This window comes from Ictidomys tridecemlineatus, chromosome 7, assembly GCF_052094955.1.
Source record: "Ictidomys tridecemlineatus isolate mIctTri1 chromosome 7, mIctTri1.hap1, whole genome shotgun sequence".
Lineage (NCBI taxonomy): Eukaryota > Metazoa > Chordata > Mammalia > Rodentia > Sciuridae > Ictidomys > Ictidomys tridecemlineatus.
The window spans coordinates 16468668-16540756 of NC_135483.1; the positions used below are offsets into that span (position 1 = coordinate 16468668).

Consider the following 72089-nt stretch of genomic DNA (forward strand, 5'->3'; position numbering starts at 1 on the left):
TCCTGCAGGTGAGGCTCATGTGCAAAGTACCAGGAGGGGGGTTTTTCACCAAGGGAAATGGGGGTGCTGTTGCCAAAACCCAGGGGGAGATGGATATCAGGGTAGCCAAAATAGCACAGGTGCCCTCCACCACTCCTGCTGCTTAATCCTGCAGAATTTTTTCCTGTTTTTATCCAGGGAATTGTGAATACTTGATAGTGTTGAAAAGCTGCTACTTCAAAATTCTTAGTAGCCAACTTATGGAACCAACACAGATGCCTGTCAATAGATGAATGGATTAAGAAACAGTGGTACAACTATACAATGGAGTTTTACTTGGCCATAAAGAAAATGAAATTATGGCATTTGCTGGTAAATGGATAGAAATGGAGAACATCATGCCAAGTGAAATAAGTCAGACTCAGAAAATCGAAGATAGAATGTCTTCTCTCCCAGGTGGAAGCTAGAGCAAAATAAAGAGGCGGGGGGAGGATCAGATATCTTAATGAAATAGGGAAGATCCATAGAGGAAGGAGGAGATGGAGAGGAAGAGAGGAGTAATGGGAAAGGAGAGAAAATACTGAATGAATATTTTAAAAATTATGGTATGTGCATATATAAACATACCACAGGAAATTTCACCTTTATGTATTAGTGGAAAGAACCAAGCAAAAATAAACAGATGAGGGGCTGAAGTTGTGGCTCAGTGGTAGAGCTCTTGCCTGGCATGTGTGAGGCCCTGGGTTCAATCCCCAGCACTACATATTAAGTAAGTAAATAAATAAATAAATAAATTCAAGAGATTCATTGACAACTAAAAAATATATATATTAAAAATAAATAAATAGATGAGTGAAAGGAAGACCAGTAGAGGAAGGAGACTGGGAGTGGGAAGTGGGAAGGGAAAGGTGAGGAACATGAGCTGAGACTTAATTCCATACATGCACGATTTTGTTGGGATGAACCCAACTACTGTGATGCTCTAATAAAAAATTAAGAGCTGCTACTTGAATTAAGAGTATTAAGAGTAGACAAGGCAAGGAACAAGAATCAGGAGAAGTCCAAGGGTTCCACTCTTTTTCCCTTTCTGGCTGGGCTGGCTACTTTGCATCTGCCTTTCCCGACCTCACACTTGGCCCTTCCCTGCCTCCATCTGTGCCCCAGGACCTGACCCATATGGGATGCCAATGGGCTCCCGCGACTTCTGGCTTCTGGTTGGTTTTACTGCTGGAAGCACCACAAGAGATTGAAGAGCACAAGGAGAGGAGAGCAGGATATCTGTTCCCCTCCGCTCCTTTCTCCTGAGTCACTGGGACTTGGCTTCCTCCTACAAAGGCCACAGTCCTACCTGAGGCCTGCCCTGCATCTTAGTCCCTCTCTCTGGGGCCCTGTAACTGCTTCCTCCTCTTGTCCCTTCAGCCCTAGGGGTGGAATACCCCTGCCCACTGCCATCCCTGGGTGCTCCACAGTCTGTGTTGGTTCCCTTACTCTGCCCAATACTTGTGAGCTGTCCTGTCATGAATTGTTCTCAAGTACCCCTTCTGAGTGTGCCATCTGTTTCCTGTAGAGACCCTGATAGAACTCCAGCTACGAAACCTTGACAAATAACCAACTTCTGGGAACCTTGGTCCTCACAACTAGGAATGAGCATAACTGTATTTGTACTTCTCAAAGCCATTAGCAGGCAACATCTGTGGAGCCCAGCACCTTGCCTGACACACAGCAGACACTCTGCCATGGACAAAGGGTGTCTGACACGCCTGTGAGCTTTTTTTATTCATCTGTGATTCCACAGCACCTGCAGCTGGTGATGAGCGCAGTGCACTCTGTGTACTCAGGAAATGTGATTCTGTGTTCATCAATCTCTCCTTGGCCTTTCTTCCTTCCCTTTGGTTCTGGAAGACAGATAAGACAAATAAAGCGGCTCTAGACATTGGTCCCCCCATGTCCACCAACCCCAGAAGCTTAAAGTCAGTGTTCCATGGTTTCCTACCTTATATTTTTGACACCATGCAAGGAAGAAGGACAGATTTTTGTTGTTTTTGTTGTTTGGTTTAGGCTTGTTTGTTTGGTTGGTTGGTTGGTTTTGAGACAGGGTCTCCCTAAGTTGCCCAGGTCGGCCTTCAACTTTGGCCTCTACCTCAGCCTCCTGAGCAGCTGGGATTACAGGCACCACCATGCCCACCTGAAGATACCAGTTCAACAAGGTAGTACTACAGTAGTATTTGGAGACTTTGTGCTTCAAAAAAAAAAAAAAATAGCACTCTAGATCCACTGATTTCCCCTGGCTTAGAAGCTTCTACTGCAGCATCAGCCTTCAACACTGTTTAAGCCCAAGAAATGAAGCACTGACTGCAGAGAGGGGCACACACAGATCTCAACATGCATCCGGGGTGTTCTGGGGCAGAATACTGTGGAAGAGGCAAGCCTTGGCCTCCAGGGCTTTCTGCCCCTGCCCTCAGCAAAGACTTCCCATGACCAAGGAGAGTCTTCACAATAGGCCTTAACATGCCTGCCAGCTCGTCCCACGTCTGCTTCTATACAGCCTCTGCCCAGCCAAACTCTGTTCAACACCTCCTCCCAGACATGAAGCTCTTTCTTCACCCTGCTCTACCATTTGCACACCATGTGCTACATTTTATTGCAACGGGTCTGTCTCCCCAATAGATGATCCTAATCTCTAGCCTTGGTGGAGCATTTACCATGTGCCTGCTGCTTCACAAACACCTCAGTTAGTTCTCACAGCAACTCTGGGAAGTAGATCTCTAGATCCACAATTGCGTGGCTGCAGAAGTCGACTGGTAATTGGGGGTTTTGTTTGTTTGGCACACGGCGAGCATTCAGAATGAGTCAATGATAGCTAATATCATTTTGACATTTGAGAACACTCAAAAGCAGAGACTTATTGAACTTGCACATGGTCACACAGCTAATCAGTGACAGCTGGGAGTCACATGTAGGCCTTTACACAGCACCCAGCTTGTGCCTGGTGGGCCAGGGCCACATCACATGCCACTCAACGACAGGGACTTTGTCTGGCCTCAGTAGAAGCCTGGAGAAGGAAAAAAATGGATGCTTCATTACTGTATAGCCCAAAGGATTATAATTTGATGACAATCATTTGCAAAAAATGGAGTAAGCTGAATTCTCCAGTATCTATAGAGATCAATCTTCTCATTTATGACAAAGATGTTTTTGCCACAAGTGTGCTAGGGGGAAAGCACATTTGCACAAGCCTCTTACGTAAAATAGGCTTTTAAAATAATCCCCTTATTTTATAGTACTCCTGGCATGACTTCCTCTTGGAAGTCTGTATGCAAATCAGATGTTTGTAGAGCAGATTGATTTACATATCACAGGGACTCTCCCTTTAAAATAATAATTTTAAAAAACCACTACTATATATTCCTTGGGGAAAGGAAAACTGCTTCAATAAAATAAAATCAGTTCCCAGTTTCTCTCATACAGAGGCCCAACAGGTTATTCTGCTCAGATGGCTTAATTCAGAGGTTTTAGTAAAAGGGCCAGTTGCAGAGGTGTAAATAGGGTGAAGGGACCTAGAGAGACTGAAGCTGCAAGAAGCCACTGCTGCCTCTGGGTCTTAAGGGACAAGAAGAGGAAGCAACCTCACAGAACCACGAGGGCTGCTGACAAGGCAGAGGAGCTGGAACTGGAGCAATGAGGAGTCGGTGCATCTGTGGTGCTTAAGCAAAGATTGAGAGAGAGAGGGAGACCTGACATCTCCCTCCTCTGATCTGCCAGTAACCTTTAATGACCAAACACGACTGGAAGCCAGAGGGCTAGGATCCCATTGTAGGGCTCGGCTCCCTGGAGAAGGACAGAGCCTGCATAAGGAAGAAGGGTATTGAGGGATGCAGAGAATAGCCTGTCTGGTCCACCCTCTTGCAGCTTTTCAGCGTCCACCTTGCCCTTCACCTTGAAGAAAAGACTCTCATCCCAACATCGTTGAGGCACCAAGTCCCATAAACTGTGGCATCATTGAAAAAAAAAAGAAATTGCCAACCCAGTCACACTCCATCTGGAATATGCCCATGAGGTGAAAGAAAGGCAAGAGGAAAAAGAAAGTGTCCAGCGGTCCCTGATTTACGATGGTTCGACTTAATGATTTTGGGACTTCACAACAGTGCAAAAGCAGTGCACTCTCAGCAGAAACAACTTCAAATTTTGAGTTTTGATTTTTTCTCCCACATTAACCATGGACCATCCTCTCTCACTCACCATGCTGGATGCTGGCAGCTAGAGCAGTTTCCAGCCAGTCACTTTATCACAAGTGGAAACAACTGATACTCCACCGTGCACTGACTCAGTAAATAACGTGACATACTTAGCACTTTATTACAGAATAGTGTTTGTATTAGATGATTTGTCCACCAATAGGCTAATAAGTGTGCTAAACATGCTTAAGATAGACTGGGCTAAGCTATGGTGTTCTGTGGGTTACATGTTATAAGTGCATTTTTGACTTTCTGATAATTTCAACGTGCAATGAACCCATAGCCCATGAGAGCATCTTTATCATAATTAGATGAGGCAAATATAACACACCTCCATAGCTGCTCCTGGAATCCAGATCCAGTATCATAGCTTCCTTCTTTCCCAGTCCACCCTACCTTCTCCTCACCCTTAGCACCTCAGATGGTTGGTTTTTACCTGATAGAATGAGAGAAAATTGCCAAGAGGGATGGTGCACACTTGTAATCCCGTCTACTCAGGAGGCTGAGGCAGGAGGATCATAAATTTCAGGCCAACCAGAGAAACTTAGTGAGACCTTGCCTCAAAATAAAATAAAGAGAGCTGGGGGTCTAGCTCAGTGGGAGAGTGCTTGCCTATCACATGCAAGGCCCTGAGTTCAATTCCTGGTGCTGCAAAAAAGAAAAAATGAAAGAGTGAGATCTTTATTTCCACAGGATCTGAGCCCTAGTGATCCCACTTTACTGGAATGTCATGGTTTTGCATTAACCATTATGATCGTATACGAGGCTGAGAAGTGACCCAGTGAGTCCCCAGACTCTGGATGGTTTTTGTTTATCGTTGGGTAGCACTAACCTAACTTTCCTATGTGATTATGATCAGTCACTCCTGTCAACACAGTACCCCCCCTGCTGATGCAGTGGTATGAGGAGCTTAAAATACTCAAGGACAGCATGAGCTTCCAATTTAAGAGAACCATCTCTGCATTCCCTGGTAGAAACCAGGACCCCAAGTGCACTGACCCAAGGTTGGGAGGACAAGAACCCAAGATGTAGGTAGCTTGTTGGGTGTAATGGTTTAGAAGTGAGATTGGGCTGCTCCTGTCTTGCCCTGGTTCTGAGATTAGGTATTCTGGATACACAGAAAATCACACTATGTTTTTAGCACATCCTGTAGGACAGTACCCCCAACTTTCAGAGTATTTCCCAGTTCTTTTAGGAGCTTTATAAGGTCATTCCAGGTTCTATAAAGCTTCTGAATGATGGTTACATGGTAAATGGTTAAGTTTGACAGCAAGAACCAAGGGTTATACTTCTCTCGGTGAGTTTCTTGGTGATTTAGAGGCAATATCACGAAGGAAAGCAGGACAAGGAGGCCCCTCCAGACTGCATAATGGCAGCTACTAAAACACGGTCAGTGGCATCTCCAGGCCCAATTCTCATTTACATGGAAGGAAAGCTTGCTTCCAAGGGCCCTAAATTCTCTCTCTTCCCTTTGTCCTTCTCATCTGTTGCCCTCCTGCGACCTTCCAAGGGCAGAATGGCATCACTGGAAGAGCATGAGCTTTGGAGTGAAAAGTCCTGGGCTCAAATCCCAGCTCTGCAAACTGTGATTCTGAGCAAGTCATCTAATTGGCAATTTTCTAGGGACTAAAATAAGGCTATCATGCCTATCTCATAAGGGTTTGGGAGCTTTAGAAGTTAAAGAAACCAAGGTAGAAAAAACTCAGTCACACAAAGGCACTTGATAAATGTCATTCCCTTCCTCCCGCCTGAATGATGTACTTCACACCTGAAGCATCGATTTTAGAAATTGTTTATGACAAAATACACGCCTTAGGTGAATTTATAAAATATTGCCAGAAGAACTTTCTCTGGGCTCCACCTTGCTGCCCACAGGTTTACCAGCAAATTCTACAGCTCTGGGCTTTTCGACTCCTTGTCTTTGACTTTGACACAGGGACAGTTCAACATTCTTCTCTGTCTCAATATGTCTAAATCTGCCATTTTTGGTGCAAGGCAAAATCCCTCCTCTGGGCTTGAGTCCAGTTTTCTCAGCAGATGACTTCTTTTGCTAAGTCCTAGCGCTTACAAATCATCTTCTGGTTTAATTCAACCCTTGGCCCCAGTACACACATGTGTGTGAGACCAGAGAGGCTTAGGGGAACGATGTTTGTATGTAGCCCGCTCTGAATCTCTCTCCTACTTGGAAATTCTGCACTGTCGGGATTATGGCTTGCAAGCGACACAAATCAACTCTGGCTTTCTTAAGCCCCAATATTTTATTATAAGACTATCAGGATCCATAGAATAAAGAAGAGGCTAAAAAAACAGGCTTGAAAAACAGGTGAAACTGACAGAGACTCAAAGAACAAGGCAATAGGGACAACAGCAAAGCTACCATGGCAGGAACCACTTTTTCCCTCCCTCTGGAAAGTGCTTGATTGGTCAAATCTAAGTCACCTGACTGGCCCTGGTTGGACCACAGTAGTAGGAACATGGGGTCCCTTTAGGTCCTATATCTGCAAATGAGCTTAGCCTCCCACCAAATCAGGGGGCTACATAAAAGGGGTCCTAACCAGGCAATAAAAAAATAATGGAAGACATTACATTACATTTCATGTTCATTTACTTGTTGATTTTAGGCATTTTCATGCTTTACTTTTTTTGCGGGGGGAGGTACTAGGGATTGAACCCAGGGGCATTTAACCACTGAGCCACATCCCTGACCCTTTTTATTTTTTTTATTGTGAGAAGTGTCTCGCTAAGTTGCTCAGGGGTTCACTAAGTGGCTGAGGCTGGCTTTGAACTTGTAATCTTCCTGCCTTAGCCTCCCCAGTGGCTGGAATTACAAGCATGTGCCACCATGGCCAGCTTTGCTTACTTTTTTTTAAAAAAAAAAAAAAGAAAGCTCGTTATAAATTATATAACATATATATATATAGATAGATAGATAGATAGATAGATAGATAGATAGATAGATGACACTTTCAAGTCATTTGAAAATGGAACATGTACTAGACAGGGTCTCAGAGGGCTGTGGATCGGATAGAGGGCAAGAAGAAAAGATCCCGCCAAGTGTTATTCCTAGCAGAGTTTCTGCCTCAGGGCAGGCCCAGACAGTTGGGAAAAAGTCCTTCCAGCAACACAGGCAATCTTCAGGAAGCACAGGAAGCACCAAATTTGTTCTGTTGCTGGCCTCAAACAGGATGAGAATGAGGTCTCACTCAGAACGAGACTTTAGTCCTCAACCCTAGATTCAATCATTCATTTCTTCTTTCACCCACCTCAGAATCTTGGCACCTCCATCTCCTCACCCCTTGCATTCAATCATCCCTGATTCCCGTAGTGTTTGTCTTCTACACAGGTCTCATGGCCAATCCAGCTATCCATGGCTGCCCTGCCTCTGGTGCTCATCAGCTGCTGCCTGAAAATAGTAAAAACCTAATTCGTCTCCTGCCTCCTATCCAGAACATTCTATGCACCCCTCCAGCCTCCGAGAGCTATCTACCTACTGTGCTATCCATCTACCACCCTTCACAGTTCTCTTCAGATAAAGCCCAAGCTTTTTCCTGAAAGCCCACAGAGCCCTCTGCAAACTTGGCCTTGCCTGCCTCCCAGTTCCCAGCTGTCCTTGTCCCCTTCACATTCTCCCCTTCACCATGGTCCATGCTGTTCCTGTTCTGCACGCCATGTCCCTGCTGGCTCCTCCACCTGGAATGCCCACCCACCCTCTCCCCTGTACCTCTGGGCACCTGATGGTTCCTACTGAGCTTAAGGACCTAGATGGAGAGCAACTACAGGAAGCCTCCCATGACTATTCCCAGCTGGGTTGGGTGCTTTGTCCCCATGGGTGTCTCATAACACCCATCCCTATGTCTCACACTGTCACATGGTTTTAGCTCTCATGGCCTAACCACTCCCTGCAGGTCTGTGCTCATTTCTGTGTTAAAGGCTACTGTAGAAGATCCCCAGGAATACAGCAAGGGCGTGCCACATCCCTATTGAGACAATGTGTGAATAGTATTCTAGAATAAATTTTACTACCTGTAAAACTGCCAAAAACGGAATAAAAGATTAGCACTTCTCTTGCTTAGTTGACAGAGGAGGGGGAAATTTTAGGCTATGTACCATCTCTTCAATAAATACATAATTTTGAGACATTTAGCAAAGGCTTTTATAGCAGACCATTTTAAGAAAAGCAGATGTTTAAAAGACTAAATTATTTTTTCAATTACTATCAATAGTAAAGCCTGGTTGAAAATATTATGTCCCTTAAGGGACTGAATTTCTCAGGCTGTAATCAGGATGGAAAGGAAGATGAACATTCTGTGCTTCTTTTCAAATGATTTTCTTCCTCCTGAAATGAACGTACTGTTGTTTAAAAGAAATTATGGGCTCATTTTATTTTTATTTTTATTGAATCATCTGAGAGAAGCAATAAAATGGTTTGCAGTTCAGAGCCCCCAATTGTTAGAGATTTTAATCCCACACACAGAGAGACCTCATTTGTGCCAGGTGCTGGGTACAGAGCAGGGAGCAGAACATATCTACAGCTCTGGCTTTTGTCAGATGAAATGACAAGAACAACAGGCAGAAAACTAGAAAACACTCAGGAAAAAGGACAGGAGAGAACTGAGTTCTATTTCCCAATGAAAATTTATGATTATTATTAATGATCTTCTCACATCATTGATGTGAAAGATCATTATTGTTAATGATCTTTCACATCAATGATGTGAAAGATACAATCAGCTCTATAACGTGTGTGAGTACAAATAGGAAGATAAACACCCAACAGGCTAAGTGACCTCTCCAGGATCAGGGGAGCTGACTCACACAGGAAACACACCTCACCTGACTCACAAATGGCACCTAGTGATCCCCAGGGGCAACCAGTCAAAACATGCAGTGGTGACAAAAATTTGTCAAAAAATAACACACATGGCTGGGGTTGTAGCTCAGTGATAGAGCACTTGTCTGGCACATGTGAGGCACTAGATTTGATCCTCAGCACCACATAAAAATAAACAAATAAAAACAAAGGTATTGTGTCCATCTACAACTAATATATATATATATATATATATATATATATATATATATATATATATATATATATCTCACAGCAGATCTGCATTTAATCTGATGGTCAGAAAGGGACTTGAGGGCACCTAAGTCTTTAAATCTGTAGTTTCCCTAAGACTCTGGCGGCCTTTGTAAAGTAACTTCTTTTTTGTTTTAAATATTAATTTTTTTAATTGGACACAATACCTTTATTCCATTCATTTATTTTTATGTGGTACTGAGGATTGAACCCAGGGCCCTGCATGTGCTAGGCGAGCACTCTACCGCTGAGCCACAATCCTAGTCCCTAAAGTAACTTCTTAAGGAGCTCTAATATTTGATATCATTTCTCCTGTACTCTTGGATCAAACTTTATTTGATGTAAAGTCCAAATAAAATCCCATCACTACAAATGTGTAAATCAGAGAATTTGAATTTTACTACAAACTTCGCATTTCTTGGGGACATTGGTCTATACAACTAGGTTAATGGCACATTCTAACCCTGCTGGTTTGTCTCATGGTACCCACTTCCCAGGACTGTCTTAATATCTGTGTTCCTCAGTGGGCATCCTTTCTTGGGCCTTTTCCCTCCTTGCAGGTAAAGTCACCTTCAGGTGCGTTCTGATTTTTAAGCTGAATTGCACGGATATATAACTATTAGTTGTAGTTGGACACAATACCTTTATTTCACTTACTTATTTTTATGTGGTGCTGAGGATCTCACACATGCCAGGTGAGCGCTCTACCGCTGAGCCACAACCCCAGCCCTGAACTGCACGTTTTGGCCACACCTGAGCCTCCTTCTTTTCATCTGTAAAATGGCAATAACAATCCCTACCTTGCAAAGTTATGTGAACATTACTGATATTAAGTAAGTAAGCCAACAAGCACAATACCTAGATGAATTTCAGCCCAATTTATATTTGCATATGTAAAGTCCCAGAACTAAAATTTGCTACTCAGCCTTTCAAGATACCATTTGAAGGATTATACATACTCTGGTTTGAACTAATTTCAGGCACTAGTTTTATATTGAAAGCTATGCATCCATAACACATTTAACATCTTATTTTAAAACATATGTTCTCTTTTTAAAGCCACTAGAGGTTTGGCCTTCCCTTGGTGTGAGTGTCACAATAACATTCATTTCCTTATGCTACACAAAAGTCAGCAGTTGTGTCTCCAAACTTTTTTTTGCTATTTACTAAAGAAGAAAAGAATTTCCACTCAAACTGAGCCAGTGGTCTACAAAAGAAGGAGGATTATAGTAAAATGCCCTTGACCCTCTCTCCAAAGCAGAACCAGGCCCACACTTGAGGAATGCCAAATGATTCTCATTAACGTAATGAGCATATTTTCAGTGACATGTGTCTGACCGACTTCAGTTTAGTTGGCAGGACTTGTGGCAGCCAGAGACCCAAAAATAACTCACAGCTGGCAGTTCCTGCTCGAACACACCTCACAGACGCAGTTCACACTGTTTCAAGGAAGCCCAGCCCTGAGCAGATGGGGTGTAAGGTCATATGCAAATTGTTGTGTCATTATACATGCATTCCTGTGACAACGGTCAAATTTAATACTCTGAGTTTCTCTATCTCCTCTTCTATTAAAATTCATTCTAACTTGAACAGATTTTAGTTTATTCTTGCCTCTGCCCCACCCAATAAGCAAAAGTTATTTTTAACTTACAACTACTGCTAAGTATTTTTCACACACACACACACACACACACACACACAAAATCCCTTTCAGAAAAAAAGAAACTATGAAAAAAAAGACCATTGCATTTCAGTGAGGAGAAGTCTGTCCCTCAGTCAAAACCATAAGCAAATGTCATTTTGGTTTAAAAGCAACAAAGCACTTCATATTTATCAAGTTTTTCACAGTATTTTCTAGAGACAATGCCTCTGAACACTCCCAGGAGGAAATGAACAGGCTACATCTATGCCTTTGAAAATTAGTCATCTATGTTTTGTAAAGAATAAGGACATTTACAAGCTCAATAAAATATAATTAATAATGGACTAGCTATCTTTTCACTATACTTTTCCTCTAAGATGCTTTCTGTATTTGGAAGCTAGTTGAGTGAGCCACGCTTCATGCCCTCCAAACCTGCCATTGATGTGAAGATGGGTGTGGACTTAACCAAATAAAAGATGGAGGTAAAGATCTTGCACAAAGATAATAGCAATAACTACTTTCCGTGCTGGCCATGTTATAAACACATCATACATATTGTCACAATAAATCCTGACAACAGCCCTTGAGGTAGATGTTATAGTTATTCTTATTTTACAAATGAAGAAAGTATAGTACAGGGAGGTTAAATAACTTGCCAAAGATTGCACAAGTTTATAAGTAGGGAACTCTGACTTGAACCCAGTCAGTCTGGCTCCGATCAAAGTTAAAGACAGACCTGGGTGCCTGTTTGAGTTCCACTACATACTTACCAGGTGATCTCAGGCAGACTGTGACTCAACTTTTCTGAAGCTGTTTCCTCATCTGCAAAATGGGAACGACAACTACTAGCTTCCAGATTGGTGACCGGTATTAGAAAGGATTGTGTTCACAAGGTACTCAGCACAGTGTCGTCAGCATGGTCAGCATCTGCCACCAGGGCAATAGTACATTCAAATTTCTAAGATGCTACCTCTTGACGACCTTCCCTATTTGTCTCACCAACAGGTAAGTCACCAGTGTTAGAGAATGCACAGGGTTGGGAGTTGGGGGTGCTGTCTTCCTCCTCCTCACCCTGCTATGCCTATAGAATTAATAAGATATCAATAGGTGAGGTCTTGGAATAATAGCTTCCAGGTCAGACAAAAACATTTGGTGAATAATTGATTGCCTGCCATGTACCATATGCCATATAAGGTATTGAGGTAACTAAACTGCTAAGACTCGTCCCTACCAGCAAGGGGCTTTCGGTTCCATAGAGGAGAAGCACAAGTGAAACATCAAATACCCAGCATGCAATCTGAGCAACTGTTCAGGGAACTGCGTAGGACTGGCTAGGTGTCCGTGCAATGGAATACGGGGCCACAGCATTATTCACATCATCAGGCCTTGTCATTCTGTGCCTTTTGAAGTCCTCTGAGAATCCACGGCAATCTCTTCAGCCTGAAGCTATAACACTGATAGTGTTGCCTTTTGTGATTCTCAAATGCTCAAAAATACAGCCTTTAATTACAGAATCTTGGCACAGTCAAACCAACATCTGATGTGAAAGTCACTGAGTTTGATCCTGACACCGCCCAACACATTCTTTATCTTGAGTGGTCCAGCATTATAAGTCTTTCTAGTTGAAACCATATGTTTAAAATATACCAAGTTATATTTCTGATAGTAGAGGAAATCTAAGGCAGTGAATCATACTTCAGAAGAAGCCTGAGTTAAGATATGAGAGCTACTATTTTTTTAAGTAGGAGAAAGTTGAAGAACTCTCAACAAACATGATCTTCCTGAGATTAGCTCTTAGACCAAAAAAAAAAAAAAATAGGGCAAATTTTGTGATTTCCTACTTGTGCTTGAATTTTATGTTTAAAAAAAAACTTTTATCAACTTTCAGCTACTCAACCTTTTGTAGCATTCAGCTAAAGACACAATAATGCTGTGTAACAAAAGTTCACAAAAATATCAATGGCATTCAACAAGAAACATTTATTTCTTGCTAACACAATGATGTCATTCAAGCAAATCAAAGAATGGTGGCTAGCCAGGGTATGCTTTTTTCACTGAACTAGAAACATAAAAGGTCAACCAGCAAGCACACACACCATATCCTCTTCTCAGATCACATCCACTAGCATCCCACTGGCCAAAGCAAGTCCCATGGCCAAGCCCAATGTCATGAAGTGAAAAAATACACATCACCCACTAAGAGGCCATGGCAAGGGAACGGGTGCATAACAGTACTACAAAGGTAGGAAGAATTGGTACTAATAATCCAATCAACTATACTTCCTAAAAATCCTGAAGCATAGACATTAATGGTGCCAATTGTTCTTGACAGTTGAGAAAATGAAGTCCTTGACAGTTGAGAAAATGAAGTCCTTGACAGTTGAGAAAATGAAGTTTATTAAGATAGAGCCAGCAGTATATTGCTACTCTAACAAAATTCAAATTGAATCTTTAATATTCTGGCCCTCTATGGCTTCTATAAGGATATTGCTTACTTACTAGTAACTAGCATGCATCTTTAATAATCACATCCTTTAATTATTCTTCCTTGCAAATAATCTGTTCTCCCCAATAAAAACCAAACCCAGCACTGTCTCATCTCTTAGCATGTTTACCATTTGTTTGGGACCTTTTGCAGTGTTTTTACAAGCTATTTTTTACTATTACTACACTAATAAATTATTTATGGTGGGAAACCTAAATTGAAAAACCCTGACTTCTTGGAAACAGACTTTATTAAAAACATCTCCTTCCCCCTCCAGCACTAGCCCCATAGGGTACAGTTAGTTTCTCTGCTTACTCTCAGTCTTCCAGACTGCACTGGACAGTGGAAGAGAAGCTCCGGATGGCTGCAGAGACAGGACTAAGAATCAAGTCTGAAGCCATTCTGAAGCATGCTACTGCCCTGTGCCATCCAATCACCAAATGAATCCAGCTGTCCTGCGAACTAGAGGTGATAAAGGGCCAGAAGTCACCTCATGCCACAGCCTCCCGTGTCTATTCACTTATTCATACAAGAAATGGTTACTGAAGATCAACTCTGCACCTGGCAGGGTTCTGGGCTGGATGAGTGCCAGAAGAGGAGGACCAGCTCTCACGGAGTTGACATTCTGCAGAGAGGGGCAGATTGTTACCAAAAACAAAAAGTAAAAGCAAACAGCCATAGTTTCAGATTGTATTAAGTGTTGTTGAAAAACTGGTCTTGTGGCTCTGGGAAGGTTACTGGTTTGACCACCTCTCAGGGCCCTCAGTCCCTTCAATCGGGATAAGTCCCATACTAGACCCTTCGCCGTTAGCAGGGTTAGGTTAGAGGGCTTCCGCACCCGCGCTGGGCACCTCCACGCACCGCAGTCCTAGGGTGGACGTTCCGGGCCTCTCTCTCCACTCTGTCCAAAATGAAAACAAAACGCGAGACCTGATACTCCCCCCAGAGGATTCAATGGCTGAGGCCGAGAGGAGGACGAACCGTGGAAAAGGAAGGAGAGGACAGTGGTTCCTTGGAACAGAAACACAGCCCCTGCTCCCTAGCCGGGGGGTTGGGACAGTGACCCAGGCTAAGAGGCCCTAACCCTGCCCCCCAGCTGCTCGGTGCCGAGCCAGGAGCCCAGCGCTGCTCGGTTAGGGTCCTCGGGGTGGGATGGGGCTCTGTTCTCCAATCCCATCCTTATGTCAGCAGATGCCTCCTGGGCCTCCTTCTTCCCCCTTCCTTGCCATCCGGGGAATCAGGCCTACAGCGGGCTTGTTAATGACAGCTTGGGGGTGGGGAGGGGTGGAGTTTGTCCCCTCCTCCCGATTCTCCGACCCGGGATCCTTACGAGGGGTGGGGGGGAATCCTAGCCAGGAGAGAGGACTGGAGGCTTCGGCCCCTGCTCTGCCCCCGGCTGCGCTGAGCCTGGCCCCCGAGAACTGATCTGCCTGAAGGGCTCGATCTTGATGCTCTGGGAGGGAGGTGAACGGTCCTCCTCCCCACACCTGCCCTGCAGTGTGACCTAGGCGCCGTGCCGGCCTCCTCCAGCTCTCCGCCAGCCCGGGAGCCGCAGGAGGACGGTCGCGGCTTCCCGAGCGCCAGGCCTCGCTCCTCGGGCTGCGGCAGCTGCGCCCTGGGGGCTGGGAGGGGGCGCGAAGGTGCCAGGGGACTGAGGGGTGGTGGAAGATCTGGCCTGGCAAGGCAGCCTCAAGTTTCCACGGGCGCGCGGTTGTGCAACGGCGAGTGGAGCGGGAGCCGCGGGCGCCTCAGAAAACTAGCCGAGCCCATAAACAAAGCCACGTGGCCTGGGGAGGGGGGCCGGGCTAAGAGCAGGCGCTCTTCCGGCAACAAAGAGCCCCGGCCAGCGGCCCAGGATAAATACTGTGGCCCCGACAGCCGCGCAGCACTCCCGGAGCTTGACGCGCCGCGCGACCCTCCCCAGAGACAGCGCCCTCTGAGAGCGCAGGGGACCGGCTCCGCACCCCCAAACCCTCAACCCTCCACGCCAGTGCCCTGCACTTCCAGACATCGCGGGCCTTGCACCCGGAGCATCCGCCCGGGGAGGCTGGTCTCCGACACCGCCAGGCCGGTCCAGTCTGTCAGTTCGTCCAGTCAGTGGGTGGCGTCCACTCTCGGTGCCATGCCATTCCTTGGGCAAGACTGGAGATCCCCCGGGCAGAGCTGGGTGAAGACAGCCGATGGCTGGAAGCGTTTCCTAGATGAGAAGAGCGGCAGTTTCGTAAGCGACCTCAGCAGGTGAGGGGACCCTCCACCTTCTAGCCAGGCAAACCTGACCTGGGCTGACCTGGGGCGCGCAGGGCAGATGAATGAGGATAGGTTGGGCTGGGACAGGATGTGGAGGTGGGCCCTGTCCGAGGGTGTGGGAGTGGGTTGCCCGGACTTCTGCAGAAATCGCCAGAGCACTGGAGACCCTGAATTTGGGTTCTCTTACTACTGAAGTCAGCTTCTCCAGGTGGACATGACTTCTTACAGAACCCTGGATCCCTCTGGAACCTGAAAATTGCAGATCTTGTCCACAAACAAGCACGCAACTCAGGCACCTTCTGCCTTTGGACACCATAGACCAAAGGCATTTGCACTTATGCAGGCGCGGGCGAGTGGGCTGTGCACCTTTCATCGCCGGGGTGGCGGGGCTCAAAGTGTCCAGTCGCGTTAGTCATAAGTCTAGTGACGATTGGACGTGGGTCCCATCGTGAGCGCTCCCACGCTCTTCCCACGCACAGGCGACAGCGGAGCGGGCAGAGAAAATGAGTAATCTGGAGGGGCGGCCAGATGGTCCCTGGGGCAGCAGCCTCCTGGGCGGACTTCCTCGGTGATGGTAATGTCTAGAGGCTGCTCAGAGGCAGACGATGAAACCCACAAACCCCATTTCGGGGGCAGACGAAGCACTAGCCACCTGTTTTCTAAGTGGCCCTTTCATCAGTCTTGGTACAGTGAGCACACTCCCATTTCTAGGGATGCCTGCCAGCTGCAGAAAGACCCCTGGGGACTTGAGGTCTCCCCTGAGTTCTGCCAGGCTGGTGGAAAATCTGAGATCCTCTGAGTTCCATGCTCAGCTTCGTTAACACAAATACAAAGAATAACTTATGTGGCCCTGAATCAAATGGTCGTGGGACCATTTGAATGTTTGAGAACAGGATCCAGGATTGTCAGTTTCTCAGAGGGATCCTGGGTTCTGAAAAGAGTCATGTTCACTTGGAGAGGCTGACCTTGACCAATAAGAGAAATCATTTGACTAGTGAAGAAGGTGATGAAAGCTGATGGGGGTGGGGAGGGGCTGCTGCAGCTGAGTCACCCTTGGGTGTCTTTTCCCATTGCCTTTGGTTAAACCACTGGCCCCTGCACCCTTAAATTGACTTCAGTGGAGAGTTCTGTAACTGGGCCAGGTTCCTGCTGACTGAGATTTACCAGTGGTTGTTTGGATAAAGGCTGAGCAATAAATTGTAAGAAAACTATCAAGAAAATGTGGTTGTTTTGGCAGCTTGACCTCCAGAGCCTCCCATTTGTTTGTGATTTGTAATGCATCAAATTCCCTTTGTCCATGAATGAAGAGAAACAAATTATTTAATGCTGAGATCTGTCAGTAGAGACAAGAGCATATTAACCTTTATATTAGAGATGCTTTGAGGCAGTCCCAGGGGAGTTGGAGAGCACAATACAGAAATCTTATTCACAGAAAACTTGTTTGCAGAAAAATAAAGGCAACTGCTGTCACCAGACTATGCCTAAATTATTCTCCCTCCACTAAGTGGGAAGGGGATAGAGTGGAAACTTTCTTCCTCCCTCCTTATCCCTAAGGAATAATGATCTAATATTCTGGGACTTTCTGCATAAAAGTTGAGATTCTTTCTAGGATGGTGCAGTAGGGATGCAACCAGCTTTGTATCACCTTGTCTCACCCAAATACATTTGTAGGGTGGTGGTTGATTCTGTTCAGAGGAAGTGTTCAAAAATGGGGAGCCTGCAATTCAATAACTGCTCCTTGAGATAAACTGGTGTGCTCTCCTCAAGAAATAGTGACACCCCCCCCCTTCTCCACAGTATGGAGAACCTGAAGCTGTTTTAAACTCCCAGATGTTTAGACTAAACTGGGATCAGGTAGCTTCCAGGCCCCTTTGTCCCTTTGAGGAACCTCCTCCCACTTTACACCTTCTGAGCTCCAGCTGTCACACTCAGCACTCATGGTTACTGATAGGAGCAATTGATATAGTGCCCACCTGTGTCCTCTGATGAGTCAGAGTTTGGGAATCTTTGTGTAGTCTCCCAGCAAAACAGCTGGCTGTTTGTTTGCAGGGTATATTTTTTTCCAACAATTGTAAACAAACCCTTCCTTACTTAGCAAAAGAAGTCTGCCAACTTCTTAAAAGCAGTTGGCCTTCTGAGGTCTCAGTTGGTAATCTCAAATATCTCCACTGTTTTCCGTCTTGGTTTCTCTGTGATGTCAGGTTTGGGCCCAGTGCCTGGCTATGCAGGTGAGGTTGAATGCCTTCTCCTGTTCTGAGAAAACAAAAGGAAGGCCCTCAAAGAAAAGGTGGGGGACCATAAACAGGACTACAGAGGTATGGGATCCTTTTACCATTCTCTCGAATTCCAAGTACCAGTCTGTGAGCTGCCCAATAAGAGCAAGGAATGAAGGGTGCATTTGATGGTTCTTGGCCTGGGGTTATTATTCAATGTTGACCATTCTTGTAAGCATAGCACTCCTGTTCTGGACTCCGTTGGCTGCTCTGTGGTCCAGGCCCCTGTCTTCCTCCAAAAAAAAAAAAAAAAAGAATGTTACAAATCCTAGGGCAGCCAGGTGCCTCCCAAGACCATGAAAGGCTCTGAAAAACTTAAAGCAGAGCCCCTTCTCAAAAAGTTGAAAGTATGTAAGATAGAAGAGGAATGGCAAGTGTTAAATTTGGTGGCAGTTTAAAATTTCAAGGCAAGAGTTGAGCATGAATTGGTCTGAGCCAAGAATGCTTCAAGGAAATGGGGTTGAGGGGACCATACTGCCCTCCTCACCACCATCACCACCACCCACATCCACCCCCAGGATGAGTAATGTTGGCTCTATTTTCCAAGCCTGCACTTCTGCAGCTGAAAACTCACTTGACTGTTGCTTTACTGTGTAGCTAAGTCTAGACCAGGAAGCAGGAAGTTTGCCTTGGTGCTTTGGATAAAAATAATAGTTAAGATTTTATGAGTGCTTACTATGTGCAAGACACTATTCTAAGAGCTTCATACACTAGGCTGTTTGTCTCACAGAGTAATCTGGGACTAGCTTTTGGCCATCTGGATATGTCTTACAGAAAATTAGCATCGAAATCTCACTGGCCTTAATCAAGGCTATGTAACTACTTTGGGGCAGGACATGACTTTATTATTTATTTTTTATTGCAAATGAAATAAGAAATGGGGTTCTATTTTTTTTCCAATCCCTCCTTTATCTGTTGCTAATGTGGTCTTATTTATAGTATTATTTTGACATCTTTCCACCTTTTCTAAAGTTGTCTTAGAGTATCTTGGTCTGTGTTTGATGATGATGTGGGGCTGCACAGGGGAGGTACTTCTTATTCTAGGCCTGGGTCTATAAAAATCAAGATAGTAAGAACTGACTACAAAATAGCAACATCCTGGCTATTATTATTGAATTTGGTAAAGAAAGCAATCTCCTTAAGATGGTTTTGTTTATTTTTTTTTTTAAAAAATAAATGCTGTGATTCCTAAGTGGTGGGTTTTTTTTTTGTGTGTGTGTGTGTGTGTGTGTGTGTGTGTTAAAACTTTCAGTTGTAATTTTCCATTGGCTTTGCATTTCCTTGAAATGGACGTAATTGAATTCTCAAAATAGCCTCTAACTGAATATATTATTGCTTAAAAGAAAACATATAAGTAGGCAATGTAAACAAATGCCATGGCCCTTCCTTCCAGGCCTACCTCCGGAATTCAAAACCTAATACCAAAGGAGAAGTATAGGGTTTCCCTTTGGTTAAAACTTTTCTACATCCTACAGTGAGAGAGCATCATCAATTATGCAAAATTCCTTTTAACTCCCTTTTGAAATGAGTCACTCGGGCTTAAAGCAGGCTCTTAGTGCTTCTGTGAAGGCAGCAAATGCTTGAATTCCCTGGAAGAATGTTTTCAATTAGAGAAGAATGAGATGAAATATAAGTATTTACAATTTCTAAGGAATGGTCACAACCTGTGGCCCCAGCTCTGCAAAGTTTCTGCTGAACCTTAATTGAATGATGGAGACTAAGATAGCTTCATTGTATGGTTCCCCATACACGGAATTTCTAATGTAGGTTTTTGTTGTTTGGAAGGGGTATGTATGTACACATATACGCAAGCAAACTGTCTTTAAAAATGAGCCTTCATGTGGTATTTTTGCACACAGAATGTTCTAGCCTTGCTTTGGTACATCACAGACCCCTTCAGCCACCTTCTTTTTCTCTTTTCCCTAGCTTTGAGTAAAATTTCCTAAGTTAGCCTCAGGGACTCAAGAGTTCTGTTGTCATTGTTCTACCCCTTTCTTCCTGCTGACCTTGGAGGAGATAATCCACTGGCCAGTGATTTGTACCCCTTCTAGTAATGCAAGTGGACAAACACACGCTCACATGTTACACAAAGCCTGGCCCAAAACATCCACCCTTGGCTTGCTTAAGAAAGTGCCTCTGACAGAGGACATTACCCTATTTGAAACCTAAAAATATCCTGTTTCCCTGAATGAAAAGGAGAAGGCTAAGACATTAGGAAACTCAATCAATGGTATTAAGTATGCTTTTGAGAAGGAAGATTAACAAATGATTGATGATCCACCACATCTTGGGTCTAGAAAAGTTATGTGTCATATATTACTAGGCATTTCGGTGTAAGCCTGTAAGATACTTATTATATTAATTGAAGTGGGACTTAAGAGACTGTCACAGCAAAGACACTGAAAACCATTTCAAACCCTCTCTCCTACCACCTTCACAAGGCATGGCGTGGAGTACAGGTGGGCCTCATTTGACCCAACAGATGCAAGTCTAACATGATATAAATCAAAGCACATTTTAAATCAGCAGAGAAAATTGAAAAACTCAAGGACTCTAACATATTGATGATGTCACCAAAAAAAAAAAACACCCCTAATTGATGTTTTACTGTGATTGAAAATCGTACCTTGTGTACTTCATATGCGTTGAGGGAGTTAGAGAACCTATCTTTTCACTGTAGCTCAATATTTCATCCTTTCTGAGAAAACTATTTAGAGATTCACTTTGAGGTCACCTAGCCAGGTGGAATAGAACCTGTCACCCCTACCACAACCTGCTGCAGGAAATGGACACCTGGCCCCAAGCTGAACCTGCCCATCCTTTGATGACCTGTGAATTGGATAGATACGCCTCTGTATCTTTTCAGACCTTCTAAATTTATGAATTAAGGCTTTACCTTGTTTTAGTTAGAACCCAAGGTCTTCACTTTGTAGCAGGATGCTTAGTTTTGGTCAAGGAAACTAAACAGCTAGCACTGTACCCTAAACATCTGCTAGAAGTGAAATTCATATGTCAGATTTTTGTAAATGCAGTCATTTCTTAAAGATATGATGGGACTAGGGGTATGGCTCAGTGGTAGAGCCTGGACAAGACCTTGGGCTTGATCCTCAGCCCTGCAAGAGTAAAGACATGACAGGCTCATAATAGAAAAATGGGCTTGGGTATGCCTTAAATGGTGGATTCCATGGTATATGAATTATATCTCAATAAAGTTGTTTTAAAAGAAGAAAAAGCGGGTCTGGAGTTGTGGCTCAGTGGTAAAACACTTGTCTTGCACATGTGAGGCACTGGGTTCGTTCCTCAGCACCACATAAAAACAAATAAAATAAAGGTATTGTATCCATCTACAACTAAAATATATATTTCAAATAAAAGAAGAAAAAGCAGCAACTTGGAGGAGCTGCCTTTGGAAAATGTAGGCACTGTACAGTACAGTGATACCAATAATGGCCCTTCCCCCATTTGTGGCTTTTGTTTAAAGTGACATTGTAGTACCCTGCACTGCCCTTAGAGAGGGAAGTACTGTGTATCAAATGACAATGGCAGGCCTTGTTAGAGGATTCAAAAGAATTAGAAGCCCCCATCCCTGCCTTCCACACAGAGGTGACAGTATTTCATCCTAAAAAAGAGAAGTGTATGCCTGTGTGGACTTCTTTTGAGTAATTATTTTATTGTTTTCTCTTGTTTGAGAAGCCTGTATGATTGTGCTTTATGATCCCATGTGTTATTTATAGAAACAACTCATGTTAAAGTGTAGCTGTCACAGCTCATCCTCTTGTCTTGTTACCCATAGTTACTGCAACAAGGAAGTATACAACAAGGAGAATCTTTTCAACAGCCTGAACTATGATGTTGCAGCCAAGAAGAGAAAGAAGGACATACTGAATAGCAAAACCAAAACTCAATGTAAGCCATTTGTTTTTAACTTAAGAGGAAAGTTGTTTGAACAGAGTTATCATTGGTTCTTGGGGGAGAAAATTTCCACGTCGAACATCAGACATCACAGAAGTTGCACCCAGAAATCTGACTGTGCATTTTGCAAGCAAGATCAACTTATTCTTTATAATCTTTTTTATAAGTTATTTGCTATTTAGGGTGTTTTTTTCCCTGTGTGTCACTTGTATTTGACATAGGCCATATAGTTATTATACGGTGATGCTGTCAGCTAAATCAATTCCAGCAACTACTTTTATTTGGACTGTGTTTTGAAGCATTGAAAATAGATTTTTTTCTCTTTCCTTGTAAATTAATATATCTAGATGCTTTAGTTATTAGCAGAGGGTATAAAACTCTATTAATAAACATGAATTATTTTAGTTTATTCCATTTCAACTGCATGTTATCTGTTGTACTTTTATGGATTTATGTAAGTTTTAGGTTTAACATTTAAAACAAACTTATATTTGGATATTAGATTTTCTTTTAATTTTGGGGTTTGATACTAAAACTGACTATTGACGATTTAAAATGCTTTAGACAAAGAAAATTATAGCTTCAGTATTTGTATGCTGCAAAAACTCAGCATTTGTATCCTCTTAGATTGTCACTAGAGTCGTCGTCCTCGTCTTTTTTTTTCTTTTTTGAAACTTTTTAAGCTTTGGAATAAGTGAGGAAAAAAGAGTCAGTTTAAAATCTTGAGCACATGACCAATTTTAAACAAGCTGTGTTTTGTTTTTTGTTTCTGCAGATTTCCATCAAGAAAAATGGATCTATGTTCACAAAGGAAGTACAAAAGAGGTGAGCACTGACCTGTTTATTAAACCTTCATGCCTAGCCTTACACCTCCCTGAAGGGACAGAGAGAATCAGGCAGCAGCTTTACCTCCAATCCTGCCATCTTTGGTGCATATGGTGAAGGCCAGCAGCCTGTGGCCCAGCCATCAGAGTTTGGGACCACAGGGAGAGAGAAGCAAAAGCCACTAAGTGGACTCCCCAGTAGTCCAGTGAAATAACGTATGTAAAAGTGTGTTATAAAGATGAATGTATCCGTCTCTCAACTGTAATATGAAGCAGCTCTGGATCTTTCCTGAGGCGGTACTTCCCGTTAATCTAAGATCTCTCCAGACATTGTTAAGGGTTAGTCCTGCAAGGGCTAATCACTATATCTAATAGAAGTTTCCAGAGCCTGCTCAGCATGATGTCAGAGGAGACAAGACAGTGCATTCACGACTTTTGTATGGCACTTGACAAACCATTTTGTACCGTTTCTCTCTACACAGGCACTTGCTCAGACAACTAGGACACAAGGCAATATGGCAGGACGATGGGATTTCTATCGCTACTGGGGATCTTGGAAAACTTCTAGTTCACTCAGTGTTTGAGGCCCAGAGAGGGTCAGAACAGACCACCCAGATATGCAGAGCAGAGCTGGGACTGTGAGCCAGAGCTCTCGACTCCCAATGCCTTGTGCATTCATAGGCAAAAGATCAAAACTTCTTTTTACTTCCTCTCAAAGGCTTTTTTAAAAGGTGCTATTAGTGTGAGCAGATTGGTGCCACAGTTGACACAGGTGCATCTAGTTCTCTGGGGAATGTATCACAGTCACTTGCCATTGTCATCTCCCCATCATATATTCAGCTTCCAGAAATATTTTCCCAGACTCGTATGCAGAGAAAAAGAGCCCAGATGGTTTAAGTCATGAAAGGGACATTTCTCATGGTAGTCCCCAACAAAAGCAACTGCCAGACACATCACCCTTCTTGGTGGCCCCCCCAGGGACTCATGGTGCAGGAAATACCAATGCCCAGGTTCCCTAAGACAGGCATCAAGCTTGTTTGGTAGAGTCCAGTTGGATTGTTCCAGAGAACAACCTCTGCATGGCAGGAATAACTTCTGTGTCTTTGTTTTACATTTAGCGCCATGGATACTGCACTTTGGGAGAAGCTTTCAACAGACTGGACTTCTCAACTGCCATTCTGGATTCCAGAAGATTCAACTACGTAGTACGGGTAAGTCTCAAGAGCCCAAAGCTTATCCAGATTCTCATGTTGAATTGTCTGTTTGGGTTTCCTGAAGTAGTTTCCTCAGAAGATAGCAGTTCAGGACCCTGAGTGTTTCCAGGCAAGCAGAAAAAAAGGTTCCCAACCTCCCTCTTCAAGGTCTTAGGTGAGGATGTCCTTGAGATCGACCCTCATATACAGGGACTGCCATACTCCTTCAGTAAGTCAGTCTGTTCATGAGCCGGTTCCCTCAACTGAAAATTCACTGCAGTCCCTTGAGCCCACCCAATAGACAAATGGGAATGTGTTGCAGGTAGCAGCATGAGCAAGAGACACTACGGCAGGAACCAAGCCCTAATATACTTTGGCTTGTTTTAAAACCTTCTGCATCTGATTGTCCCTTTCCTATTCTGCTTTGGCTGACTCTGAGTGACCCTAAGGAATTCTTACTTGGGGACACAAAACTGGATAGGTTTACAGCATCTCAATGTGGCCTTCTATGACTCACTTCCACCCCCATGCCCATGTGATAATGGCACTTAGTCCCCTGTCTACCTAAATCCTAAAACTGCCTGTTGACATCTATTGATTTCCATTTTAAACTTTATTTTAGAAAAAAAAATAAGTGAGTTTTCACAATTAATTAATGAATACTACTGGGATTAAAGCAAATAAGCTGACCATGACTTCCAAGCCATCGATTCTTGCCATTTGGGTGACTGTTGTTGTTATTCCCCCTGAAGGTCCCTTGCCCATTTTTGTTGGTGGCTCACCAGGGGAGGTAGCAGCTGTTTGGGTTTCAGGCTCTGAAGTAGGAGGGAAATTTCCCCCTGTGGGTGTTGCTTGGTTTGGTTTTAATTTTCTTTTTCTGAGTTGTTGGGCTTCTCAGTGCTGTGTCACAGAGTCAGATGATTGCAGAAGCTCAGCCAGAGTGATGACATTCAAGCCTCTTGAGGCCTGATCATTCACCTGTCATCTGGGCAGATGCAAGCTTGGCCGTGCAAACTGACCTGGTCAAAACCCAGCCTGCAGGTTAGAAGCGCTGAGTGGAGCCCCTGAGGCATGTGCAGATCAGTACACTCCCAGCTAAGCCCTGTTTCCAATCCGTGAAAACAAGAACCTTTCTTGGGTGAGATGTTTGTGTCATTCAGCATGACTCTGCCAGTTTAAGGAGGTCACCTAGTCCTCCTAGTGCCTGCAAACTAGTCAGGCTGGTTGGAAACAGGCCCAGGGAGATCTTGAAACTTCTGTTGCTAAGAATACGAATAGTTTCCATCTTCTGTGTTAGAGGAAGACACCTAGATCTGATGTCTTGCTACAGACTGATCATTAAAACAGTCCTTTTTTAGATGGTTTTTCTTCCTACCTATATTTTCTTTCATAAAAATAAAATAAAGCGAAGGAATAAGGACCATAATAGTGGAAATATAACTTCAGGTAACTGTGTGCAGTCTCAATTTTTATCCTTGCAGAAACCCAATGAAGCATAGGCACTTCTGCAAGCTTCATTTAAACAAATGGCAGGCAGGTTAGCAAAGTAAATGACTTGTCCAAGGTCAAAAAGCTACAAAAGAGACAATATCAGGATTTGAAACCTGGGCAGTGTTAGGGTCCATACTCTTAAGTTTTATGAAAAATTCCATGTAAGCCAAGGATTTAAAGTAAAATGTCCTGAAGTCAGGTCCCAGATCCTGATTTTCACCTGAAGACTCGTTCTCCTCCACTGTAAGAAGGACTGGACCCAATTTTATAGGGTAGCTGTGGAAATATTTGGATATATTATACATGCAGACCACAATCCACCAAAGTCAGCTTCTAATATTTAATATTACCTGCTTACCAAAATTATTATTGATTCCCTATAAAATGCCTTTTCAATGTGGTTGATAAAGATGTATATCTCCTTTAAAAAAATAGTAATTGGGTAATCTGGCATTTGATTAAAATTTGGCACACAGAACTTGTATCTGGTTGTAAGATACATCATGAGTGCATGCCTTTAAGTAATCTTAAAGACAGAAATTACTAAATGCTTTCAAAGTTAAATAGGTTCAGAAATAGTGGAAAAACATTTCTGTTTTGGAAAGAACAATATTTTTTCCCCTTCACTGTTAGAGGCCTCTGTAATTTGAGAAATAATATGTTATTTTTATAGAGAACTTAAAACATTTTAATGATAGGCACTATGTTTTGAGGTTTTTCTTCTTAGGAACTCATTATACTTCTCATATATTTTTCTTATCCTTAAACCAACTCTGCAGAGTTACTTGCCAACATATTATCCCTGTCTTACTACTTGGATCTAATGGTGGTTTGATGCCATGATGATTGTTTGGTTCCATTAAAGAGCTAAGCCAGTTTTCAGGGCCACTTGGGGGAAAAAAGGTTTAAAGTTTTTAAAGCCAAAGTACATCTTTAAATTTTCCTATATTCAGCTGGCATGATGACACATGCCTGTAATCCCGGCTTCTTGACAGACTGAAGCAGGAGGATCTCAAGTTCAAGGCCAACCTGACAACTTAGGGAGACCCTGTCTCAAAAATTAAAAAAAAAAAAAAAAAAAAGCTGGGACTATAACTGACTGGTAGAGTGCATGCTTGCCATGTGCAAGGCCCTAGGTTCACTCCCCAGGACACACACACAGTTTTTTATTTTATTTTTTAACTTTTTAAAATTATTTATTTATTTAGGTACTGGGAATTTAACCCAGAGGCACTAGACCACAAAGCCACATCCCCAGCCCTATTTTGTATTTTATTTAGAGACAGGGTCTTACCGAGTTATTTAGTGCCTCGCCATTGCTGAGGCTGGCTTTGAACTTATGATCCTCCTGCCTCAGCCTCCCAAGCCACCGGTATTACAGACATGCACCACTGCATCTGGCTTTGTTTTATTTTTTTAATGTTCATGCTGGCTGTCATCTTCCAAAAAAGAGACATGCAGAGATAATTAAAGAGATAGTCAACACTGCTGCCTCAAAATGCTAACATCTCTATCAGCATGAAAATTTCATGGAATTTTGGGGATCTGAAAAAAAATTGTTATAAATTTTTAAAAAATTTTAAATGACATCTGCTTGTCATTTTAATTGGCTTCAAACTATGCACAATGTCCCTGCTGCATCACTTATACTCCCCCAATGAATTAAACACAAGTTGAGCTATTATTGAAAATAATTAGAAGTAGCAACTTACCTATTTGTGGAAGTCCATTTACAAAAGTAGCTTATCTTCTTCCTCAAGACCAGAGGCTTCTGGTGGCTGAGACAGTCATGGGATTGACAGTTGGTGACCAAGAGAAAATGGGTGCTAACTAATCAGGTACAGAGAGGTCAGAGAATTAAGTGGATTTCAGCCCTGACTGCACATTAGAGTCAACTACGAGGCTTGATAGACTTCAGAGGCCTGCCTCTAGAACTTCAGACTTAATTAGTTGAAGATAGTACTCAGGTATTGCCCTCTTTAAAATGTTAGCCAGGTGATCCCAATGAGTTTTCAAGTTTGCACATCAGCTCAGAAATGACTTTGGAGCCCAAATGTTATATTTTGCATAATGAAGAATTAAATTTTGGATATGACTTCTGGGGTATATAATGTGGTCCATTAGGAATGAATGCAGTAATGGACAGGGAACAGCCCCTTCGACATCCCACTTTGAATTCAAAGCTTATTAGCTGGGACACCATCTGCAAATCTGCCATTGTACCTCTCTAAACTATAACACTGGAGTAATCATATCTGTATTAAAACATTTTTGTGAGAATGGAAAATACAGTAGTAAAATAAAGATAACGGATATGAAAATGTTATATAAATTTCAAAAAGAATTGTAATTTATTTTTCAGGAAGGAGGTAGGATCTAAACATAAGCAGTCATCTTTCCTCGGCAATTAATCCAATAAGTCCCAAGTTTTCAATTCTGTGAACATAATAATTATTTCAAAGTTAATATAAGTGGTATATTACTCAATGTAAGTTTTTATAGGTGTTCTACATCTGGGCTGATGGAACAAGGAAGTCTCAATTTGCAGAACAGATACAATGTGGGGTTGGAGGACATTTGCCTATTTGCTTAGAATGGGTGCTTAGAACTTGTGTACATTTTTTAAATCCCTATGCTCTCGCTAGTGAAGCTCAACAACAGAAAACGTCAACATTTACCCAAGTGCCTATCCCTGTTCCCCATGGAGTCAGTTGAGAAAACTGCATTATTGGGATAACATAAATGAAGATAAAAACTGAACCATACCAATAAAAAGCATAGCTTAAAAAGGGCAGGAACAAACAGCTAAGTAACTGTGATTGCTGAGTAGAACTGGAACTTGAACTCAGATTTGTACTATTCCAGAATCTGTGCTCCTGTCACTTGGCCCTGCCACTATCCAGTGAGGGAAATAGGAAGATAAAATAGATACAACCCTGCATTAAGGTCTACTGCAGGTATCAGCAAACTGCTGGCCCTTAGGCTGATACAGCCTACTACCTATGTTTGCATGGACTACAAGCTAAGAATGATTTGTATATTTTTTAATATCTTACAAATAAAAACTATACTATTTTATAACAAAAAATTATATACATCTCAAATTTCAGTATCCATAATATTTTATTGTAACATAACTATGTTCATTCATTAAATATTGTCAATACTCTTTCTGTGCTAAATGCATAGTTGGGTTCAGAGTTGAGCAACAGAGTTATTGTGGCCTGTAAGTCTAAAATATTCATGATCTGGCCTTTACATAAAAAGTTGTTGACCACTGCTTTACCATCTAACTGGTTATTTGAGGAATATGCATTAAAGGAAGTTACCTGAGCCATCAACATAAGAGAGTTTGAAACTACCAAGATGTAGCAGAGCCAGATGGCCTATGAACTTCCAGAGGTAGGATCATGTGGGCAGGGTAGCTGAAAAAGTCTTCAAGGAGAAGGTGGGGTTTGAACTGGTCTTGAGTAGGGATAGACTTAATGGAGGCAGGCAGGACTCAGGTCTGTTCAGAGACCAGTGAGCAGAATATTCCATTTGGACAAAAGTAGCAGTGTACTTTATGATTCAGGATCAGCTAAGAGAAGGGCCACAGGCTGGTTGAGCATGATCCTGGACAGGCCTCATTCATTCACCTGCTACATGGGAATGATGATCATAGTACTCCTCCCAGAGCTGTGACTGACACTGAATGAGATAAGCAGGTCACAGTGCCTGTGTGATAAGAAGCCCATGAGCTCTGCTGATGACTAGTCATTTAAATCTGACTAGGAGGAGATTGCTCAGGTTTGAGAAGAGGCTTTGAAGGAGAAGCTACTTCATGCACCATCATCTGGCAAGCAGGAGGGAGCTGCAGGGTGGGAAATAAACAAGGAACAGGGAACCCTGAAAAAGCAGTATTTCAGAAAGTCATGATTTTGAAATGGCTTCTGACATTTCCAGATGCTATCAATTATCATATGATAAGTCTGTTACTGTGCAGTTTGCTGATCACATCCCTGTACTTTTATTTTGTTGATGAGCATCATCAGGTGGTTCAGAAGGCAGTTGTTGTTACCCGTTTTAGAGATGAGGAAGCAGAAGCCATGGAACTGAGTGATTTGCACAAGGTCACCTAGCCAGAAAGGGATGCAGAGGCAAAACAGGACCTGAATCTGGTCCTGACTCATGCTCCAGTGTGTTCCCCCTCCACCACATATCTGGGATGGAGAAGTTCAGAATGGAGCCTGCCCTCTTCTATAATCACTAAATTATTTGCACACACTGTCTTACAGGAGAAATCATGTCAGGATGACCTTGATCATCACTTCCAGCTCTCTCTATGGGATGAGAATGAGGGCAACTATATGGTAACTGTAGCTGTCATTATCAGCCCCAGAAGGTCATGCATAACTTGAGTACTGACTAGAGTATACTAACCCATATGTGTTACTTGATCAGGAAGGACAAGTAAAATTTGCAACCCACCCTCCTGCAGCAGAAAAGAACATCACAACCTAAACCAATGCACATTCTTTTTTTTTCCCCACATTACCACCCTAAGTCTATTTGAATATTTCCAGAAAGTTTCTGCATTCCTACCACCCCTGAAGTGCATTTTCCAAAAACATGTTTTAGTTTAAGTTGACTGGTGGTTTGGCAAACAAAAGGTTGAATATGGCCCAATGACTCAAATTTAAACCCAGTGCCTTAAATTGAGAGCATGCTGTTGCCAAGCCCCTGCGGGTCATGATTAGCATGAGCAGCCTGGCCCTGCACATAGGTTCCTCTGCTTCAATGACCTTGGGGATTAACTTGGTGCTAAACACACTTGGTGGCCTTTCTGTGATGGAGGGTGGCCCTGCCACCTGGGCCATAAAACTGGTGGTATCTGGAATAGAGGGAAGGTGGCCAGCTGCCACACAGCAACAAAGTCAACAGAGAAGGGCTGTGACTCCATCTGAAAGGGACTCTCAGAAATGATCATGAGCGATGATGACTTTGTATTTTCCTATCTGATTTTATTTTGGAAACCACTGGATCAAAAGCATGCCAGTTTGTATAATGCTTTTCTTGAGGACTCAGAATCTAAACACATAGCACAAAAGGCTCAGAAACATATTTTATGTTGAAATTGACTTAGATCTCTAAGCTGAGTTGGTGCTTATTATACAGAGGAACATGCCAAATTGGATAGGTAATTAAGTTTTTAAGTGTCAGTTCAGCAGACTTTTGCTCATCCAAGGAGGAATGTTCCTGAGAGTATCTGACTCTGTGCTCTGAGCAACTAGTATCTGAAAGTCTCTTGATTCCATTAAAGAAAGAGATGGACAGTGTCTAGGAGCAAATTCCCATTATCCTCCTGCTAGGTCTCCACAGGGGGCAAAGTGCTTCAAGAGAGAAAGCCTTTGAGTCCATGAACTTCTGTTTTGAGGCCACAAACTCACAGTGCCTTAGTCACTTGAGAATCACGGGGGATCTGGCCCCTGCTTGTCAGGTACTTCCAGCCTACTTTGGGTGACAAGACACAACATTTAATGAACAAGTTGAGTTTGGTACTGGCTAGGAGCAAGTGGTTTCTTGGGAGAGGTAGAACCTGAGAATCTGCTTCTTTGAAGGATGACCAGGATTTGGCAGATGGAGAGGCAGGGGGAAAGCTTTGAAGGGACAAATGACATGAGCAGAAACCTGGATATGAGAAAGAATGGAAGTGAAGGGGAGTGATCATGGGTGAGGGCTGAGGACAGTGTGACATTCAGCCTCATAAAATCAGAATAGAGGTGGGGATATCAGTTTAAGAAAGATCACTGAGCTAACCATTGTTGCTCAGAACCAGGCACCGATGTAACATCAAAATTAATTGGGATCAGTGAAAGATGGAGAGGCAAGTTCCTCTCAGCTGAGGATACGATTAATTCATGTAAACTTGGCCCTCGCTATTTTAACTCCCTCAGTTAGAAAGATGTTTCGCTTGCAAATAATATTTACCCAATCTTGACATGCCTGAAGATTATTAATGCTGCTGAAATTTTTCCTCTTCCAACCTGTCAGTGTTCAAGCTCAAAGTCAGGACAAAACTTTCCAGGCTCATGCTCTGTGTTATCCATTGAGTAAATAAGGGTCTTGGAAGTGCACGGCACTGAGTGCAGGCAGAGGCCCTGCCTAATATAACCAAGAGTTTATTGCAAAAGACATCACCTTCTGGTGGGCACCCAACTTGAGTACTGAACGTGAGACATGGCTGGGGCTTCTTGAGGCTGGTGCTCTTTCCTGCCTTTGATAACAGTGGCAGACTTTCCAGTCAAGCTTCAGAGCTCTGCTGTCATGGGAGATGGAACAGTTGGAGCATAACTTCTGTTCTTAACAATCTCCCATGAGATAGAGTATGCTTGGGCAACAGCCTCATGGTTAACCTCCATGTGGTTTTGACCTTCTAAACTAACAGGCAAGGGAAGCTGCTATTTTTGTTACTTTTTTTTGTAAGTTGTAGATGGACACAATACCTTTATTTTATTTATTTATTTTATGTGGTGCTAAAGATCAAACCTAGTGCCTCACATGTGCTAGACAAGAGCTCTACCACTGAGCTACAACCCCAGCCCCATTTGAGGATTTTAAGCATGGAAGTGATATGCACTGATGTATTTTTACAAATAAGAGTGCAATGTTAGGATGCACTGAGGGAAGAGAAGGAGCTTGCTTTTATGTGAGTAATGTAGGAGGGAACTCTCTCCTGCCTGTGTGTCTTCCAAATGTCACTTCAGTTGTGGTTGATGTGCATTCTGAGATTTGCTCTTCCGCATTGCCTGCAACTAGATTTTTCTCCAACTCATCATCTCCAAACTAGCAAGAGCTAAAGCTGAAGAGCAGGATGTGGTTTGGGCAAGTGGTGACCACCACCCCTTCCTCTAGTAGCACAGCCTCATTCCTATTACTGCTCAACCAGTCACTACAGATCAGGCCTGATCACCACATTGGCCACACCACAATGACAGGGTGGAATTCAGGAGGAGCCCAGAGCCCTCCTCCTTTTCCCCCCTCCCCCTCTTGCCTCTCAAACACATCCACAAATTACTGGCACCTGGGCTAAATTTGCCCAGTAGAAAACAAACAACCACTTCCAAACAAGCCATTTTCCTCTGCTCTCTTTTTTCTCTTGTGGCTAAAGACAAAGAATCCAGTTGGCTCAGTCATTTTGGTAAACAAATTGCTAGATACAAACCTACTGCCCCAGGGGCATACAACTCATGAACACTGAAGTCAAATTAACAAATTCTGTCCTCTTTACTACTAGTCCCAAACAACACTGCTACTGTTTCTGGACCTGCGTAGAAATAAACTGAATGTTTAACCAAAAGCAATTGCCTTCTCCTAAATGTGCTATTACAAACATGCTGCATATTGTTTCTCCCTTAACATGAAAAGCTGATCACCAGTCATAGAATAATACTGACGTGAATTTCCAAGCTCTGTGTCTCCAGAACATAACAATACATAGTACTGCTACTATTAAGAGTAAAATTTGGCCCCACATTTGCTTTTGCTGGTACGTCTTTAGGTGAGTTATCTAACTTCTCCGAGCCTCAGTGTCTTCATTTTAGCAAACTACCTCATTGGGTTGTTGTTGAAGATTAAACAAGATCATGCATGCAAAGCCCTTGGCACATTCTCTGTCACATGGTAAACACTCATTATTGTTAGCAAAATAAGATTTCATGGTACATGTATCTATGCAAGTCTAAAAGATGTGTCAACATTAGCTTTTACCAACAGACAGGGAGTTATTAAAGGCATCATAAACATAATAAAAATGACAGAAAGAAACATTTAAATTTGAAAGCATTTAATTGACAACACAACTAGAATATAGAGTCTTTAAATGGGCTATACTTTGTCCTATTAATTCACTATTTTCTGCAATGGCAATAATTTTATCTAGCAATATTCTCTGTATTATGATAAAAGCCAATGATAATAATGTATTTGGTATACCAAGCATAGTTGTAAGTGCTATATGAATTTGTTTAATCTTCACAGTAACTTGAAATGGATGCTACTATTATGCATATTTTATAGATGGGAAAACTGAGGCAAGCAGTTGGACTCTGGAACTTCCACTCTTAAACTCTAGGCTATAAATCAGAAGTTGGCAAACTATGGCCCAAACACCTGGCCCTCTACCTGTTTTTGTAAATAAAGATTTATTAGAACACACCTATACACATCATTTACATATTGTCCAAGGCTGCTTTTGCACTACCACCATAAACCTGAGTGTTACAGAGGAGACCATGAAATCCACAGACCCTAAACATTTACTACACTGGCCCTTTTCAGAAGTTTGCCAACCCCAGATGTCAACTTCAAACTTCACTAGCAGACTGGGATTTCAAAGAAGAAAACTATCTTATAATAATAATAATGCCTTATTTGGGGCACGGATTTTTACGTATTTATCTCACCTAATTCTCATAATAATCCTGTGAAGTAGGTAGTTTTTTTTATTGCCATTTTAGAAATAAAGAAACTGGGAGAGATTAAATGACTAGACAGTAAACTCCATAAGACTAAGGATGATGATGGTGTGTCTTTACCATCATATCCGCTGGGCATGACCTACCACAATGCTAGGACAGAGTGGACACTAAAAGAAACACTTGCCAAATGAATGACAGTTGTAAAGGTCACCAAGCTGAAGAATCCAGGTCTCCTATTCCAGGGTTCCACAGCTGCCTGGCAGTAAAAAAAGAGACTTTCCCTTGAGATTGGATGAAACACAGAGTAGTTGACATGTCATTCTGCTGTCTGTTGACAAATCCTTGCTGATATATTCTTCCCTGGCCTAGTCAAAGAAGATAATCTCAGCCAGTCCAAAGGGCTTTTTGTTTCCCGTTAAATGCACAGTCAGAGCCTTCAGAGTTTTCTTGTCCTTGTGATTGGTGCACTTTTAGACGAGATTAAAACTGACACCCTCCATGAGATGGTAATCACATGGAATCTGGGTTTTGGACAGATTTCAGGCCAAGCGCTGCCTTCGCTCCTCCTGCCCCCTCGACCCACCTCCCACCCAGTGGTGAGTCACAGTGAGCCGGCTGCCTCCAGAGCAGACTCCCGGCTTTTGTTTTCTTTCATCTTGCTCTGTGCTGATCATGTGAGGCTCAGGGTATTAATAAACCACCGCCTGGGCCTTCTGGATCTTGCTGTGGGTCAGGGAGATAAATGAAAGGTTTGGCTAGCCCCTTTGTGCCACTTTCACTCATCTCTTGACTGTCACATGCTGGTTGGTGGCAGAAGTAAATCAGATAGGCAGAGAGCATTCAGTGTGGTCACTGCCCATAGCCAAGTCCTCTACCCTTGTTTTGATTTCTTCCCTTTCTTAGCAACACAGTCGGCTCCTACCTTCCAGCCTTAGGTCACCAGTTCTCACCCCGAAAACCAGTTCTTATGTGTGTGGAAGATACATATCCAGGCAGGAAAAGTGTTTTGGGTTTCTCTTTTTTCTCTTATTTTTCAACTTAAAATTTGTGTTCAGGAAATGAAGTCTTTCCGGGGGTTTGACAGGTGCCTAAAAGGCTCAGTGGGGACAAATGTTTGAACAAGTGCTTTGGAAGCAGAGGTGCTCTAAACTGCCTGGGGCTTGAGCCAAGATTGCAGTCCTCCTCTGCAACCCAGGTTTTTTAAATTTCACTTTGCTTCTTCCCTCAGTCTTGATGCCAGCACCCAACACAGCACTATAGTCAGTGTTTTGGAGTTGCGTGGGATCCTGGCCAGGGCCATCTCTTATAGAAAGTTCCTAGGAACAGGAATTCCAAGAAAGAAAGGGTCTTAGTTTTCTATTTACAAAGTCTCAATCTAGTTTGCTCTCCTGGGGACCTGACACTTTGTGTCAACCCTTTCTTTTGATACCTGTTGGAAAGCATAAGGAGTGTCTCCTTATTTTCCCATTTCCAAGACACTGCTTTGTCCTCTTGCTGGCTGTGAAGTTGTTTATTTAAGCCTCACTTTGTTCATCTGTTTAGTGTGTCGAACTAGACCATCTGTAAGACCCCTGCAAAGATTCTACTGTTGAACTTTCGTGTTTCAACAGTAGAATCTTTGGGGTTTTTAAAATCATGACACAGGAGTACAGAATTTTCCCATACAAGGAAAGAAAACTGAACTAAGAACACACCAACTTCAGTTCTTATCTGTTTCATTTGGGGATAGCAGATTAGGAATGGGACATAGTCCTTCAACAAGCCAGTCGATTTTATTTAGCACCCAATATGTTCCACACACTGCACTAAGGGCTGTATGTACATTATCTCATTTAAAGCTCACAACAACCTCAGGGACTCTGAGTATTAATAGAAACCTTGGGTTACCAAGATAGCTAGTGACTTGCCCATAATCACAGAGCAAATGATCAGTCAAATCAAGACTTGATCAAGGCTAAGAATTATGAGCATCCTAGTTCTCAGCCACAGTGACATCACTGCCACCAGATCAAAACAGGTATTCAGACTACAAGTCCTTAAATTGCCCTCATTCTCCTCTGATTGTCCCCTTTCTATAGAAAGTTGAGTGCAATGAGATTCTAATGAATAGGTGCATTTATTGAACACTTCATAAGCAGGAGATATCTGGAAACTAATTGCTATGTCCTTGAAAAATGCATGAAGTACTGAACATGAGCTTCCAGGTGCCTCCAAGGCAGTCGGTGCCAATGGGGGAAAAGTTCAAGTGGGAGCAGAGCAGAGCAGTTCCGTGGTGCAGGTAGGGGGGACTGATTATGCAGAACTCAAGAGGCATCATGGGAGGTTTTGTTCTCTTCAGAGTGCCCTCAGCTCTGCCCACTGAAGTAGGGAAAGTAGAATGGATTACTCACCCCCAAAGCCAAAAGTCTTTACATTTAAAAGGAAAAAAGCAATTAAATATTCAGCCTGATTCATGGGTCTTGAATTACCCCATTTGTCTCTCATGTCAAACATCTGCTCTATTGCCTGGTAGTCCTGCCTGCCATTTATCTCTCTTCGTCAGTCTGTGTCTACATGTCATGTGACTCAAAAGTGAAGATTAGAAGAGAAAAATATCTCCGTATTCTAAGCCTGGCAACTTCTATTTTTATCCACAGCTGTTGGAACTGATAGCAAAGTCACAGCTCACATCCCTGAGTGGTATCGCCCAAAAGAACTTCATGAACATTTTGGAAAAGGTGGTACTAAAAGGTGAGCCTTCTCTCACACCCTTTTTGTAGGCAAGGGGATGGACAGATGGATTTCTCATACAATAGACATGTCATTAGATTTAAATTAATATCAGTGGATGGAAATGAATAACTCCAGCTGCATTTCAGGGGTACCACGTTCTGATTCAGAAAGGGTATAACTTATACCCAAGGCAAAGAATGAGACCATCATCGTCCTGTGTCTCTGGGATGATTCATTCACTCTGCTTTGCATTGCAAGCTTCTCCATGGGAGCACACATCCCACCCTTAGCTACTGAGTCTCCAAATAAAGAGGATATTGAGCTGTGTGCATCTCAATTCTTAGGTTATTTGAGCTACAGGGAACCTTAGACTTCTGGCTTAAGTAGGTCATTATACACCCAGGAGAAGGGATTTGTCCACAATCATACAGAGATCATCCAGACAGGATTAGAACCCAACCTCTTAACCCCAGAACTGTGTTCTTTCCAGTGGCGATCTAAAAGATGCCACTACTGAGCAAAACTAGCAGCTTTCTGATCAGGTGAATCATTGGTGCTATGGAACAATGGAGAGAGAAAGGGGCTTTATAGAGAATCAGGAAGAACAAAGAGGGACCTAGATCATGGAAACTCTACCCCTTAGCCTTGAGTACAGAAGCTTGGCCAATGTAGAATCAACACTGGTGAGAAAGAAAACTGTATCCTCAGAGGCAGTGCCTGGTAACAGGAGCAGATGAGAAGAAAAGCTCACTTTAAAAACAGTGTTCCACTATCATAACTGTATTTTTTTTCTTCTCTACTCAAGTCCTTGAAGACCAGCAAAACATTAGACTCATAAGGGAACTACTGCAGACCCTCTATACATCCTTATGTACACTAGTCCAGAGAGTCGGCAAGTCTGTGCTGGTGGGCAACATTAACATGTGGGTGTACCGCATGGAGACGATTCTACACTGGCAGCAGCAGCTGAACAACATCCAGATTACCAGGGTAAGCGGGAAGCCTCCTTCAGGCAATTGGGTCCGCCACTGGGATGCCGGGCAGTCTTGCCAGGACTTCAAATCCACACTGTGATGAAGGAGTCTGATCTTCTCTGATTTCATGCATTAGCCTGGTGCAGAAGATGGGCTGAGGTTGAGGGGGCTTCCTGCTAAAGGGAGGATAAGAAGAAGAACTTGGCAGTACAGGATCAAAGTATGTGAAAGAGCATAGCCAGATGAATCATCTAAGATCTTGAAACATCATGGGATCTTGGCTTTAGGGCAGATGCTAGCTGTCCTACTGAAGTACTCAGTAAGGTGCAGAGATTTCTCTTCCCATTTCTCACAAAGAATGAATTATTTGCAGCTTTGGGATGCTGCCTTGAATATAGTAGTGCTGTGGAGGCTGTGGCTTGGAGGACTGGTACTAGCCTTTTAAAATCCTGTTTCCAATTATTAGTTGTACAAAGGAAAACTGTGATTAGAGACTGTGGATATGCATGTGCAAAACCAGGCACTTCTCACTCAAAGGGCGAGGGGGGAGCCATATGTTACCAGCAAAACATGGCTATCATTATCAGTAGTTCCTTTTAGCTTCAAAACATAACTCACCCTCAGCTCTTGTCCTCTTAATAGTGAGCAGAAAGACTGAGGCACACAAAAAATATACAAAAGACGCTGGAATGATCTCTCTGGGCTCACTAATGGACAGACACTTAGGCACCTCACATGGCACTTTGCCTACTTATCTGACACTGACTTATCTGACCACGGACTTATCTGACCACTGACTTATCTTACTGCTGTTTAAGTGGTTTCCGGGACCCACACTGATAAAGTTAGGGCTGTACCATATCAGGAGAAGGTAGCATGCAGAGATCTCCTTTACTTTATTTTATTGTCCTAGGGATCAAACCCAGGGTCTTGCTCATGCTAGGCAAGTGCTCTTCCACTGAGCCACACCCCTAGCCCCCCAACCCCCTTTAAAGAAGTGGTTTACTATGTGAAGTGTTCGAACTGCATGTCCTTTACTGTTAACAATTTCCCTATGCCTTGGTTTCTTAAGCTCAGGAACGGAGGGGATAATTAGAAGCCTCAGAGTTGTTTGGCTCCCTTAGAGTCACGTGGGCTACAACACCCACACCTCACGCACCCACACACGCTCATGCAGGCACACACATGCATGCACAGAGCAGAGCACAAAGGTGGGTTGCCCCACAGAAGCCATTTCAGTTATTGGATTGTTTTAAGAGAATGTGAGTGTTTATCATGAATAGTAACCTAATGCATTCTAATAATTTACCCCAGGCCCATCTCTCAAATGTAGGCATCATTTGACAGTGTGAAGTTGAAACTGAAATTTCATCTTCTCTCTCAGAGAAAACTCATTTACCCCTTCTACTCAATTTCTAGAATTCTCTGTGGCCTGGATTGAAATCAGAAGTACTTAGCCACTGAGCCACATCCTTGGCCCTTTACTTACTTACTTACATACTTACTTATTTAAATTTTGAGACAGGCTGAGCAACTGTAGTTGCTAAGGCTGGCTTTGAACTTGAGATCCTCCTGCCTTAGCCTCCCAAACCACTGGGATTGCAGGAATGCACCACCACACCTGGCTTGGATTTAATATTTCCTATCTTAAATCAGGAAAGAATTACCCAGCCAGTGATATAAAGGAGCAAGTCCCATTTGTCCCAAAGACATCCTCCCTCCAGCAATGTTGGAACAGCCATTAGATGGTCACACTTGCTCAGAGCTCACCGTGATCCCCCTGCCCACACTATAGGAGCCCCCATTGGCCACATCTATTCCCAGACATACCTAGTACTTGCATGGGCTTACTCCCTCAGAGCTCTCCTTAGTTGGTCCCCAAACACTCTTGGTAGGTAACCATAATAGTTACTATTACCCTTCACGTGCTGGAGCTAGGACGGGTACCAGAGAAGCCTAGTGACTTTCCCAGCATTACACAGCAATTAGAGCTAGAGCTAAGGTCAGAACCCTGGACTGCTTATTCCTAAAATGGCAAAGCTAGCTTAACATTCGTGGTTTCCAAACATTTTTCCCCATCCAATTTTCTTCCAACTATTTATCCAGTGATCCAATTTTTTTGATTAAAAAAAAATAACTTTTTAATCCAATGAAATCCTGTGCAGAAGAGACCAAACACAGCAGCTCACCCCCACTTCATTCTGCTTGAGGTGTCCCGCCAAGCCCAGCTACTCTTTGCACACTCTGATCTTCCTGGCTTGGAACCTTCCTGACCACCCCAACTATTGAAACCACAGCCTTCTTCAGAGCAGTTACTATGATCCAAAATCATCTCATGCATAGGTACTTTCCCATCTCTGACCACTGGTTTACAGATTCCACAAAGACAGGGCCTTACCCATTCCTCCACACCTGGCACAGAGGTAGCAAGCAGTTTGAGTTGAATGAATGCACCTTTGAAGGGGAGTCTCCTCCATAACCTCCCCTCGAAAATAAGAATAGGCCCTGGTGTGAGTGTTCATAAAATTAATCTATACAAAGCAGTTTCAATAGTGTCTGATGTGTAGCAAGTGTTTTAAAGGTGTTGAGTGTTATTATTATCAAGAGCTTGCTCTGTGCACTCACTCTTCTAAGACCTTCATATGTACTAATTAGCTCCTCTAGTGAATTGTAAATAGAACTAATGGCCAAAATTTACTGGTCACTATAGTAAGTACTTCTGTGCATGATCCCATCTGCTCTACCCAGCAGCACTGTAAGATATGCATTGCCTCATTTTATCAATGAGAAAAATTAGAGTAGTTATGAATACAGTCATCTTCAATAAGCCCCCCCAGGGATTGATTCCAGAACCCTCTGAGCATACCAAAACCCATGGATGCTCAAGTCCTTTAGATTAGATGACATAGTATTTGCATTTAACCTATGCAGAACCTCCTGTCTCTAAATCACTTATAATACAATTTAACTGCTATGTAAATAGTTGTCATGATATAGTGTTTAAGGAATAATGATCAAGAAAAAAATGCCTATACAAGTTTAACACAAATGTGATATTTTTAAAATATTTTCTATCAGTGGCTGGTTGAATCCAAGGATGCAAGTCTCAGGATATGGGGGGCTGGGTGTAATTTGACTGAAGTCTCAGTGTTGGTAGGTTCTGGCACAGGGATTGAATCCAGGCCTGTCTTCAAGGGCTATGCTCCCTCCTCCATCATGTCCTATGCCCCAACCCTCCTGGGCTTTGAGCTCTATTATCTTCAGAGCCCTGCTGGAACCCACCAGCTCTGGAGAGCTTTCCACGTGAATGCCCAACTCTGCAGGGGTGGGGGGAAAGGGACAGGGACAGGGACAGGGGGAGAGAGGGAGGGGGAGAGAGGGAGAGGGAGAGAGAGGGAGGGGGAGAGAGAGAGAGAGAGAGAGAGAGAGAGAGAGAGAGAGAGAGAGAGAAGGGACTTAATTACTGCAGTCTGGACTATATTTTAAAACATACTTTTAAACAGTTTGGCCCAAAAGAGAGGTATGTTGTTGCATGAAAATAGGAAGGTGATTTGGGGAGTAAATGCTTTTTATTTGCCAAAGTTCTATCAATGTCTTCCCAACACATAATCTTGTTTTCCATCGAAATTTTCATATCTAATTATTTTGAACCAATTTTTTATTGGCAAGTATAATTCACATAATAAAAGATGAAGGAAAAATTAAAAGAACTGGTTTGTAAGGGAGAGAAATCAAATCTAATGACCTTGCTTTGGGCCAGGCAGTGTTTTGAAACAAGGGGGCAGGGTAGATAGAAATGGATTCTAGCCAATGCTTGACTGGAGGAGCGAGAGTGACGTATTTTTCTTTTATATGTTTATATTCGGGCAGAAGAAGGCATGCAAGCAGTTAACCATTTATCAGGAGGAAGGGCTTGGCATGGGGTCTGGGCAAGGAATTAGGAAAAGTTCAGGTTTGAAAATTTGACAGAGAGAACTCTGCCCAAGTAGACTTGCCTTTAATAGGAGTTAATGTAATAATTGGCCTGGGAGTTTTAACCAAAAAAGTAGAGGCTTTGAAGTGCTGGAAACAGAAAGAAAATCTCATGGCCGTTTTATTAGCTCATATGATCAGCAGCAGATGATAAACGACAAATAGGTCCAGGGCCTTCTGCAGTCCCATGAAGTCCTGAACGTTGCAAATAATTGAAAGTTCAGCCCAGCAGCCTGGGGTGGAACAGAGCAATAAAAATTGCCAAGTCATAGACACTTCTGATGAACCAGGAGGCTGAAGTCACTCCAAGTCTGAGATTGTTAGAGCTGGAGGGATCTTCAGTCTTCAAAACCTGGCCACTTTGGACCCTGTACCCAAGGGTACCTGGATCCAGATCTGCTGCTTATCCACCTGAGGGCCCTGCCCCATGCTGCCATCTGTTCTTTTTGTTAGTCCCCTTCTCAAGTCCACCTTCCCACTACATGCCTGTCCTGCCTTGAAGGGGACATGGGAGCAATAACTGAGGCTGCATGACCCTCAGGGTCCTCTGTATGTTTGGGCTTTGATGTGCTTCCTACAGAAGTTCTTTCTCTAAAAACTTGAGGAAGAGGGCTGGGGTTGTGGCTCGATGGTGGAGTGCCTGCCTAGCATGTGCAAGGCGCTGAGTTTGCTGAGTTTGACCTCCCCAGCACCACATTTAAAAAACTGAATAAACAAAATAAAGGTATCATGTCCATCTACAACTAAAAATATTTAAAAAAAAAACTTGAGGGAGAAAAATAATACCCATTCTCAAAGGTATTTTCCTTGAGCGAGGGAAAAAGCTTCCATGCTTACTTTTGTTTGTTTTGTCTACTGTGACTTTTCGGAGGTGACAGAACATTGAACTAAAAATGAATAGTCCAAAATTGAGAGCTCACCCCAAAGTAGTAGGCAGAGACAAGGAACAAGTCCCAAGGGGATGTCACCTTCTTTTCCAAATGGCAGCATCCTGAAGTATCAGGGCACTGCCAAGGACCTGCTCTGTGCAGATTGTTCCTTTGGAACTTTGAATTTCCCTCTGTCATGGCATCTAATGTATTGCTCCAGAATAGTTTGCTTATGAGTCTCACTGGCCTCTGGAGCTCATCACAGCAACTCAAGGACCAGGCCACAGTAGGCACCAAGAGGGCTTGTTTGTGCCGGGCCAGTCTGCAAGGAGTACAAAATTAGTCCCTGCCTTCAGGAATATAGGCCTGGATGGAGTATCTTGAGCTCATCCAAACTTGAAACAGTAAAGGGCTCCTCATTAACTGCCAGTGTACTATCCACAGAAGTGTTCAATATGTTCAATGGAACCCCAGGTTTGAATAGAACTGCTTCAGTAGATGATGGAGCTTAGGCCAAAGGGTTCTACACTAGCCATTTCCAAAATGTGTGGGTGCACACACATATACATACAAACACACATGCATATACACACATAACACACATTCACAAATGTACCCACATGCATTCACATATGTACATGCATGTAAACAAATATACACAAATAAGCACATACACACAGCTACATTCATATATACATGTACACATGTGTGTGCTTGCACACACAGAGACCAGTACAGGCTTCTTTTATTGTTGTTTTTTGTCTGTCTAGCTCTTTGGGTTTCATTGATCCCACTGATGTTTACTGAGTGCCTACTAAGCACCAAGCACTCTTCCAAAAAGTAGAGACACAACAATGAAACTAGGTAAAAATCCTTGCCTTTGTGGAGGTTAAGCTCTAGCAGAATGTACCACTTAGGATTTATTTTAGAAGAGTTGTGTCAGCCAGCCTCAGCAACTAAGGAGGCCCTAAGCAACTTCATGAGACCCTGTCTCAAAATAAAAAATAAAATAGGCTGGGGATGTGGCTCAGTGTTTAAGTGCCATTGGGTTTAATGTCTGGTACCAAAAAAAGGGGGGGGTGTCACATAACAAATAGGAGGTGTTGCAAAAAAGATCTGAAAGAGATCATGGGCACTCTGGGAGGTGCAATAAATGAGGCCAGAGGGAATCACTCGCAAAAGCAGGAAAGGCCGTTCAGAGGAAATGGGTTTGAAGTGCACCTAAAGGACAGGAGAGGAACATGGCGGGGGGGGGGGGCACTGTGCAGAAGTGAGCAAGATGTGTCAGGTGCCTGTGAGTAAACCTGTATAGAGGCTCCAAGGTCATGAGGCAGGGGGCAGTGAGACAAGAGGCCAGCTGGCAGGTTGGGGCTCTCCCTCCAGGCCCATAAGGCCTTCAGGAAGGCAGCAAACATGATGACTGAGCCTTGAATTGAATGAAGCTCTAGAATTCAACCTGTGCTATTTGGAGAATCTTTTACAGTAAAATCACAGAGCTTTGTGAAACTTAGGAGACTCCCTCTGGTACCATCAGCCCAAGCCACTCTAGGCTGTTCTTTGTGTGTCTCGGCCATGGGTCCCATTCTGTATGTAGGATGGGGACAATTACTTTTTGACCTCTGATCAATAAGCCAGCTTGAGGGTGGCAGAGGAGGGGACAGTCACATCCTTAGTGTGTGTCACCTGGAGAATGGCTGCTCTCTGACCCCAGGCTTATTGTTGCCTTCCTTCTGCAGCCTGCCTTCAAAGGCCTCACCTTCACGGACCTGCCCTTATGCTTACAACTGAACATCATGCAGAGGCTGAGCGACGGGCGCGACCTCGTCAGCCTGGGCCAGGTGGCTCCCGACCTCCACGTGCTCAGTGAGGACCGGCTGCTGTGGAAGAAGCTCTGCCAGTACCACTTCTCCGAGAGGCAGGTCAGTGGCACCCACGGGCTGCCTCACAGATGGCCCTCCTTTGCCCCACCCTCCTCTCCCTTGTCCTCCTCTAACATAAAGCATGGCTGCCCCACTTCAGGGCTACTGGGTTTGACTGGAAAACTCCAATCGAAGGTGTCTATAGTGGGTAAAGTTGCTTCCCCCGCCACCCCAGGTAGTTTTTCTTTTTTTTTTTTGTTAGTTCTGATCAGCTATACAAGGCAATTGAAAGCTTTTGATTCATTGTACACAAATGGAACAGAATTTTTCACTTCTCTGGTTGTGTATGAAGTAAAGTCACACCATTCATGCAATCACACGTGTACCTAGGGTAATGATGTCCCTCTCATTCCATCTTTCTTACCCCTTTGCCCCTCCCCTCTTCCCCAGATAATTTTTTTTAAATATCTTTATTTGTTTTTATGTGGTGTTGAGGATTGAACCTAGTGCCTCATATATGTGAGGCAAGTGCTCTGCCACCAAGCCACAACCCCAGCATCCCCAGGTAGTTTTGATGGGAAACACAAACACACACACACACACACACACACACACACACACACACACACACAGCCAAGAATTATTGCACCTCCCTGAAAATAATCACTCAAGTCTATAGCAGAGAAAAATGTTGAAGTGGATTATGAATGTGACCTAACTTTAAGTATTAACAGACTAAATGCAATTTAGTAGAGGTCATTAGTAAGTTGTCACCAACCACCTATATCTTTCAAAGACTGGTTCAAAGCTACTGTGTAATTGAGGAGAGATTTGAAGGCACTTCTTTATATCTTGGCAGTCTTTCCCTTCTGGCTATTGTAGGATAGAGAGGGAAAGGGGAAGGAGGGTAGGAGTAGAACTTTTAAGAACCAGAAAACCACAAATCAAGCTCTTGACTAACTCTCCTGCAATTATTTTTATTCATTTGATTTTTAGATCCGCAAGCGATTAATTTTGTCAGACAAAGGGCAGCTGGATTGGAAGAAGATGTATTTTAAGCTTATTCGATGTTACCCAAGGAAAGAGCAGTATGGGGACACCCTGCAGCTTTGCAAACACTGTCACATTCTTTCCTGGAAGGTATGTGTTTCAGAGGCGCTACCACAGCCCCCTAGCCTAGTCCCCAGAGCCAGCAGCTCCAGGCCATTTCCTGATCTTTCCTATCTCAGGCCCCAAATCAAAGGGAAGGTAAAACTGATCCAGCAGCTGGGACGGGAGGAGAAACTTTCCTTCATTTTCCCTCATTTCCTTCACCTCCTTATGTTTATTTTTCTCTGGAACCCACTCACTTCCAAATTCTCCCACCTCTGTGTGCACAGGTGCATACACAGGCAAACATACAGCTCTATCGATTTTGCAGTGCTGTGGCATTCTTGAGAGAGAATTGTTGTTTTGAGGTTGGGCAGTACCTCATGGTGCCAAAACTCAGTGCAACACCTCTGAGAACTCTAAACTTACCACCATGTGTCTTTCCAGGGCACTGACCATCCTTGCACAGCTAACAATCCAGAGAGCTGCTCCGTTCCACTTTCACCCCAGGACTTTATCAACTTGTTCAAGTTCTGAATCCCAGCACATGACAACACTTCAGAGGGCCCCCTGCTGACTGGATGGCTACAAATACAGAGTTTGGACGCTCCATTTGTAAATAGTGTACATTTTAAACATTGGCCTGAGACTTCTCAGATAAGTCCTTGAGAGGACCTTGGAGGGGAGAGATACAATTGCTGATGGGAATTTAAGAATGTGAACTCCACATTAGAATTTGTATGGAAAAGCAGAAGTATTGTAAATAGACTTTTTTTCTAACAATTTGCCAGCAAGACTCTAAAGGCAAGAATTCTTTGTCAGCCGTGAAGATGGAATTCTCTTGATGTTCATGGAAACTCCTTTATAGTTCCCTAGGAAGAAAAAGGCAAGACTCAAATGCAGACAGAATGCTCTTTGTTTACAATGTGAAAATCTGTTTAGACAAAAAAAAAAAAAAAAAGGAAGAAAGAAGAAAAAATACATATAAGAAATCCTGGAGCTTTGGTTTTGATTGAGTTTGTTTTGGAAAGGCAAAGAAGCACCAACCCCGAAACCTGAGTGGGCATAGGCCTTATCCTATGAGACACCACACAATGGTCTACCTCTAAAAGCATAAAGCGTGATCTCTGACAACGTGCATTATCCAGTAGGCAGTGTCTGTGTTTCTTGTAAGTGTTTTCATCACTATAAAAAGTGATTTAAAATGGAAAGGATGTTGGAAGCAACCCTCATCTTGTTTCACACTTCCTTTTTAGGTAAACAGGGCCCTCTTTGGAGTCTCCTCCTTCCTAGAACAATCTCAAAGTACATGTGCCTTTTCTCCTTCCATACTGTAGTTCACTGGGGAAAGAGAAGGCCAATTAACAACAGTCCCAATAGAAATCATACCCCGGAAAAGATAGAATCAGGTACCCCATAGCTATAAAGACTTCTTTCTTCTGGTTTAACTTCTGGGCTTGTCTGGGCTTCCTTGGGTGCATTTGTGGAAAAGTGTACATCTGCAAACTGATTGCAGCCCAAGTGCTGGGGCTTGAGAGTCAGGTTTTACCTATCAGACAATTAAGCATTTTGCCACTTGCTCTTCCTGTCATCAGGGTGATAAATTGAGCTTTCTTAAGTCCTTGAGACAACCTGAACTAGGGCTTTTTGTAAGTGTGATTAAAAATAAAGCCTCAAGTTCCAGCCAAATAGGGAGATGAGTTCATCTTAAACTGACTTCAGGGCTGGAGAGTTAAAATGAAGATAGTTAAAACAAAGATCCCATGGGATTTTGCAAGGCAAGTATCAGCAGGTCACTGTGGAAGAAAGGAAATCTCAGGACTTCATGAGTTAATTGTCAGATATTCCTGGAAGAGGGTGGGGAATGTTTTTGTTTCTAACTTTTTATAGAAAGTTGCTTTTCTACAACAGTGTACATATATTTGCAGTTGTATTTGCTTCCTCCCCCACCCCCAAATAAAGTCGCACCTTGCATGCCCTCGGCAAATAATTGAAACGGAAATAGGAACTTAACTCACATTCATATTGAGGGACAGTGTAACCCCTTAAAGGTTGTACCTTGGGGTGACCCTTGAAGGAGGGAAAAGGTAGCTAAGCAGATACAGAAACAAGGCAAGGGACAGTAGTGATTCAGTACCTCTCCATGCCCTTCCTTCAACCACTCAGTCTGCACGTCAGCATTCTGCAGTAAACTCTCCAATGCTCCTTACTTTGTAATGCTTATACTTGCACCAGGATTTCTCCATATTTCTTTCATTATCATCTCCCCAAAAAAGAAAACTAAATGAATTGAATTGAAATTTTCCATAATGAGAACTGAATTTAATGAAATAAGATGAATTTAAATTTTCCCTAATGAAAAAAATCAGACATGAATGAATAAGATTGTGTTGAGCTTTGGAGGGCTACAAACCAATGTAATAACTAAGAGGGTGTTTTTGGTTTGTTTTTCTCTCCCATATCAGTTGGACATCAAGAATACAGGACCTGACTGTTAAATAAAAAGCTACTTCTTCCATAATTTTCAGGTTCTGTCAAATATCTTACTTTCCTTAAAGGAATAGAGTGGGTTCGGTGTGCCACTGCTGTGGAAAGCTCTGGTTTGTCAGCTTCAGGTTTAGGGGTTCATGGTCTTCCACATCTTCCCAACTCATGACCTCTGCTCCATCATGCTGACTGAAGAAAGGGAAAGTTCTTGGCACTTTCAGGTTTGCAATCCTAGGAAGAGTGGCTGCTTTGGATGATTGGCACAAAACTAGTCATCCAGGCTCATTGGACATCACACCCCAGGCAACAACATGCATTTGTGCAAAAACCACCCCCACCCCAACAGGTAGTCAATGTTTTTTATAATATTTACCAAGACAGTGTCTGTGGAACCTGCCCATGTAGTTTGGTGTTATTGGATGTGGTACGTGACAGTTGGATATTTTTTTAAGGATGAAAATCAAGAAACCAACATTTTATGGGTCTTTTTCATTGGAAAGGGAGAATAAGGAAAGAAACGCCAGGTAGAGAGGGAGGGGGAAGGGATAGAAATGGTGTATCTTCGATGCTTTGGTTTGTGTGGGGACAGTGGAAGGAGCAGAGCAGGCAGACTATGTTAGACCACATGGTTTCTGTTAGGCATGGCCAGAGCACTACATGTAAGTACAGTGAGTTTAAAAGAAAATTCTTGTTCCCAGGACACTAATAGGCTCCCTATTGACAAACGCACCCAGGACAACCTGACCCAAAAAGCAAACACAAAGAATCCCTGTCTCAGAACTGCTGGGGTAATAGCAAGAAAGGGCATGGAGATGGAAACTGCTGAAAGAGATAGAATACTGTACCCTCTTTAGTGTGCCTACCTGCCTCCCACACACACAACACACACTCTATAAAGCAGATCTAGAAACTGATGTTCATTTTGAAGCAATTCAGACTTATAGCAAAGGAAAGCATTCTGAGCACATTCATATGGATACAACGATTTTGTCCAACTCAGAGGTTCATAAGCAGAAAATCTAGAGCCTCCCAAGAGGAAGGGCCAACATTTATAGAAAAGAGAAAATGTGAAGTTGAGGAGTGCTCATTTTAAGGCAAGATCCAGAAAAAGAAAGTCTAATGACATTTTAAACTAGATTACATACTTATGCAACACTGTTACTTTGATTAGATGAATCAGTTGAATGGGAGGGCAGGTAGCAGAAAAGAACAAAAGTTATAAGGTAAAAACATCCCCCCGGGGTATCAGTCCTGAGATGATCCTTGGTTAGTCATGATCAATTTCATATTGGAGTGGCTTGGAGGAGATAATTTCAGATGGACAGGGTTTACACTGCAAAATTCTCAATGTAAGAGTGGGTTCTACTTGTAACTGTGAAGTAAGGTAATGGGTGTGTATTATGTTATTGCCAGTTCTCATCTTTCTGAGCTTGCAGAGCTTGCAAGCTCCTTGTTTCTGTTGTATTTATATGGGAAAAGAGAAAGCTTGGAATTTCATTTTTCTAAGCAAGTGGTGTGATTTAAAAAAAGATAAATCATTACAAGTGATGTTCAACAGTGTATCATTCTTAGCATTCAACACAATGTTTATTATAAAATATGCACCTGAGTTTATATTTTTTTTTCTGCCAGGCAATAATGTCTTGATTTGCAAACACTCTATATTTTATGTGTGAATTTTTTTAACTTTAATTTTTTGTGTGTGTTTTTTAACTAAACTCTATCATACTTTTCTATGTTGACATCTGTTGTTGTTGTTTTTTAATCTCTTTCCAACTATCTGAGTCTGTGAACCATCTCTTCTGACTGGATGCTGGCCTGCAACTCTATTAGTGCTTTAACAGACCTCAGAAACACCCTGAACCTCTAGGCAAATGCAAAAACATTGCTCCTTGATAAACCCGGGGTCCTCACTAGCTTCAACAAACAAGGTCATAATTCCTTTAAAACTCAATGTTTTCTTATGGAGGGTAAAATCTTTGTGGTTTCCTGAGACTTTAGACCTGAATGGGTTGTCAGGGTGGAATCTGAAGGCCTTCAAGATGAGGAAGCAAGTCCAGGATATTTAGGGGATGGGCCTCAGCTGGATGGAAACCTGGGGCCTGACCTGTGTCCCCAACTCTGGTCCCAGTCACCTGGTAGTATGGCTGGAGACACATAACACTTAATGTCATTCTTCTCAAGACCTGCACTGTGGAAGGTACTGGAGACTGCTGCACAATGGGTAGCTGGACATTAAGTCTTCCAAACCTTTTACATCCCTGATTCTTATTGGAGAAGTTAAGGAGCCACTTGATATTTATGCAGACCTCCAGTGTGAGTACAGAGTCCTAGTGAGGACAACCTACTTGCTATAAAGTGTGTGGCATGTTTTGACAAATTCATTTTTCCCTTGGGTACTTATATTTTGATTACAAAGATGACCCTTATAAAAACACAAGGATGAGCAGCAGTTTCTGAACACTGAGGTTCTGATGGTAACCAAGCAGCTCTTTCCTCTCCTCTTTCACTAAGGAGTACATTTATCCCATCCAGCTATCTCCTCCTCCTCTAGCACCAGCTGCAAGTTACATGGAGTCTGTAGCCTAGGGGAAGTTCTTTCTCTATTAAACCTCCTCTTCACTTAGCAAACAGTCTATTCCATGAGGCAACAAGGAAGGAGCAAGGGACCATGATATTTGTGACTTTTTATGCTAGGCCTTTTCCAAATGTCTTTGAACTTGGCAAACAAAGCTTCCTGGAAAAATCTCTCAAAACTTGAGTCCTGCTCCATTTGGCTCACAATGGATGGCTGCTCCAAAACTAAGAACTTCTTGAAACTCCATCTGCTCCATTACTTCTGGAATTTGAACATGACTTTTCTATCTTTGAATATAGACAACTTTGTTTAATTTACAATGCACACGTCTGTTAAACAGAAGGCTCCAAACCCTGCTGTACGCTTGGGAGCCTTTGGCGCCATCTTTGGTCTACTGTGTGCCAATCACCCTGGCTGAAGGGGGTGTATATGATAGTCCATGTTCTAAGCCTAGAAGCTTTAATGTACTTTTTTAGTGGAAAATAGTAGAGTGGGTTGAATTTAAAGTGTAAATTAGACCGATTACTTGCAAACATGCAAAGATGTTTATTTAATATTGTGTGAGCTGAGTCCTTCTGTATAAATTATTTGCACTTTTCTTGCATGATGAACTGATTTTTTTATAGTTGTTTGTACCAGACAGTGGCATATTTTTGTAAAAATTTTTGACACTCTATTGCAATAAATGTTTTCCAAAAACACACAATGGTGTATTTTTGGAGTGTATCAATTCAAGTTGGATTTTTATCATAACAAAAATGTTTATATTTTGCCTATTGAGACTTATACTCCTTCTCCCAGAAACTTGGTACCATTGTTGTAAAATTTCTGGGAATACATGAAAAATAAGCCTGTTGCTGAATACTGACCAGAGACCATAATACAGCCTGTGCTTAAAATAGTATATTTCCATTCACTGTTTGTGTAGTGGAATGACTTGTGAATAGTGAATTTTGAAGTCAATGTCACCAATGGACATTTATGAAACAGCAACTATATGCTAGACCTGTGCAAAGCACCACGAGTGTGGAGGGGGACACTAGCCAAGGAATACAAGCAGAAAGGCACAGAAAGGGATTCTCCCTGGAGTCTGCAGAAGGGAACAGTCCTACTGACATCCTAACATGGGCCCAGTGAGACCATGTCAGATCCAACTTTCTAAACTACAAAATGATTTTGTGCTATTTTAAAATGTGTGCTGATTTGTTCCAGAAGTGACAGGAAACTAACAGCTTCTCTGGCAGATTCCCCACTACATGTCCACACCTAGAAAGCTTTTCCCTATCAGCTCTCCCCAGTGTGGGTCCCTCCCACTCCCACAGGAAAATTCTCACTCTTCAGCTACATGGCCCCCACCCAAAGGTGGCCAAGGCTCTGCCAGAAAATACAGGGTACAACCATCTTCACAGCCTAATTTCAGCAGCAAGGTTTTTTTTTTAATTATTTTTGTTTGTTTATTGTTGTTGTTGTTTTGTTTCTTGATCCCTAGAGTATAGAACTGAAAGGCTAAACAGGGATCAGCCTCTGTCCGTGGTAGATGTCCTGTTCTTCTTCCTGTTTTACATAGGTTTCATTGAGAATGACGCCAATCCTGCTCCTGCTCAAGAAACACCACAGAGAAACAGCTTTGCAGATTCTCTCCAGTGAGTGATATTCATGATGAAGCAGTATTGTGGGCACCAGAGTGTGAGCTCAGCTCTAGCCCTCAAGAGACTCACCCACATGGTGGGAAGTGGGGGCAAGAAAATGTATGTCAGCTACAACACAAGATCCAAAGTTTCAAGTGTCCAGAGTCAGGTACAAAGTACTAGAGGAAGCCAGACACAATGACACACGCCTGTAATCCCAGTGGCTCAGGAGGCTGAGGCAGGAGGATCTCAAATTCAAAGATAGCCATAGCAACTTAGCAAGGTCCTAAGCAACTCAGTGAGAACCTGTCTCTAAATAAAATACAAAAAAAGGGCTGGGTTGTGGCTCAGTGGTTAACTGACCCTGAGTTCAGTCCCAGTACCAAAGAAAAAAGAAAGAAAGAAAGTACTAGAGGAGCTCCAGTAGGAACAACAGGAAGAACTGAATCTATGCTTCTGGAAAGGAGAGCAGTATGGAATGAAAACATAAGCCCAGAACACACTCTTCCTGAATCCCTGTAAGTAAAGTTTCTTCTTTGGAAACTGGAAGCTAGAGGCAGAGCCTGAGAGTTACCACTCAAGCCCATCTGGTGATGTTAACAGATGTCTTGGGGCAGGGAGCACTCTGAAGTTTGGACAGATTTCCCTTCTGGAGGAAACTGTATCTCTCTATGTCCCCTGGGGTCTCAGTGCCAGAGCCTTTCCAGTGTTGTAGAAAATTAACACAAGCCCAAACTCTCTTCTAGCAGTTCTGTAATAGTTCAGGGTCAACTTGGCTAAGCCAAAGTACCCAGTTGTTTGATCAAACATCAGTTTAGATGTGGAAGGATTTTTTTAGATGTGGTTACCATTTAAATAAGTAGACCTTGAGTAAAGCAGCTCACCCTCTAACATGTGACTGGGCCTCATCCAAGCAGTCAAAGGCCTTAAGAGAAAAAATCTGGGGCCCCTCAAAGAAGAAAGAATTTTGTCTCCACAGCACCTTTATACTTGAAACTGTGACATTAGCTTTTTTTGGGGTCTTCAGACTGTCAGCCTACATGCAGATTTTGGACTTGCCAGCCCCACAACTGCATTAGCCATTTCTTAACAAATATAGATATATATGCGGGATGTACATGTATTTATATTAAAGAATAAAATTTTACTGTAAGGAATTTTATTCTAACTCTGACTATAGAAGAACAGATACGTCTGTGTGTGTTTCTACATACACAGAGGCAGAGAGACTCATCCTACTGATTGTTTCTCTGGAGAACCCTGACTAATACAGGATCCTAGAAAAAGAACAAGGGCAAGGAAAGTCTAAAGAAGGGGGAAGGAGAAAATCCAGAGGGAGAGCAGAATCTAGTGGCTATAAGAGGCATTTGTCCAATGACCACATCCTGAGAAGTCATGTTAGTAGATGCCAAAGAGCACAGCAAAAGAGCCATTCTTTACCCACATAAAAGTGTTTGTGCGGCTCCCCCTTCTTGAATTTTTTTTGAAATATGCATTCAATAGTTTTAATTATGTTTTACTATTTAGCTTTTTCTTAATTTCAAAATGATTCTGAGGAGTTGGGCTTCCTTGAGAGAGGTAGCACAGCACTGTGGTCAAGAAGAGCGCAGGCTGAGAAATTCACGGCCACTTCCCAGCTGTATTGGACAGCATGCTACAAACCTTATGTGCCTTTCCCCTCATCTGCAAAATGGGTGTGACCAGTGTCTGTAGCCTGGACTTGCTGTGAGGAGTAATTGAGCTGATGTGTTTTATATGATTAGATACATTCTGTGCAGTCAGAGCTGCGCTGGATACAGTAAGCTTTATGAAAGAATTTATAGTTATTGTTCACTAGATCCACTTTCCATTTCCTGTTTTGCCTTATGTGCTCTAGAGAAGGAAAAACCCCAACCATGTAAACTTTACTGCCTGTAAAAAGTATAATGATTAAATCAATGGCCTCCACAATTCAAGTCTTTGCTTATTACTTAAACCAATGGTCTCCAACCAGCTCATCAGAAAACATTTTTTTTTAAATACTAGGGATTGAACCACTGAGCCACATCCCCATAATAATTTTTGTATTTTATTTTGAGACAGGATCTTACTAAATTGCTGAGGGCCTCACTAAATTGCTGAGGCAGGCTTTAAACTTGTGATATTCCTCCCTCAGCTTCCTGAGCAGCTGGGATTACCAGAAAACATTTTTATTAGTGCATATTAATTATACAAAACAATGAGTTTCATGTGGCATATTAGTATGTGCATAACATATTTTGATCATCTTCATCCCCCATTACCCTTCTTATCCTCCCCTCCTCCTGATCTCCTTTTCTCTAATAGTCGTTCCTCTACAGAAAACAGTGTTTAAACCTAAGCCAAATATGTCTCAACTGAAAAGCTGCAAAATTTGACCCAAATGTCAGCAGCAGGGGAGTCAACTCTTTATATCATTATGGAACATAAAGAGTTCTATAATATAGTTGGGAGCCAATACTGGAAAAAAGAACAAAATCTTTTCATAGTTGTACTCCAAGTTGAGAATTCCCAGTAAACTACTTTCAATTTATTCACCATTATTTATCTGCTCTGTGTCTTTTTTCTTTTCTGGCATTAGATTTATCAAGTCAAAAAAGACAGAGTCATTAAGTTTAAGGAACTCGCATATTCTTGGGGAGAACCATTAACTAGAATATTCTACAATCAAATATGCATAAGGTTCCATAGAGACACAATAATAATTAACTTATATTGATCAGATTAACTTTTATGTTTCAATTTCCTCATCTATAACAGAGATAAAAATAGCATGTACTCATAGAATGGTTGAGAAGATTAAATGATATATTTTTATGCATAAAAGTGACCAGCACAGAGTAAACTGAACCATATTAGTGTTCAATATTGTGGTTAATCTCATTCCTTTTATATTAAATGGCAAGGCACTATCAAAGCAATGCTTGATTTTCTCAACAATTCTTCTAAATAAGCTCTATTTATTATTTCCATCTTACAGAAAAGGTAACTGAGGCATAAGAAGGATAAGAGCTTGCCCAGGGACACTCAGTGGAACTGGGACTCAGACTTGAGTGGTATGTACCCAGAACCCACACTTCCTGAGCAGTGGAGGCGTGAAGAGAGACCAGTCTTGCTGAGCGCTTCTGGGAATGCAAAGGCTGTTCCCAAAACAGCAACTGATAAAATATTGTCCTAAAATAACCTGCAAAACAGAAATCTGGCTCTGGACTTCTTTAAAACATTCATACAAAATCTTCAATGAATTTCAAATCAAAAAGGCAAAACTTTGCCCTGGGGTTCCCGGGCATTCAGACGTAGGACTTGCTACCTGATGTGACTGGGGCCCATGCTGGCATGTTGATCCTCCCACCCTGCACTCAGCTCTTGCAGAAAGCTCTGTCCTGCCCCTCAGTCAGGGGCTGGTTTGATTTGGATGCCACACCCTTCAAAAGGCGATTTCAGGTTGTCCAAGTGGGGCCTGGGCCATGTATGCTTTCCCACAGTGCTTATGTAACCATCCCACTTCCCAAACAAGGGATGCTGCTACCCTGTAATTACAAATTTGCAGGCCTGTCCCTGAAGAGGAAAAACATGGAAAATAGCTCCATCTGCCTGTGAAATCCCAGCTCTTTCTGGAAGCTCAGAAAAGCTCCTACAAAAGGAAGCAACAGACCAGCACCCCAGCACTGCCACTCAAAGCAACCATTTTTACTAATATAACAAATTTGGCTGCCCCTGACCTAAACATGACTGTGGCCTCATAAATGCATCATTGCGTCTAGGCAGCACTTTGCTAAACTGAGATTCCTATGAAGTTCCCAACCATACAAATCCCCCAAAACATTATTTAATCAAGAACAGGACGAGTTCAACTGGGGAAACATAAAACAGAAGCGTTCATTAATTGTACTATGCACCAGGATGCCAGATACCAAAATTCGTGTGTCTTTCATAGACGAATATAATCATGAGCTCATGTACAGTGTTGTCCTGGAGGGCTGGCAGGCCCAGCTCTTAATTCCATTGCATTTCACCATTTTAAGGTGAACATTCTTTTCCACTTTTAATATCTTTGCATTTGGGCTGTATCTTACAATCCACAGCATCTTAGATTCAATGAAACACAGACCCACAATTGAACATTTACAGCCCTGTTCCACCCATAAAACTCTCCCTGACCCACCCCCACCCCCCACACACACACTAGCTACACTGTCAACATCAGTTTTCTTGGAAGTTTAAGAGGTACTTAAACCATCTTGTCACCTCAGAGCTGAGTCCTCCAACACACCTACTTTGTGCCCTAAAAAGATCTTTCTAAAATACTAATTATATCATTCCCCTGTTCATAATCATTCGATAGATCATTGTTGAATCTAAGTGACAAGTAAATGAAGATTCTCTGTACTGCTCTCTCTGTATTTGGCCAGTTTAAAAACTGAACTCATAATTGCAATACATCAATGAGGGTGCCCCCAGACCATTAACAATGTCCTTGAACCCAACCTGAATAACTCAGGATCCTGGCCCCAGTCAAGATCCAGCAAGATCTGTAAATCCTATCTACAAAGCCTCTTTGTCATGGAACAGAAGAGGTTCTTAGGAAAATGAGGAGACCTTGGGGAGGCATTATGGTGCTTACCACAGCTCCTTGACATTAATGATCTTGGCCTACTACATTATCCTTTGTTGCTTCTCCTGACCCTGCCTACAACCTTTTTAAAGGGTCTCCTTATTAATATCTTCTGACTAGAGTCCTCGTATCCTTCTAGGACTTTAGCTCAGAGACCATCCAAGACCAGAATCTATTCCACATTTCCAACTTCAGCTTCCTGTGGTCCCACATAATCTGATCTGCCAGCCTCTCCTGACAACCAAAGGCTTTTGTCATGGGCTTCACATCCAGACTGTCAGGGAAGAAGGGGCAAGAGACTAAGCATGAGGAAGGCAGCTCAGAATCACAGATACCATGGGAGGTCTCAAGACTGTCACACAAGCAGAATACAACAGTTACTAATATGGCATTATGTAAAAATGTGGATGTGTAACTGATGTGATTCTGCAATCTGTATTTGGGGTAAAAATGGGAGTTCATAACCCACTTTAATCTAATGTATGAAATATGATATGTCAAGAGCTTTGTAATGTTTTGAACAACCAATAAAAAAAATATATTTAAAAAAAAAAGACTGTCACACAACTGGGCTTTCAGGTGAGGAGATCTCTGAAGGCAAGGGAAACTCCAGGCAACATCTGAGTAATATGATTAGATATGCAGTTATGGTGCAGAGTACAAGAGCTGTGTTAGAGAATATTATGGTTTAAATATGAGGTGTCCCCCAAAAGCTCATGTGACAGTGTAAAAATGTTCAGAAGTGAAATTATTATGAGGTGGTGTTAGGTAGTAGCTAGCAATGAGTAGTGAAATGCATGTCAAATTCACAAGCATTCTTCAAATTACTTTAGGGTCTTTTTAAAACTACTTTCAAAGTGGATAAGAAAGCAAAGAGTGGTATTTAATTTGTAGAAAATAAACAGAAGCAAAGGAGCCAATGGAAAAATATGTCAAAAGAACATGATTAAGGGACCAGCTCTTAATAGGGTCCATTGAGGTTGGTGTGAAGTTAGGAATAATGGTTATAGGTATCTCCATTTGTCTGGGAAGGAAGATCCCTTTAGTTGCACATGTGCACTAAGGTGACTTCTGACCAGTTACTGACCCCAATGCCTACATTAACATGGGACTGAGTTGCAGATGAAGCCCCCACCCCCAATAAGATGGCCACAATGACAATTCTAGAAAGGACCCAATAAATTTAAAAAATCCACCACCCCATTAAGGAGGAGTTGAACACCTATATTGGTGAAGGTTGCTAAAGGAGGACCCCAGTTCTCCTGGTAAACATCAAACAGTAATAAATTTGGAGACATCATTGTCTCCTTTGCCATTCTCTGCTTGGAGGTACCCCCCCATCTGTCTCTCATATTCTCTGCTTGACCCTCACTTTGCTTTTATTCTACTTTCACCTCACTTTTCATTTTACTTTCACCAATAATAAAGTTCTCTTGTGTGGCTTTTGGTGTCTGACTTTAAATTTTCTTTCACTGGAACACAAGAACCAAGGTTTGGAGTTTCATCTCCCCACTTTCCTGTGACAGTGTGACCAAATCAGTAGATTAACTTGCTGATATGAATTAACTAAGTGGTAATCGTTGGCAGGTAGGGTGTGGCTGAAGGACATAGGTCATTGGGGGTGTGCCTTTAGGGTATATATTTTGTTCCTGGAAAGCAGAACTCACTCCCTGCTTCCTGGTGCCATGTCCTAAGCTACTTTCCTCCACAAAACCATCCACCATGATGTTCTGCCTCACCTCGAGCCAAGAGCTTTGTAGTGGCTGACCATGGACTGAATCTCTGAAACCATGGGCCAAAGAAAAACTTTTTCTCCTCTACATTGTTCTTGTCAAGTCTTTTGGTCACAGAGACCCCCCCAAAAAAAAAAAAAGAAAAAGAAAGAAAGAAAAGAAAAGTTAACTAAAACAGAGGATAAGGGAGGACTAGCAAACAAAGCTTACATGATTCATGTGTGTGGGACCAGGCCAAGGCAGAAACACCTCCTTCTCCACTTAGGGAAAGTTCTTTCTTCTCCACCACCTCTAATGGCCAACCAGGCTCCACTTTGATCCCAGTAACACCGATTTCTAATGACAAGGAGCTCATCAAAATAGCTCTGGGAGGAAAGTCTTGGGAGCAGTGCACAATCCCCCTCTCTGGGATATCTGCTCATAGGTGCGGTTCTGACTCCCACAAGGTAACTTGAATTCACTTCCACACCTTTGCCCTTTAAATACTCAAAGACAGCTCTAAAGCACTCTGCCCTAATCTCTTCTTTGTTGGACTAACCACACTCAATTCCTCTGAGAGTTCTATGATTATCTGGGTCCTTCAGTGTCCCACCCCCTGTCCCTAAAAGCATTCCAGAACAAAAAAATGCAGGCTCCATAAGTGGCCCAAACACAGCAGATAAAGGACATCTGTTCCCTCCTCTCTTCATTAACATATGGAGATGTGTTAGTGCTTAGTATTTTAATGTATACATTAAGATGGAATTAATTATAGGGTGTAAGAACAAAGTACTATTGGCCCATTTTATACTCCCTGTCAACTAAAAGGCCTAAATCTTCTGGCTTTCCCTTATGTTGAATGTTTTTTAAACTAGATGTAGGACTTCACATTTACTAGGTTCCATCTCTTCTTGAACTCTCACAAGATTTTTGAGATCTTGTCTCTGTCATCTCTCTTTCATCTTCAGATTTGAAAAAACACGCTTTCTGTGTTTTTATTCAAGTTCTCAACAGAATATATATCCAAGAAGATGAGACCAGGGGGTAAACTCCTCTTGCAAGTTTCTCCACCTGCGATACCAGTGCATCAGTGTGTAGTAGTTCCTCAAGCCTTGGAAATATCCAGTTGTGAGTGTGGCAGCCACAGTTCTCTATCTTGTCCACAATTATATCTTGAGGTCCTGTGCCATTTTCTAGGTTGAAAACAAGACGTACTCCACTTGGGGTACTCTCCTTTCCATATACTCTTAGAGCATCATAAAAAAAAAATAAATAAGTAAACGGCATTGATATATATTTACTCTTGAACTTGCAGTGCTCTTTAATGATCTAAGTATCTACATTAATATTTCCTCTTGGGAATATGTGACAATGGGAACCACTCCTTCCTCCTATCAATATGTCCTCTTCTACCAGTTTCCATGGTCTCACCTAGCCCTTGCTGAAAGACCTAGCCCTTGCTGAACAGAGGAGGGTACCATCATGTGATTTTTAGATCTTAACATCTCATAAATGGATAACAAGTTTTAAAATGGTTTTTTTTTAAAGAGAGTGAGAGAGGAGAGAGAGAGAGAGAGAGAGAGAGAGAGAGAGAGAGAGAGAGAATTTTTAATATTTATTTTTTAGTTCTCGGCGGACACAACATCTTTGTTGGTATGTGGTGCTGAGGATCGAACCCGGGCCGCACGCGTGCCAGGCGAGCACGCTACCGCTTGAGCCACATCCCCAGCCCTTAAAATGGTTTTTTAAAGATTTTCTTCTTTTTGAGAAAATCCACAAAGTAGTCATTCCCAAATTCTATATACCTTCCTTCATCCTTAGTAAGGCACATAAAAACCCTTGACATATAGGGTTATTTCCTTATTTTCTAACAAAACAACCATTTCCTGGTGATTAATACCATATTTTGAAATTGGAGTGTACAGTATAAAAGTTCCAAATAATTATCCCTTTGTACAAGAGAATACTACTTCCTGCCCCATTGACATTAGATTATGACTCCCAATCCTGCCAATGTAGTGCAAGCAGCAGTGAAGTGCCCCATTCAGTAGATGTTTTACATCAAGTAGATGTTGTAAGAGCTCTTTGGTGGTTCTACCATAGCTCTTCTGCACCTGCCACACATTGGCATGAGCCAGAAGGGGTTACTCCTCTGGACTGAATCCTAGTTGAAAAAGCCACAGAGGATCCAAAATAGATATATGATACAGATGGGAAATAAGCTTTTGCCATATAAACTACAGATAATTAGGGGTTATTTGTTACTGGAGCAGAACCTAACAAAAACTGACTAAGACAGCTATAATTTTACATATTTGTTTGTTACACTACTCTTGAGATTGTATTTACCCAAATTGAAATTTAAGAATCATTCCCATATGTCTCCTCTTTCCTTGACCCTCCATATCCAATACTTGTAGATCAGGTCTTATCAATTCTCAAATCCACCCACTTCTTTCTCCCACAGTTGCAGCTTGGTCCAAGCCACCATCTTTCTTATGGGTACAAGAAACCCCAACAGCCTTCCTATTCTATCTATCCATTGTCCACAGAGCAGCAAATCAGAGCATGACACTTACCTACTTAGGACTCTTCAAAGGTGTCCATTAAACTTAGAATAAAACCCATTTTCTTACCAAGAGCCAATCAGGCCCTACATGAGCTAGTACTACTTCTTTCCAGACTCACCTCATCCTATTATGCTCTACATATTCCCATCCTCTTTTAGGTCCTTGAACTTGTCATGCTCTTTCCCATCTCAAAGGCTTCATCTCTATGTTGTCATGCTCTTTCCAATCCCAAAGGCTTCATCTCTATGTTTCCCTCTTCCTAACCTTATCATCAGGTCTTAAATGTGTCACCTGCCTTTTTTTTTTTTTTTTTTTTTTTTTGAGACAGGGTTTTCCTAATCTGCTTAGGTTGGTCTGGAACTTGCGATCCTCCTGCCTCAGCCTCCAGAGTCACTGAGATGATAGATGTGTGCCACCACACCTGGCTAAAGAGATTGTATTTTAAACAGTTTCTTTTTAATATAATTGCATTTTAATAAAAAGATGAAAAATTACATTACATATTTGGATTACAAATAACTTTTCATTAAAAATAAATTTTCAAGAATTACTTACTGTCCATTGTATTTTTTTCCTTTTTGTTTTGGGGATTGAACCCAGAAGTGCTTTATCACTAAGCTACATCTCCAATCCTTTTTATTTTTATTTTTTTTTTAATTTTGAGACAGGGTGTCACTAAGTTGCTTAGGGCCTCACTAAGTTGCTGAGGCTGGCACTGAACTTGCAATCCTCCTCCTCAGTCTCCCTAGTCACTGGGATTATAGGCATGTGCCATTGCACCCAGATGTCTGTTGTATTTTATCACTTGTTTTCCATAATTTTATGTATGGAGGGATGCTTTCCTAAAGCAACATAAGATCTAGACCTCCTGCCCATGTCCCAAATCCATTATTTTGTATCATAACACATCTATTATTACCTTGATGGCACTTAACACAATTTGTAATGATTTAATTTGTTCTTATTGTTGTTTTATGCTTTCCCTGCTGGATTGAGCAAAGTATTTCAGCTTATCTGATACTACGCTCTACTGCCTTTGAGTGAATCTATCAAACCAGGCATTTAGTGTAGTTATCTGTTATCTATCTTATGTAGTCCTTTCTTAGACTCTAAGAAGCAATGGTTAAGGGCTGGGATGTGGCTCAAGTGGCATGCGTGAGGCACTGGGTTCAATCCTCAGCACCACATAAAAATAAAACATATTGTGTCCACCTAAAACTAAAAAATAAATATTTAAAAAAAGAAGCAGCAGCAATGGTTAATAAGGCCCATATTGCAGATTTCACTTCAGTGTTAGTCATTTCTCCTTACTTGCTTAGGAACTCTATAAATTTACCAACTGTCATGATCATTTAACCTACTGCCACACCATAGTCATAGAACACTGAGCACAAATCCTCACCACCACTATTCAATTCACTATTGATTCAGTAAATACTTAAAAATACTACGCATTGTCAGTCTTACATCAGGATGAAGATGAGGAGCATCAAAGAATAGCATTATCTTATTTTTAAAATAAATCACAACTGGAATTAATTGCAATGCGCACTCTAAATCAGAAACTATGATAAATTTACTATACGTAATTTAATCTTCACAATATCCCTATAATGGTAGAGCATACCAACCATGAACACAGCTTCTAGAATCCTACTGATCCTGGTTCAAATGCTAGGGTTTTGCTCCTCTTGCAAATTCCTTGACTTCTCCATGCTTTCATTTCTTCAGCTGGGATATAGGAGTTATTGTGATACCCACACCTTAGGGTCACTGTGAAGATTAAATGAGATGACACATGTGATATGCTTAGCTTTCTGTGTGCCTGGCACATACAGAGTGTCCCATAAATGTCAGATACCATTTCTTTACTTGCTCTTCTGGAGGTCAAGCCCTGCAGCATCACACTTTGCGCCTAGGACAGAGAAAGCGTTTCCAGGCTGAGCTCCTGCCTTTCAGGAGCACACTTGGAATTCAGAAGAGCACAGCAAACATGTTCCGCCAAGTGACTGCGTTCAGTTTATGATCCAAGCACAGTAAGCTCATGTTCTCATTTCCTTTCCCCCCAAAATAGCTATCTGTGCTCCCTGAAGAGGCCCTGGATGATTATAGTTCCTTAAATACCCTGAAATTCTCAGGATAGAAGGAATGTTTTTCTAAAGCAGGCCCAGCTTGGAGCTAGAAGACATAAGGTTAAATTCTCTGAAGCTATGACAATGTAACTCATTTCCTGTTTTTCTCAACTGTCTAGACACAGATCTCATAAGCATTAGCTGTGAGTTCCACCATCAGACTAAAAATAGAAGGTTTAAATATGAAATGCTGTGGTAGAGGAAAGATTGTAGGTTTCTACCTTTGTCTACAAAATGACTGCATTGAAACAGCATTTTTTTTTGTCTTCTTTGTTAGTTTTTCCATTAAGTCCTGGAAAACCATATTTCAATAGCAGGAACATAGCACACTTTTTTTTCCTGAAGAATATGTCTGTCCTTTGATAATACAATTTTCCCTCTAGGTTTTACTAGTCACTTGAAGACATAGCTCATGGCACATTTCCTCAGTAAGGGATGTGGTCAAACCCACTAAAAATGTTGCATAGACCAACATTTAGCCCCAAGTGTCTACAAGGGGATATTTGTTGTGTGACAGCAAAGGCATGTGAATTGGGCATATTTACTTCTTCTATCCTCTGCCTCATAAAGAAATCTGGTAATTATTTTTGAACATATGATTTTTTCAGAAAACACATTTTTTAAAACTCCTTAATAATACCCAGATAGTGTTACACCAGTGTGGGGATCCAGTATGCTGAGTTTCCCAAACTTATTGGAGCACAGAACCCTTTTATTAGGCTAATCCTACTAGCACCTCCCAGATTAGTATAACATGGAATATTGGTTCAGGAAATGTGAATTGAAGTACTCTGACTTTTTTATTTCTGATTCCAGAATTATAAGAGATCAGGTCTTTTCTCTGACATTCTCAGCTACCTGAATCACAACATAAAACATGACCTAAATAAACACTAGTGACTCTTCAATATTGTAAGTATATCTGTTCTCTTTACTGCTGGGAGGCAAATGCCATATAAATACCTGTGCATTTACCTTTTAATATTTACATATTGAAATAGGTACATATTGAAATAAAGATGAGTGTCTTGGTATACATAAATATATTTTCTAATTCTGCCCACTGAGAAGCAGAGACCCTGCTAGCAATGAACATCCATTCTCCAGTTAAAAAAAAAAAAAAAAGAATTAGACCTCTTTGGAGAACAACTTGATTTTAGGGTTGGGGAGAAGAAAATATAAGTCTAGGATAAAAAGTGTCAAACATTAAGAAAATACTCAGAAGTGATAGGGCATGTTGAAAGGATACAGAAGCCGACCTGTTCAAGCTCCTCATGGCCAGAGCTGGAATAATTTGAGCAAAAAAAATAAATATGATAGTATTAAATTATAAGTCATAAAATAAATATGGATAAGCCTATGCTCTGCTAAAACCACTAAGTAAAAGGAAGAAAAACAGATATTTGTGTGGCCTCAAAGCATCTCCCTAAGATATCATTAGTCACAGAGAGAAACAGAAATTCACAATGAAAAACCTAGCAGACATCACTCTAACCAAAAGATCAAGGTTAACAAAACCAGTAATAACAAATATTGATGCTATGGGGAAAGACATGACATTACTTCTGAGATATTCCTGCCAAAACTGAATTATTTATATTTTATCTTGAAAGATAAGGAAAAACTAAATCAGAGAAGGCCGAGTTAGTCTTTTTCTCATAACAAAGTTCAACATGGGATCCACAGGGTCTTGCTAAGTTGCTAAGGTAGCTTTGAACTCACTATCCTCCTGCCACAATCACCTCAGCTGCTGAGATTACAGGCATGGGCCACCATACCCAGCAATTTCCTGGTTTTGATTATTACACTGTGGATACATAAGATGCTAACATTAGGGGAAACCGGGTGAAGTATATATGGAAATTTTCTGTACTATTTTTATAATTTTTCTTAAATCAAAAAATTTTCAAAATATTTTAAAGATTTTTAATAAAAAATATATTCACAAGCCAAAAATTTACAGCTCAATGCCAATGTATGCCAATAATATTAATAACATTAGTAACAATAGGATTATTGTTTTTTAAAAATAATGTAAGAAGAAGCTATGCTAGAAACTTGAATGTGTTCTTTACAATCTGAAGGCATAAAGCTAAGTAACATGAACATTAAGTGACATGTCAGTTTTTGTTGTAACCTAGCAGAGAAGATCAAAGTAAATTACTTGTGAGAAAGTCCAAATAACAAACTAAAATTATGGATAATGTTGAATATCTGTGCTACATTATCTCTGTTCCTTGCTCACTTATCTCAAGACTTCAAGGTATGTCAACAATGTAGAATTCAGGAATATAAGCTAATAAATACTCTAGGTAAACAATTACTCCTTAACTTTCTGAAATTTTTTCTATGAAAATCCCTCAGGGTCACACATTTTGGATTTTACCCAAGGACTTCTTCACATGTTGACTTTATTGAATACACACTACCATCCATTTTTCAAGGAGATTGACTCCCCCCGACACACACCATCCCATCTCTCCACTCCAGCAGCTAATAACTCCAATTGTTTCCTGCCATAAAAATGAGGGTAAACTAACATCCAAGTTATCCTGGAATGAGAAAATAAGCAATGAAAAGAGAGGAGTGATAGCAGGGGAGGGACAGGGAGCTGGCAAGAAGGAAGACAATTTTTGTAATGGCTAAGAGCATGCATGCAAACTGAGCTGAACCACTTTCTGTGATCTGGCTAGGTTACTTTCTGCCTCTTGCTCCTCAACAGAAAGAGCTTCAGTAACTCTTTTAGCTTTTTCACTGTTTCGACTAAAAGACCCAACCAGAACAACCGTACAGGAGGAAAGGTTTATTTAGATGCTCATAGTTTCAGAGGTCTTACTCCACAGACAGCAGGTTCTAATCCTCGGGGCTCCAGGTGAGGCCAGACATCATGGCAGAAGAGTGTGGCAGACAGAACCAGCTCACATGATGATCAGGAAGCAGAAGGAAAGATCTCCACTTGCCAAATACAAATATATACCCCAGAGCCACGCCCTCAATGCCCCACTTGCTTTCAATTACCACTCAATTTATTCCATCAGGTGATTAAGTCACTGGTTGAGTTAAGGCTCTAGTAATCCGATCATTTGTCCTCTGAACCTTCTTGCATTATCTCACATATGAGCTTGGGGGATACCTCATATCCAAACCATAACAGTAACTGTACAAGAGAATTGTGTCCCTCCCAAATTTTATGTCTAGCCAGAACCTTAGGATGTAACCTTATTTGAAAACAGGGTCTTTGCAGATATAATTAAGGTCACAGTGGATAAGAGTGGACCCTAAATCTAATGGTGTTATTGTAAAAAGAGAGAACAACCAGAGAAAGAAAGAGAAGGCCTCGTCTAATGGAGACAGACTGGAGCCATCCAGCTGTAAACCATGGAAACCCAGGGATCACTAGGAACCACAGCCAGGAAGCCAGGAGGAGTCAAGGAAAGATTTTTCCTCAGAGCCATCAGAGGGAGCAGGGCCTTGCTGACACCTGAATTTCAGACTAGCCTCCAGAACTGAGAGAATAAATCTCTACTGTTTAGAGGTCAAGCTTATAGTAATTTACTATGGCATCCCTAAGAAAGCAATAGAAGAAGCAGTATGGAGGCAATGTGTGTGAAGTGCCTAGCAGAGGACAATCAATAACCTATGAGTCATCAAACCTGTTCTGCTGTAGTAAGAAGGAAAAACAGGGATGCCAGAGTTGATTACACATTTCTTACCTTTGGAGATTTTCTAGCACTGTAGACATGACAATTAAATGCAAAGAAGCATCTTATAATGGCTCATGGTGCAGAAATAGGGCATTTGCAGATAAACTGATGAAATTCAAAGTCTGGAGTTTAGTTAACAGTAATGCACCTCTGTTAGTTTCTTGGTTCTTTAGAAAGTTCCATGATAATATGATGTTAACATAATCTAAGGAAACTAAAACTAGGTAAAGGACACATTGGGACTCTGCAACTTTTCTGTAAATCCAAAATACTCTGGTTTATTTAAATATAGGTATATGTATATATTGGATATATATTTATGCAGTGAGAACTACACAAGTTAATACAGTTAACCACAAATAATTTGTTTATAACAATGAAAGTTCAAACTAGGTTTCTTATATAAGCTTGATACCACTCTTATAATATTGAAAACTTAATCATGCCAAGCTGAGAGAACAGTCAATAATAAAGAGACTCCAACTCACTTGTGCATCCCCACTCCATCAGGAAGAAATAAAACACCTTGGGCTGGGGCTATGGCTCAGCAGCAGTGCACTTATCTGGCATGTGTGAGGCATTGGGTTGGATCCTCAGAACCACATATAAATAAAATAAAGGTCTATCAACAACTAAAAAATAATATTTTTAAAAAACACCTCGCCAAATAACTGCATACACCATCACACAAATGAGGATACTTTGAGAGTCTCTTCCATTAATTTGGCACTTGTAAAAGCAATACTAACATCTCTTTTTACCCTATTTTCTGTTTCTTAAATGGAGAGCTTACGTGATCGAAATGATAGAAACTCTGGTTTCAACCATAGAATGGGGTGCAGCTGGGTGACCAGAGAAATAGCCCTATAAAGAGATAACTTCAGATGGGACCCAGACTTCATGACCCTCAGCCTGTAAGTCCTCGTCCTTTTCTTTCCCTAGCTATGCAATGAGTCGGTCTCATAGGGTGTTAACCTTAGCAAAGACCAGTGGACAGAGGCTCAGTGGTTACAGTTCATAAGGGCCCTTGAGGACATGCACAGCATTTCACAGTCCCCCTAATGTTTTTTATTAGTCTGTTCATGCGGCCATAACAAAATACCCTCGGGCCCGCTGGTATCTTAACAACAGAAATCTATTCTCATGGCTCTGAAGACTACAAAGTCCAAGAAAGGGCTGTCGGTTTCTCGAGAGGGCCATCTCCCGAACTTGCAGTGTCTCCTTCTCGCTGTGTCTCACGCAGCACAGTAAGTAGCTCTTTTTCTTTGCTTAACAGCTCTAATTCCATCCTACAGGACCTCATCTAAACTTAATTCCTCCCAAAGCTCCACCCCCAAACACGATACCCTGGGGCGCAGGGCTCTGACATATGAATTTGGACACAGAGTTAATGAGTGCACTGCAATCTACAGGACTTCGCCTGCCCTCAGTGCGGCAGGGAACAGCCAGGACTTCACTCACCAGCCCCTCAGTGACCTTCTACTCTCCAGGCACTGACCCCCAGAATCCCTCCGCCGTCTGCCCCGCCCACTCCGCCTCCGTGGAACCGCAACCTCGAAACTCCGCTATCTGAAAAGCACAGGAGGCGAGGCCCAAGTGGACCGCCACACACACTGACGGTGAGGAGCACCTGAGTCGATTCTGGCGGGACGACGATTGACTTCTTTTTTCCTTATGTAGTCCCGGCTCGATGAGCTGGGCGGAGGGAGACAGCGTGAGCGGTGCGCAGTCCCGTTTGGAATTTTGGCGCGTGCAGCCCGCAGGGGGAAGGGAGGCCGCCGCCCGTTCTCATTGGCTGGCGGCGCCTGGAGGCCCCGCCCCGCCCCTGCCGACACCTGCCTGCCGTTTCCCGCCATCTGAGATTCAAACGCAAGATGTGGGTCCTGGAGCCCTGAGAAATAAAGCCCTCAGCCTTAACAGCTTTCAACTCTGAGCCTCAAGAGCTCTTTACTGCCGACTTAACCACAGGCTGACTACCAAAAGAAAAAACGAAAGGAGCTTCAAGAGCCAGTAAAGCCCAGTAGTTAAGGACGCAGGCTCTGTCACAAATTATTCACCTCCAGGGCTGGGGATGTGGCTCAGGCGGTAGCGCTCGCCTGGCCTGCGAGCGGCCTGGGTTCGACCCTCAGCACCACATACCAACAAAGATGTTGTGTCTGCTGAAAACTAAAAAATAAATATTAAAATTCCCTCTCTCTCTCTCTCTCTCTCTCTCTCTCTCTCTCTCTCACTCTCTCTTAAAAAAAAAATTATTCACCTCCGGGTCCTAATTTCCTCAAGCAGAAAATGCCTAAATAATACCTAAGATCCTACGGTATTATTATACCTTATTACCGTGCCTGCCCGAACTAAGTGCTAAATAAATCTTGTTTGCTGTCACAGAATTACAGTAAATGGCTTCTGTAAGATGACAAGAATTACTTGACAACTTTGAAATAAATAACAACATGCTGAATGATCAAAATGAGAAAGGAGTCCTATTGCAACTGAAAAATATTCTATTTATTGATCTGGATAACTACAGTTTACTAATGCAGCATGTGTTAAATATTCGTTGATCATCTATTATTTGCCAGGCATTATCCCACGCACCAGGGGTGCAATAATGAAAAAAAAGATGAAAAATGATCCCACAAACCGGCATGGTAGCCTATGCCTGCAATCCCAGCAACTGGGTAGATTGAGGCAGGAGGATCACAAGTTGGAGGACTTATTGAAACCCTGTCTCAAAATAGAAAATAAAAAGGAGTGGGGATCTAGCACAGTGGTAAAGTGCCCTTGGGTTCAATTCTAGGGTTCTCTCCACTCAGACTTCACTGTTTGGCTTCTTCTCACCCTCCCAGATGATCCCCTTGAGCAAGATTTAAAATGGGTGGTCAGATCACAAGACGTCGGAGGAGGCCCTGAGACCTGAGCACTGAGACCTCAGCCCCCAGCCTCCGCTGAACCCTCTCGACTGGAGGACCAGGGAACCGCAATCTTCATCACAGAGCAAACATTTATTAAGCCAATTACTGTATGGAAGATAATCTATCTAGCTACTTACTGAAGATCCGGCAGTGACAAAGACAAAGGCAGTTCTTAATGAAAAGACAGATTACTTAAAATGAATTACAGTAAAACTTTTTAGAGACAGAAAAGGTGGCAGATTAAAGGAAGGTACACGGCATTGGTCACCCGGCAAAGGGAACGAACTGTCACCATTTGCATGGGATACTACCATGGCAGAGAACTGATGTCACCAAAAGGCAGTGGAGGAGATAACTTCATTGAAACCAGCGGCAACAGCATCAAATAAATTTATAGGAGTAAACAGTAACTCAGCAGTCAAACAGATCAAGAAGTAACATGAGCAGCATGAAAAAGCAAGGAAGAAAAAGAGTACAAACAATGCAGGACAGCCTAAATATTCAGGAGGACCTAGAGCCATCAGAAAAATGGTCATATAAGGAACTCAAGGAATACCTTAGACAAATGGAATGGAACCTTAAAGAGGATACGAGACAGCAAATTCAAAAGTGAAAGAATACATTGAAAATGAATTACATAAACAGATAAAAGAAGAAGTTAAGCATCTTTATCAGGAGATAGAGATTATAAAAAAAATCAAACAATAATTCTAGAAATGAAAGAAACTATAAACCAAATTAAAAACTCAAATGAGAGTATCACTAACAGAGTAGAGCAAGTAGAAGCCAGAATATCAGATAATGAAGACAAAATATTTCATCTTGAAAAGAGTCTAGCCAACTCAGAAAGGCTGGTTAAAAATCACAAGAAAAACATCCAAGAGATATGGGATAACATAAAAAAAAAATTTAAGAGTTATCGGGATAGAGGAAGGCACATAGATTCAAACCAAGGGAATGAGTAACCTGCTGAATGAAATAATTTCAGAAAACTTTCCAGAAATAAAAAAGAAAACGAATATACAAATTGTAGATGCATACAGGACACCGAGCACACAAAATCACAGTAGACCAAGGCCAAGACACATTGTTATGAAGATATCCAATATGCAAAACAAAGAGAAAATATTAAAAGCTACAAGAGAAAGGAGGCAGATTACATTCAGGGATAAACCAATAAGGTTAACAACGGATTTTTCATCACACACGCTAAAAGGTGTGTATTTCAAACACTGAAAGACAATGGATGCCAACCAAGAATTCTGTATCCAGCAAAATTAAGCTTCAGATACGACAACAAAATAAAAATATTTCATGATAAACAAAAGCTAAAAGAATTTGCAGCCAGAAAACCAGCTTTGCAAAACGTCTTGAGCAAAACACTACATGAGGAAGATATGAAAAACAATAACCAAAACCATCAGTGGAAAGTGCCTCTGTAAAGACAGAGGACGTGGGGAAAGCTAATCATGGAGAAACAAACTAAATTAGAAAAAAAAAGATAAATAATCAAACATGGCAGAAAGTACAAACCATATATCAATAGTAACTCTAAACATTAATGGCTTAAACTCTCCAATAAAGCGACATAGGCTGGTAATGTGGATTAAAAAAACAAATCCAACAATATGCTGCCTCCAGGAGACACATCTGATTGGAATAGACATACACAGGCTCAAGGTGAAAGGTTGGGAAAAAATATACCACGCACACGGTCCTCGTAAGCAAGCAGGGGTGGCCATCCTCATATGGAATAAAATCGACTTCAAGACTAAGTTAATCAAAAGGAATAAGGAAGGACATTATATACTGTTAAAAGGAACCATTCACCAACAAGACATAACAATTATCAATATTTATGCGCCAAATAATGGTGCTGCAACGTTCATAAAACAAATTCTCCTCAAGTTCAAGAATCAAATAGACCACAACACAATAATTATGGGTGACTTCAACACACCTCTCTCACCATTGGACAGATCCTCCAAACAAAAGTTGAACAAAGAAACTATAGAACTCAATATCACAATCAATAACCTAGACTTAACTGACATACATAGAATAATCAACCATCATCAAGTGGATATACTTTTTTCTCAGCAGCACATGGATCCTTCTCAAAAATAGACCATATATAATGCCATAGGGCAACCCTCAGTAAATATAAAGGGGTGGAGATAATACCATGCATTTTATCTGATCATAATGGAATGAAACTGGAAATCAATGATAAAAGAAGAAAGGAAAAATCCTACATCACATGGGAAATGAACAATATGTTACTGAATGATCAATGGGTTACAGAAGACATAAAGGAGGAAATCAAAAAATTCTTAGAGATAAATGAAAATACAGACACAACATATTGGAATCTATGGGACACAATGAAAGCAGTTTTAAGAGGGAAATTCATCTCCTGGAGGTCATTCCTCAAAAAA

At 42.0% G+C, this 72089-nt stretch overlaps 1 protein-coding gene and 2 long non-coding RNA genes across 4 annotated transcripts; 1 reads left to right on the plus strand and 2 right to left on the minus strand.

Annotated features, from left to right (window-relative positions):
* Nucleotides 1–1727: 1727 nt before the first annotated feature.
* On the minus strand, nucleotides 1728–7897 carry LOC144365284 (uncharacterized). Its single transcript, XR_013423588.1, has 2 exons — nucleotides 7478–7897; nucleotides 1728–1874 (listed from the first exon to the last, which is right to left on the minus strand). It is a non-coding gene; the product is annotated as an uncharacterized LOC144365284 (long non-coding RNA).
* Nucleotides 7898–12899: 5002 nt separating this feature from the next.
* Nucleotides 12900–15275, minus strand: LOC144365422 (uncharacterized). Its single transcript, XR_013423828.1, has 2 exons — nucleotides 14286–15275; nucleotides 12900–14049 (listed from the first exon to the last, which is right to left on the minus strand). It is a non-coding gene; the product is annotated as an uncharacterized LOC144365422 (long non-coding RNA).
* Fbxo32 (F-box protein 32) lies at nucleotides 14962–50846 on the plus strand. 2 transcript variants are annotated; one of them, XM_005316178.5, is made up of 9 exons: nucleotides 15074–15662; nucleotides 21738–21850; nucleotides 22632–22681; nucleotides 23799–23891; nucleotides 36460–36553; nucleotides 37341–37525; nucleotides 44087–44269; nucleotides 45206–45349; nucleotides 45746–50846. In XM_005316178.5, exons 1-9 carry the CDS (start codon nucleotides 15547–15549, stop codon nucleotides 45833–45835), a joined length of 1068 nt encoding a protein of 355 aa, XP_005316235.1. In that variant the 5' UTR covers nucleotides 15074–15546; the 3' UTR covers nucleotides 45836–50846. The 2 variants fall into 2 exon arrangements, with proteins under 2 accessions (XP_077872856.1, XP_005316235.1); XM_078016730.1 differs by lacking the exon at nucleotides 45206–45349 and having other exon boundaries at nucleotides 14962–15662.
* The last annotated feature ends 21243 nt before the right edge of the window (nucleotides 50847–72089 follow it).

Bases quoted from the DNA above. Each gene is read 5' to 3' on its own strand.
- Fbxo32 (XM_005316178.5), top strand. From the start codon at position 15,547: ATGCCATTCCTTGGGCAAGACTGGAGATCCCCCGGGCAGAGCTGGGTG. The intron at 23,892-36,459 runs GTAAGTCTCAAG...TTTTATCCACAG, and splicing joins GATTCAACTACGTAGTACGG to CTGTTGGAACTGATAGCAAA. The intron at 45,350-45,745 runs GTATGTGTTTCA...GTGTCTTTCCAG, and splicing joins GTCACATTCTTTCCTGGAAG to GGCACTGACCATCCTTGCAC.